The following is a 72,089-nucleotide window of genomic DNA, read 5'->3' as shown; positions in this document are numbered from 1 at the left end:
CAGCAGGGCTTGGTAAGGCACACACTTGATTCTATGATATATACAAGTTATACTACATAAAACAATATCTAAGGCTTTAAGTGTTCCCCAGATTATAGTGCCTTCAATCATTTTGAAATGGTTAAACCTTAAACCTTACTAGACTGGCTGTCCTGCCAAAGTGGGTCTCCGGGCAAGAAAAACCTTGGTCAGGGAGGTAAAAGAGAACCAGAGAATCACTCTAAAAGAGGTCTAAAAAAGGCTGACATGGGAGAGTGTGTTGGACAAATAACTATTTTTGCAGGACACAGCCAAAAGGTCTTAATATTTTTTAAATGAGAGATTTTATTTTATTTTTTCTTTGAAACTTAATGCAAATAACAGTAAAAACATGTTTGCACTTGTTATTCTGGGTAAATCTACAACACAATGAAGTACACAAAGAGTCAAGGGGTTTAAATACTTTCCGAATCCACTGTTCATATTTGCCTACAGTGTTTTTTTTAGAAGCTGGAAGGTTTCCAGTGATGGAAAGTTGCCTGCAGTCATGGTGCTTCTATTGCTTTGCCTTTGCCCTAACAAAATGATGCTTCGTCTTGTGTAAGTGCTGCTAAAACACACACACACACACACACACACACACATTAGGATATAAAAAACACAGCTGATTTTGCAATGTACCGTGCAAGTCCTTTGACAAAGGCAATGTGCAGCATGGAAAATGTTAAGTAATGGTATGGTCATGTGCTATCTCTTGCGTACTTATTTGTAATGCAATGCAGCATGTTTACACTTTACTGAAACCAAATCCAAAATAAGTTTTCAACCAAAACAGAGAGTAACCATTTGCAAGTCATTTTGAGTACAAAGGCAAGATGTTGCTTTAAATAACCAACTTTGTTTTGTATATACAGTATATACACTGATCAGCCTCCTTGTTTCTACACACATTGTCCATTTTATCAGCTTTACTTACCACATAGAAGCAATTTGTAGTTGCTACAATTACTGACTGTAGTCCATCTGTTTCTCTGCATACTTTGTTAGCTCTGTTTTATGCTGTTCTTCAGTGGTCAGGACTCTCACAGGACCACTACAGAGTAGGTATTACTTGGGTGGTGGGTCATTCTCAGCACTGCAGTGACACTGACATGGTAGTGGTGTGTTAGTGTGTGTTGTGCTGGTATGAGTGGATCAGACACAGCAATGCTATATATATATTATACATATATAATTTCTATTTTTGTTGGAAATGGTGAGGGCGGGAGGAAAGCTTATAGTCCAGATTTTGCGCCATCTGATGTCCACCTTTTTGGACTCTCAAAGAAGAGGAACAAGATTTTCATGTGATGATAATGTGAGAGCAGCGGTGCATCAGTGGCTACATGCTTAACCAAAAACATTTTTTCTAATGGCATAAGCAGTTGGTATGACGCTGGGAAAAATGCATCGGAAGGTGACGATGTAGAAAAGTGATATGATTTGTTTTTGGAATTCTTAATAAATATAGTTTTTTTTTAAAGTGCAGAAACATTTTGAAAAACCCTTGTATATACTTTCATGTCTGCAACAAATGGGACAGAGGGGGGCAGAGGCATGTTCTGTAATCAACTTCGAATTGACGACGATGATAATTGTTTCAGTTGTGAAAGTGAATGTTCCCCCTTCTGCTTGATACCACACCTTAGCTGTCCAGATTTGTAATTGTCATATATAGTATTATGCTTTATAATGCCATGTGGCTTGATAAATGACAGCATATGTTGCTCCATATGCACCACAAAGCATTATTTGGAGCCTTCACAGATGTTCAAGTTACCCATGATAGCTATTTTGTTCCATTGGTAATTCCATTGGTAATTATTTTATTAGTTTGTGAACCAAAACAAACATATCATATTATTTACTTTTTTCATATTTTTCTTTTGAATCATCTGTATCTTCCTACCTCATTAGAACATTAGTTATTGACGCATAACCCACTTCCTGTGGTAGGGTGCTGTCTTCCTATATGGGCCACATTAACTGCTGCAACAACACCAGCACCCAGCTGTTTCCATCTTTAACCAGAGAGAGTCGGCAGGTAAAGAAGCACATTCAAATTAGACATTAGTATTATTACTATTACTTATTAAGTGCTAAATTCATGTGCTCACCAGGAGTCAGAATAGACATGATGTCTATTCTGACTCCTGGTGAGCACATGAATTTTGTTTCTTTGGAAGACCCGCCTAACTTTTACCGTTTGGCTGTTACATACAGCCTTTATTATTTCCTAATAAAGTAATAACGAAGTATCTTTGTTATTGGTTCCGGTGTTTCATATTTATTGTTTTCCTAAACAATGAAGGTATCAATTTGTACAGTTTAAGTGGAACAGTCAGTGGTTTTATTCTTTTAAAACCCTGAATCTATACACAGTTTGTCTTTATTTCTCTTCAAATTCAGTGCTATTGTAAAAATAGTTCAAGTGTAAAATAAAAAGAAAGATTATTTTCAAAAGAAACAAAAGTACCTAAATAAAACCTGCCACACAAACAGTAACGCAAGGTTCAAAACTAGGTTCTACAGCTGTATGCTAGCTACACTATCTGCTGGGCCATGTAGGGTTTTTGTTAGACTGAGAAAGTGATGGTGTGTATGTGTGTGTGTGTGTGTGTGTGTGTGTGTAAATATGACTGCCACCATACAGTGGAGAAATGGGCTGGAACAGCTTTAGCGCAGAGTACCACATTGTTGGACACCTGTGCAAACAGCACAGTCCATCTGAGCTCAGGGACATGGTGCTGTGTAATAGCTATCGATCATTCCTCTAACCAGCACACACATGCATACACACACACACACACTTCTGTGAAAGGCCTTGACACGGCCTGCCAGCTTAAAGAAATCTAACAGACCACTTGAATTATGTCCTGTTAGGAGGGGTGACCCATTTGTCACATGTCAGATTCAGGTCCAAATAAGCGTCTGCTTCATGAACAGACTTTTCCACACAAAAGTGTATGTTGTGTATTTGTGTGTCTGTTGCAGGGTGACTGTTAGGAAAGTGGGTCCACCTGTGAGCGGTCAGGTTGTAGTGGTGGTCAGTCTGAGACCTTGGCAGCTTCACAAAGCAACCACAGTGTGGCCAGACTCTCTTCCTCTCTCTCTCTCTCTCTCTCTCTCTCTCTCTCTTTCTCTGTGTGTATGTATGTATACACAACCCCTTAAATAGACCTGCTTAACTCTAACATGCTGCCAGCATTAGGGTGTGGGTGATTTCACTTAAATGCTAATGGACACGTTCAGGTTCATAATCTAAATTAGCTGTAAAGAGAACAGACTTATGAATACATACACATGCACAGTGCAGGCTATAAATTATCCACTACCCACTGCTAAGGGCATGCTTATGCTTTGTCACGTTGGAGAACACATCCAAACACCACAACCTAAGTAATGTATATCTTACATGTCTGTTTCAGTAATTTTTAAATTGTCTATAAAATATTTTAGTTTATGATCATTTCTTAAAACATTTACAGGACAAAAATGCAATGAAGGGGAAAAATAGTTGTAATGTGTAGAATAACATCAAATATGATCTTAGTAATTTAAAAATATGTAATAATTTTCTAATATTTCTTATTATGAAATTACTGTACAGTTACATGTTAGTTATTCTGAGTAGTTTTACTTCGGATGCATTTTTTCCAGCATCGTACCATTTTTTTAATGCCATCAGCAAAAAATGTTTTTGGTTGAGCGCGTAGCCACTGATGCACCTCTGCTTTCACATCATCATCATCACATGAAAATCTTTTTGAAGATCCCTCATATTAAAGAAAAAAAAAAGGGAAAAAAAAAATATATATACAGTGTATCACAAAAATGAGTACACCCCTCACATTTCTGCAGATATTTAAGTATATCTTTTCATGGGACAACACTGACAAAATGACACTTTGACACAATGAAAAGTAGTCTGTGTGCAGCTTATATAACAGTGTAAATTTATTCTTCCCTCAAAATAACTCAATATACAGCCATTAATGTCTAAACCACCGGCAACAAAAGTGAGTACACCCCTAAGAGACTACACCCCTAAATGTCCAAATTGAGCACTGCTTGTCATTTTCCCTCCAAAATGTCATGTGATTTGTTAGTGTTACTAGGTCTCAGGTGTGCATAGGGAGCAGTTGTGTTCAATTTAGTAGTACAGCTCTCACACTCTCTCATACTGGTCACTGAAAGTTCCAACATGGCACCTCATGGCAAAGAACTCTCTGAGGATCTTAAAAGACGAATTGTTGCGCTACATGAAGATGGCCAAGGCTACAAGAAGATTGCCAACACCCTGAAACTGAGCTGCAGCACAGTGGCCAAGATCATCCAGTGTTTTAAAAGAGCAGGTTCCACTCAGAACAGACCTTGCGTTGGTCGTCCAAAGAAGCTGAGTGCACGTGCTCAGCGTCACATCCAACTGCTGTCTTTGAAAGCTAGGCGCAGGAGTGCTGTCAGCATTGCTGCAGAGATTGAAAAGGTGGGGGGTCAGCCTGTCAGTGCTCAGACCATACGCCGCACACTACATCAAATCGGTCTGCATGGCTGTCACCCCAGAAGGAAGCCTCTTCTGAAGTCTCTACACAAGAAAGCCCGCAAACAGTTTGCTGAAGACATGTCAACAAAGGACATGGATTACTGGAACCATGTCCTATGGTCTGATGAGACCAAGATTAATTTGTTTGGTTCAGATGGTCTCAAGCATGTGTGGCGGCAATCAGGTGAGGAGTACAAAGATAAGTGTGTCATGCCTACAGTCAAGCATGGTGGTGGGAATGCCATGGTCTGGGGCTGCATGAGTGCAGCAGGTGTTGGGGAGTTACATTTCATTGAGGGACACATGAACTCCAATATGTACTGTGAAATACTGAAGCAGAGCATGATCCCCTCCCTCCGGAAACTGGGTCGCAGGGCAGTGTTCCAGCATGATAATGACCCCAAACACACCTCTAAGACGACCACTGCTTTATTGAAGAGGCTGAGGGTAAAGGTGATGGACTGGCCAAGCATGTCTCCAGACCTAAACCCAATAGAACATCTTCGGGGCATCCTCAAGCGGAAGGTGGAGGAGCGCAAAGTCTCGAATATCCGCCAGCTCCGTGATGTCGTCATGGAGGAGTGAAAAAGCATTCCAGTGGCAACCTGTGAAGCTCTGGTAAACTCCATGCCCAGGAGAGTTAAGGCAGTTCTGGGAGATAATGGTAGCCACACAAAATATTGACACTTCAGGAACTTTCACTAAGGGGTGTACTCACTTTTGTTGCCGGTGGTTTAGACATTAATGGCTGTATATTGAGTTATTTTGAGGGAAGAATAAATTTACACTGTTATATAAGCTGCACAAAGACTACTTTTCATTGTGTCAAAGTGTCATTTTGTCAGTGTTGTCCCATGAAAAGATATACTTAAATATCTGCAGAAATGTGAGGGGTGTACTCACTTTTGTGATACTCTGTATATACACATATGTGTGTGTGTGTGTGTGTGTGTGTGTGTGTGTGTTTTTCTCCCAATTTAGTGTAGTTAGTTTGTCTTCCTCTGCTGGGGATCCCCAGTATTTTGCAGTTGAAGTGGGTATATTGCTGCTCACGCCTCCTATTCCGGTCATTCCCTCCCTGCAGGCATTGCCAATTATGGCAATGCTGAGTTTCGAACCGAGGAGTTCAGAATCTCAGTGCTGGTGTGCTAGCGGAATATCCCGCTGTGCCACCTGGGCATCACCATTGCTTTTTTTTAAGGCTTTTTACCAAATTTGGGGGGTATTTAAAATTAGACCCTTTTCCATTTAGCCATTAGAGCATTAATGATTGCAGTCAGTGTTTTAATAATTGTTGAATAGGGTTTAGATTAGGCACTGTAATGCTGAAATAGGAAAAAAGTTTTACCAATCTTTTGTATCTAGACATTGTTAGTTCACCATAACACCAAGTACCAAAGGTTGACAGAGAAATCTCAAGCAGTGCAACAATCAAGATTTTTGGTTTAATGTGCCAGTGTTTAACTAAGGAGATTTTATGGCTGTATGTTAAACTGTATTTATTTAAAACAGATGTGGTCAAAAAATCTAAACCCACAAACAAAAATTACAATGAAAAAATATTGGCCGTGTAGTGTCTATAATTAAACATATTTCTCACTCTTAATACCCTGAGCATGACTGCGACTGCTCTATGGATTTGAATTTCTGCCTTCAATTTCAACCTTGATGTCATAAAATTTTTTTCATTAAACAATCTGTCCGCGCTCTAAACAGTGATTAATCAGCATGCTTTAATGGTAATTAATTAACAGTGCTAATAAACTCAGTTTGGCACCCCGCCTCTCTCTCCCCAGGGAGGCTTCTGGGAATCACTGCTTTTTTTTCTTTACAACTGCTAATTAAAGAAAGCCGGAGAGATCATTCTGAACATGTCATCAAACAGTGACATGTGTTTCTCTGGTAAGGTAAGGGGTGTGTGGTGATAAATGAACAGCTATGGCTGAGGCAGACAATATCGATAATGTAATCCCAATGTCTGCAGCCATAAAGAGACATAAAACTGACAGGCCTGCATCTGTGCGGCCCGTAAAAGTGCATGCACACCGATGGCTGAAAGATTGGACATGATATTTCAACCCTTTACTGCCACATCATCAATCAAGAGCTAAAAGGCTGGGATGACATTTAGTTTCAGCCTTTCATATTTTGCAGTAACACAGGAAATTAAAAGAACATAAGCTACCGAGTTAATAATCTTGAATTAGGAGCAAAAACACGGCAACATATGTATGTCTAGATGGGATTACACAGTAACTGTGTGAGCAAGGTCCATAAACTAAAGAAAGAAATGTACTTATTACCTTCTGTTTATTTTCAGTGCTTTGAAGCACATAGGTTTATTAGGATTGTAATTCAGGTAATGCGTTGTTCTAACGTGTTTTGCAAAAATACAGTAATCCCAGGTTTATTTTTGAACACCCACAACCTGAACATCATATCCAAAACCATAATAATTACTGGAACTGGTTTTAATCTTGCTATTAGTCATCTATGAGAAGGTTTTTACTAGATGTTCAAACATGAGTGCGGGAGATAACTTCACTGTATGCACAGAAGCATTACTACAGTGGTTTAAATCTATCCAAAAGGTTTTGGATGGGGTTGGGATCAGGGCTTTGTACAGAACATTTTTACCACACCAAACTCATTGTGTCTTTGTTCATTGTACTTTCTTTAAACTGTACAACTGCAATTATATCTATTAATAGTTCCCTTTATTGAAACGAAGGCACCCAGCCAAACATAGTTTACATATTGTACATTAGGCAGATACTTTCATCCAAAGCAACTTACAACTGAGACCAGATACATTTCAGCCTGACAGTTCAGGCCCTTACTTAGCGGCCTAACAGTGGTGTTGGTGGTGGGGCTTAAACCGTTTCCAGTATACAACTACTAGTCTAGTTCCTTAAAGTTGCATCAGACTATATTTAATTGTTCTTAGTATTGCAACATTGCAAGTGTTGACACAATTTCATTAAAGCAAATGTGTCATAACATTGAAAATAGTGCCTGAAGAATAAAGAGCCAGGCATGTTTATTTTCCCACTACTAGTCATATTAGGGGGCGGCACGGTGGCTCAGTGGGTAGCACTGTCGCCTCACAGCAAGAAGGCCCTGAGTTCGATCCCTAGGTGGGGAGTTTAAATGTTCTCCCCGTGTCTGCGTGGGTGTCCTCCGGGAGCTCTGGTTTCCTTCCACAGTCCAAAGAGGTGAATTGGAGATACAAAATTGTCCATGACGTCCATCTTTGACGTTAAACTTGTGAACTAATGAACCTTGTGTAACGAGTAACTACCGTTTCTGTCATGAATGTAACCAAAGAGTGTTAACCATGACGTTAAAATCCAAATAAATAAATAATTACTAGTCACATTATAATGATGCCTACAAGACCCAAGGCCCCTCACTCAACCATAATATGTACTGCCCATACATAAAAACATGGCACACTCCTTTGCTACTGATATAATAGTAGTGAAAACCCCAATCTGTTGCTGGAACTGCATTCACTATAACATTTCTAGCTTTCATAATGGACCAACTTTACCCCAGATATCTATAAATACAACAATGTATATGGTTATATACAGTATGTCATTTAGCAGAAGTGACCTACAATTTATACCAAGAACATTACTGAGGACTGAGGTCTAATAGTGCAAGTTGGATTTGTATACAACCAAATACAACCAAATGTATTCTAAAATCTTGTTGATTATCATTAGATGTGGCTGATACAGGTAAGAAAAGCAAATGGGCATATCAGGAAAAAGGTGTGCTATATGTACAGTCCCTGACAGAAGTTCTGTCGCTTATCCATGTTGTGGAAACAAAAGCTTATAACCTGACTTTAAATTCATCCATTGGTTTTAGAAATGACTCATATGAAAGCTGAAACCCTCCCAAATGAGGTTTAATTTACGAAAATAAATTTGCTTCACTGCAGAAATATTGATCATTTAATGAACACAGAAAGGTCAGATTTTGGCAAGACAAAAGTTTTGTCGCCCACAGAAAGTAATGTGAAAATCAGACAAATAATTTACTTCAAATACAAAGATATGTTTCATAACATTGGTGAATGAAGTTGTGGTGCTATTAGAGCCATATTTAATATGTTGTGTGACTTCCATGAGCTTTAAGGACTGCATCCATGTGGTTCGACAATGATTCATACAATTTATTGATGAAGTCATCAGGAATAGCAAAGAAGTTCATCAAGATTCTTTGGTTTTGTCTTCCAAGCTTCCTCTTTCATCCTACCCCAAACATGCTCAATGATGTTCATGTCTGGTGACTGGGCTGGCCAGTCCTGGAGCACCTTGATCATCTTTGCCTTGAGGAACTTTGATGTAGAGATGGATGTATGAGATGGAGCACCATCCTGCTGCAAAATTTGACCCCTTTTATGATTGGGAATGTAAGAGGTAGCTAATACTTCTTGATATTTTAGGCTATTGATATTGTCTTCCACCTTGCAAATGTTTCGCACACCCCCATACTGAATGTAACCCCAGACCATGATCTTTCCACCACCAAACTTAACAGTTTTCTGGGTGAATCTTGGATCCATACGGGCTCCAGTAGGTCTCCTGCAGTATTTGCGGCGGCTGTGGTGTAATTCAACTGAAGATTCATCTGAGAAATCCACCTTCTGCCACTTTTCCAGCGTCCATCCGTTTAGCAGGCTGTGGGCCTTTTGTTTAGTGCTGGCTTCTGGGCACTGATTCGACCATGGAGGCCATTTCGAGACAGAATCCTACAAACTGTTCTAGTTGACACAGGGACTTGAGGTGACCAGGCCTGGTGGAGCTCTGCTGCAGTGGAAGAGGGGCTGGCTTTGGATTTTCTAACCAACAAACATTCGTCCTTAGCATTTGTCTTGCGGGGTCTGCCGGACCTGGGCTTGTCAAAAACATCTCCAGTCTCTTCAAATCTTTTTTTAATTCTTTGTACTTGACGCTGAGACACATTAAAGGTGCCAGCCACCTCTGCAGTGGATCTGGTCTTCAGCCTCTTGATAATCAAGGCTTTGGTCGCAGGGTGGCTTTTTGGCATGTTGTCAGAGGTGAAGTTGCAGTTCAAGTGAAGGTCTGGGGTGCTGGGGTTCTTCTTATACACACCCACTAATTAACCGATCAATTAGTGAGCACAGGTGAGGCTGTAAACTAGGATTGGGTGCATTATATGACAAGGCGACAAAACTTTTGTCTTGCCAAAATCTGACCTTTCTGTGTTCATTAAATGATCAATATTTCTGCAGTGAAGCAAATTTATTTTCGTGAATTAAACCTCATTTGGGAGGGTTTCAGCTTTCATATGAGTCATTTCTAAAACCAATGGATGAATTTAAAGTCAGGTTATAAGCTTTTGTTTCCACAACAGGGATAAGCGACAGAACTTCTGTCAGGGACTGTATATTTGTGACTGGTCAGATGGTGTCATGTTGTTAGAGAACCTACCACACTACACTAGGTCAAATTCATATTTTTGTTCTCGGACGAGGAATTTACTATGAAATTCACATCCCTAACAAGTGTATTTAAACTTTTGACTTGATTTGTAATCTTTTTGACAGTGCCAACAATGCTTTTGTGTTTGTGTGAGGTGGTTTGGGCAAAGAAGCCAAAACCATGAAGCTTCGAATAACTGTGATGTATGCAGATGCAGTTGGGAACGTGGCAACTACAGGCAGACTACATGCTTAATTACCATGTTGAGTAAGACTTATTCCACTATGTTTGGCTATAGAGAATACATGGCTGTATGCTTGATTTTAAACACCTGCTAGCAATCTGTGTTTCAAAAACAGTTACATTTACTGGTAGTTATCTATTTTTAGAGTAAAACAACATGCCTAAATATTAATAAGACAGTAATAACAGCAGACTTTCCATAGCTAAATGACAGGACGAGGGTGGTGCACACACACACAGTATTCCATTCGGGTCATGATCATCAGTTTAGGTTCATGGCAATGCCTGACAGCAAGGGTTTGATTCAAACAGTCAAAAGTGGCAGGTGACACCATGGTTGAACAACATTTTGTATGACTGACACATGCACAATGACTTCACTATGAAGGTTATTGCAAGACATCATGGGCGTGGTTATTTTACGTGGCTATTTAGCTCTGTTTCCTTTTACTAACAGCTCAAGCCCTCAAGCACTGATTGACTTGACTCATTTAATTTGGTATGAAATAAAATAATAATACCTGGGTGGCAAAATGTTGGTTGTAGACTTATTTGAAATCTGAAATGAATTACTACTAACAATTTTGTCCGATTGTGATTGGCACACCTGCTGAAGAGATCTGCAGTGGGCTCAGATTACAGAATTATGTCCATCTACCCTGACACTAATAGCCAGCAAGGTACATAGAGGTACAGATGACTGTCTGGTGGTCTCTTTAATCAGAACACTCTTTAATCTCTGCAACTCATCATTGATAATGCCCTGCACCTGTAATAGCCTTCTTAAATGCCATTCTTATTGGGCTTTTGCCCTAGAGGCATCTGGAAACTCTGCAAGTCCGCTATCTTTTGTTTCTACTGGCTAAAATGTCAGCAGTTTTTTATATTTTCTGAGGAACTTAGCTGGATTTAGCAGGGCACTGCCCTTTGTCAATCAGGGAGTAACTACCCGGGCAGGCAAGCTGCCTCCAGAGCTTGTATGACTGCAACCTTTTAAACAGAGTTTTTCAGACGAATACATACTGGACCTGGGTTGCATCAATGATGGATAATTTTCCAAAAACATGAATTATCACAAACTGGTGGACTGAGTAGCTGGTGTTGTGTATTTTCCAAAATATGCTGGGAACAATATACAGTAGACTTATACCACTATGACCACTGACAGGTGAAGTGAATAACACTAATTTTCTCTTCACCAACTAAAAATATATCCAGCCAACAGCACCCCGTGGGCAGCGTCCTGTGACCACTGATGAAGGTCTAGAAGATGACCAACTCAAACAGCAGCAATAGATGACCGATCGTCTCTGACTTTACATCTACAAGGTGGACCAACTAGGTAGGAGTGTCTAATAAAGTGGACAGTGAGTGGACACAACTCCAGCAGCACTGCTGTGTCTGATCCACTCATACCAGCACAACACACACTAACACACCACCACCATGTCAGTGTCACTGCAGTGCTGAGAATGATCCACCACCTAAATAGTACCTGCTCTGTGGTGGTCCTGTGGGGGTCCTGACCATTAAAGAACAGGGTGAAAGCAGGCTAAAAAGTTATGTAGAAAAACAGATGGACCTCAGTCAGTAATTGTAGAACTACAAAGTGCTTCTATATGGTAAGTGGAGCTGATAAAATGGACACTGAGTGTAGAAACAAGGAGGCGGTTTTAATGTTATGGCTGATCAGTGTATGCAGCTGGTTTGTTTAAAATTGTCACATTCAGCAACTAGTACATGTGTGTACATATTTTTGGCATGCACTTATAAATAGATTTTTTAATAAATAGAATAAAATAATTATTTGCTCAAAATACAAATATCAGTTTGTTTAAAGCCCTCAGTGAGTATCCAGCGTTCTCATTACGACCTTCCTGCTATTATGTTAGAAGTAATGATAACAGCTATAAAGGAAAAAATACACATATTGTCCATGAGGACACAGCTGGCAGAGCAAACAGCTCACTGAGGAGGAACAGTTTTTTTTCTTTTTCTTCTTCCTCAACAGCTGAAACAACAGCAGTTCTTGGAGGGGAAGGCCTCTGTGGAATCAGTGATCTGGTTGACACTCTGCCATGAAAAGGGACACCCGACAGATTATCAAAAGTCCTAGTCGCTCCCAGCATACACACAGCTATCAAGTTTCTATCAGAGCAGGGACAATCAGTGTTCAGAGGTGGCATAAGTATACCAACTAAAGGTACAAAGATGCTTTTAAAAGTACAAAGATTTTTTTTTAATACTGTCATAAAAGTTATAATTTGATATTCATACATAATAATGTAAAATAACTTTTCTTTTTTAATTAAATGACAAAATGAAGAAAATGATCTTATTTTATTCTATTTAGGTCTTTAAATTCATTATCCCGTACACAAATAAACACAGAAAGCAGTGATTTGTTATTTATTATTGACGTAATCAATTATAAACAGCACAAAGAAAACAATATATAATTTTAATTTTATTAACTTTATCATTTGTGTAAATATGCACTAATTACTTGTTGATACCTGCAACACATCCCAAAGTGTTTAGGAGCATGGGCAAGACTGAGAAGTTTGTGGAACTTTTTACAGTTAAATAGAAGAATAAGTAATAGGTAACGCTGGTTTTAAATATATCTTTATTAGTATTAAGGGAGCATTAACAATAGGCTCTCTGTGATTACAGTATAGGGATTTCAGCATCTACAGTCCATATATAATGAACAGATTCCGAGAACAAGTAGAAATCTTTGTGGGGATACTGAATGCTCGTATACACTGATCAGCCATAACATTAAAACCACCTCCTTGTTTCTACACTCACTGTCCATTTTATCAGCTCCACTTACCATATAAAAGCACTTTGAAGTGCTACAATTACTGACTGTAGTCCATCTGTTTCTCTACATATCTTTTTAGCCTGCTTTCACCCTGTTCTTCAATGGCTGTGTCTGATCCACTCATACCAGCACAACACACACTAACACACCACCACCATGTCAGTGTCACTACAGTGCTGAGAATGATCCACCACCCAAATAATATGTACTCTATAGTGGTCCTGGGAGAGTCCTGACCATTGAAGAACAGGTGAAATCAGGCTTAAAAGGTGTGTAGAGAAATAGATGGACTACAGTCAGTAATTGTAGAACTACAAAGTGCTTCTATATGGTAAGTGGAGCTGATAAAATGGACATTGTGTGTAGAAACCAGGAGATGGTTTTAATGGTATGGCTGATTGGTGTATATAGGATGTAATATATTTTTAAATCCATTAAAATCCATTTGAATGGGTTTCCAGAAAATACCAACTGTCTGAGTTTTGCATATCACAACTTTCGAATTTATTCATAACGGTATTTTTGATTTATCTTTAATTTAAATTGATTTCCAAAAAATCAGTTCACCACACTGGTTTAAAAGCTACAAAATAGGAACATTTTAATGTTGTAAAATACTTTGTACACCTGCTCATACATCTAAACAAACAGAGAGTTTAAGTAGTATATATATACATGTGTATATACAGTGTATCACAAAAGTGAGTACACCCCTCACATTTCTGCAGATATTTAAGTATATCTTTTCATGGGACAACACTGACAAAATGACACTTTGACACAATGAAAAGTAGTCTGTGTGCAGCTTATATAACAGTGTAAATTTATTCTTCCCTCAAAATAACTCAATATACAGCCATTAATGTCTAAACCACCGGCAACAAAAGTGAGTACACCCCTTAGTGAAAGTTCCTGAAGTGTCAATATTTTGTGTGGCCACCATTATTTCCCAGAACTGCCTTAACTCTCCTGGGCATGGAGTTTACCAGAGCTTCACAGGTTGCCACTGGAATGCTTTTCCACTCCTCCATGACGACATCACGGAGCTGGCGGATATTCGAGACTTTGCGCTCCTCCACCTTCCGCTTGAGGATGCCCCAAAGATGTTCTATTGGGTTTAGGTCTGGAGACATGCTTGGCCAGTCCATCACCTTTACCCTCAGCCTCTTCAATAAAGCAGTGGTCGTCTTAGAGGTGTGTTTGGGGTCATTATCATGCTGGAACACTGCCCTGCGACCCAGTTTCCGGAGGGAGGGGATCATGCTCTGCTTCAGTATTTCACAGTACATATTGGAGTTCATGTGTCCCTCAATGAAATGTAACTCCCCAACACCTGCTGCACCCATGCAGCCCCAGACCATGGCATTCCCACCACCATGCTTGACTGTAGGCATGACACACTTATCTTTGTACTCCTCACCTGATTGCCGCCACACATGCTTGAGACCATCTGAACCAAACAAATTAATCTTGGTCTCATCAGACCATAGGACATGGTTCCAGTAATCCATGTCCTTTGTTGACATGTCTTCAGCAAACTGTTTGCGGGCTTTCTTGTGTAGAGACTTCAGAAGAGGCTTCCTTCTGGGGTGACAGCCATGCAGACCAATTTGATGTAGTGTGCGGCGTATGGTCTGAGCACTGACAGGCTGACCCCCCACCTTTTCAATCTCTGCAGCAATGCTGACAGCACTCCTCCGCCTATCTTTCAAAGACAGCAGTTGGATGTGACGCTGAGCACGTGCACTCAGCTTCTTTGGACGACCGACGCGAGGTCTGTTCTGAGTGGACCCTGCTCTTTTAAAACGCTGGATGATCTTGGCCACTGTGCTGCAGCTCAGTTTCAGGGTGTTGGCCATCTTCATGTAGCGCAACAATTCATCTTTAAAGATCCTCAGAGAGTTCTTTGCCATGAGGTGCCATGTTGGAACTTTCAGTGACCAGTATGAGAGAGTGTGAGAGCTGTACTACTAAATTGAACACACCTGCTCCCTATGCACACCTGAGACCTAGTAACACTAACAAATCACATGACATTTTGGAGGGAAAATGACAAGCAGTGCTCAATTTGGACATTTAGGGGTGTAGTCTCTTAGGGGTGTACTTACTTTTGTTGCCGGTGGTTTAGACATTAATGGCTGTATATTGAGTTACTTTGAGGGAAGAATAAATTTACACTGTTATATAAGCTGCACACAGACTACTTTTCATTGTGTCAAAGTGTCATTTTGTCAGTGTTGTCCCATGAAAAGATATACTTAAATATCTGCAGAAATGTGAGGGGTGTACTCACTTTTGTGATACACTGTATATATATATATATATACTGTATGTGTGTGTGTGTGTGTGTGTGTGTGTGTGTGTGTGTGTGTGTGTGTGAGCAAAGCTGAGGAGGTTTCATTATTGTGTGTGTCTGTGCTGATAGTGAGTAAGTTAAGGAAGTTGACCTCTCTCACGTGTGCACCCAGACCTTCTGGAAAGAACATGGCAACACAATAGAGCCCCACTAAAAGCTTGTTTTCAAGGCAACGGATATCCTGCCTGGACTTGTAGTAAGGACAGACGTTCAGGATTGTGTATGTGTGTGTGATTCCTCTCTTTACTTCATGAGACCATGTGCAGCACCAACACAATGGCATGGGCCACACCTCTTTTTATGTTGACTTTGCTGAGCTGCTGAAGGATGGTGGAAAAATTAACAACAGCAGAAAGACTTGTATAAGAGAAAGAAAGAAACTTATATAAGTCAACTGAACAAACATTCCAAATAAAATAGCACTGTGGTAGTTTAACAGATATTGTACTGTTTTATTTAAGACACTATAGTGTGTTATTACTACATTTCCCATTCTGCCTTGCACTGTTTTGTTTACACTTCTTAATTTAGCAGCACAATCCTTTAACCAAACAGACTGGTGACACTACTTTGGTAAGGAGCCTCCCATATTTTAAACATCAGTCAATATGCCAACTGTCTGTTCATATATATTTATAACTCCTTTAGTATGTTGGACTCCTTTAGTAAGTTCACGGTTGGACTACTGCAACTCCCTCCTGGCAGGTGCTCCCATGTCCACTATTAAACCCTTGCAACCTGTTTTTTAACCAACCTAAAAACTGCCACAGCACCCCACTGCTGCGTTCTTTTCACTGTTTTCCTGTAGCTGCACACATTCAGTTTAAAACATTGATGCTCGCCTACAAAGCCAAAAATGGACCAGCCCCAAGCTACCTTCAAGGGCTAATAAAACCGAGCCACTAGTCTCGCTCGACTTGATCCTCCACCCTGAACTCAGGGAAGACAAGCATCAAGGTTCTTCTCTGTACTTGCACTCAAGTGGTGGAACGAGCTTCCCTTGTCTGTCCGAACATCTGAGTCCTGTGCTGTCTTCAAAAGACGATTAAAAACTCACCTCTTTACTAAGCACTTAAGCTGACATGCACTTACTAATGCTCTTATTAATTTTTTTGTGAAAAATACATAAATAAATAAAAAAAAAATTGGTTCTAACAGGGTTTTCAGCAGATTTGTATTCTTGGACTGTTGTCTACTTAACCTAGAGTAAAGTAATGTTCACTATGAAAGTGCTTTTGTAAGTCGCTCTGGATGAGCGTCTGCTAAATGCTGAAAATGTAAATGTAACTGTAAGAGCACTAAACTATAATTGCAGTGTTAAATCCAATAAAATGGATTTCCATAAAATCAATTCACCACACTGGTTTGTAATTAAAAAAAGTTTTAACATTGTAAATTACTTTGTAAACCTGCCCTCTGCTCATACATACACTATATTGCCAAAAGTATTCACTCACCCATCCAAATCATTGAATTCAGGTGTTCCAGTCACTTCCATGGCCACAGGTGTATAAAACCAAGCACCTAGACTGCTTCTTGTGAGAGAATGGGTCGCTCTCAGGAGCTCAGTGTTTCCTCGCTACTAAATATGGTGTCGCTACAGACCTCCAAACTTCATGTGGCCTTCAGATTAGCTCAAGAACAGTACGTAGGGAGCTTCATGAAATGGGTTTCCATGGCCGAGCAGTTGCATCCAAGCCTTACATCACCAAGCACAATACAAAGCGTCGGATGCAGTGGTGTAAAACACGCCGCCACTGGACTCTAGAGCAGTGGAGACGTGTTCTCTGGAGTGAGGAATCATGCTTTTCCATCTGGCAATCCGATGGACGAGTCTGGGTTTGGCGGTTGCCAGGAAAACGGTACTTGTCTGACTGGAATGGGATGTCACTCAAGTTCATATGCGTGTGAAGGCAGACGAGCGAATACTTTTGGCAATATAGTGTATAAACAAACAGAGAATTTTAAGTATTCTCTCATTATCTCAGATTAGCATCTCCTACAGCTGCCAGCTGGGTGATAGACACTAAGAGAATCAGACTTCAGAACTGTGAATCTGTAACAGGGCGGGTCGTGCCTCACTACTGAAGCATGAGGTGAAGCCCTGCATCTGCAAGAGTAAATAATGAATCCAAGTACAAGTTGCTTGACCGAAGTAGATCAATACTAAAACGCGTGGCTAAAACGCTTCCAACAAAAAGTGGCTAAAATAATAAAAACTAGAGAATTTATTTATTAGGATTTTAATGTCATGTTTTACACTTTGCTTACATTAATGACCGGACAGGTAGTTACAGGTTACACATGATTCAGTTAAACACCATCACAGGCAATATTGTATCAATTCATTAAACTTACATGTTATTGGACTGTGGGAGGAAATCAAAGCTTCCGGATCAAACCCATGCAGACATGGAGATAACATGCAAACTACACACATAAAGCACCTTGTCCTCTCCACGTGAAAATCAATGCTCCGGCCATCAGCGACAACCCAGTTTATGGAATAACTGAAGCATTAGGAACCCTAAACCCTAGATCCTAAAAGGAACCCTAATATTTTTAAATGGCATGGTTGTATACTTGACACATTGCATCTCCTTCCATCTTCTCTTGATAGATTTGGATATGAAAGTGATGAATGTATCTGAAAATTAGGCATTAGCAGGACACTGCATTGGATTTTAGAAAGCTATGCTTTATTGTAGCACTTACCAACTGCCACAAGCCCTCCCATCCCATCTCTTTCTGTCCAGCCCTAGCGCCAGTGTCCTGATTTACTCCTATGCAGGTCTGGAGATGGCCGTTAAGATAGCACCAGATGTGGACAATGAACTTATATATGACAGGATTACTTTGAGACCTTTGATTCCTCCTCAATTAGAATCCAGGTGATTTCTTACAAGAGGCTGAAGGCCAGTGAACTGAAGTGCACTAATTATAGACATACTGACAGAGGACTGGGACATATAAAGCTTTTATGTGGATTTTAGACAGACTAGCAATTGAGGAAAGACATAATATTGTCCTCTAAAGTGCACTTGGTCAACTGCCAATATTATGTGGACTTCATTTCTAACTGCGAGTGTATCAATTTTGCCACACCTATTGATAAGAGATACATAAAATCAGGTACACAGCAATGTATTATCCACAGATATGGCAGTCCAATGGTTTATGTTTGACAGAAAGTAAAAAGTAAAAAGCAAAAAAAGACCAAGGGAACCATGGTTTCTGTAAATATATATATATATATAAAGTTTTTGGAACTGGGTTTGTAACTGACAGTTTGGTAAAATTAACACATCTATAAGCAACAGCCACTTAACCATGTACCACTTAAATTCTTTACAGCACTACAGAGATCAAAACTACCTCTTAAGGCATTCTCTTTTGTTGGTAGTATCTATAATTAACCAGTTAGTATCTTCAGTTAACCTGACTGCATGTCTTTGGACTGTAGGAGAAACCCGGAAGCACCCAGAAAAACCCCAGACGACTCCATCGAGAGAACATGCAAATTCCACACAGAAAGAACCCGAACTGCTCCACCTGGGAATCAACCCTGGACCTTTTTGCTGTCAGGTGACAGTGCTACCAACCAAGTCACGTGTCGCTCTCAGCATACTTTCAGACATGATATAATAACAAATTCACAGGTAAGTGTTATTGACAAATTTAGATATCCCTGTCTTTCAACAACAGCCCTATGAATATTCCTCCTATTGGTAAGAGCAATGATGAGCACAAATCCACTCCAATCCTGTGTTCAGTTTTTACAGCTTCAGCTGTTGGCCAAAAGCAATCATATAGTTCCCCCCCCCCCCCCCCCCCCTTCCCAGCCAAGAGTCAGTGGACCATTTTTAAATAAGACCACCAGTAATATAAACCATTAAGTAATAAATACCACTAATTTATTGGCAGACCACAACTTAAAGCAAATATGCACCTCATGGCCTATGGGTAACTGAAATTAGAACTTCAGTACTAAAGCTTGAAGAATATAAACAAATGTGTAAGTAATGACATTTTCCATGGGTGTACGGTGTGTTACTTAGGGGTGTGTATTGGACTAGTTTTCAACAAGGGTGGCACAGACATTGAGGCATATAACTTGAGAGTGTAAACATGGCACAATTACAATCTTGACTGCAAGACCGATGATTAAAGTTTAATTCATAGAGTAGTCTAGGGTTGTCTGTTAATCATTTTATTGTTAAGATAAATACACTCAGCAAATACACATTTATTCTATGACTTGGTTGGTGTTTAGTGCAATTGAGGTCAGGGCATTATGCAAGCAACTGAAGTTTCAAACTCGTTGCACTGAAGGGTGTAACCCAAACTTGTCAAAATGTATTTTTAATAAAAAATCAAATTACTAGCTGTCTTGTGACAGAATGGTGACCTGTCCAGGTGTTTTCTTGCCTTACGCCCATTTTTCAGTTACCAAATCCATCAAAATCTGACCAAGATGAAGCAGCTGATGAAAATAAATAAATTAATTAAATTAGTAAATTAATTTTAAAAATACTACTAAAATTTGTATAAGTAATGCACCTGCATTTGCACAGTAGCTGTATAGCTTTTCTAGTGTTAAAAAGGTCTGTTCTTTGCACATTTAGTTTGCACCTGTTTTAATTATTAGTAACCACTTTATCACGGTTAGATGGCAGAAATACACCCTTAACTGGATGTCAGTCCATCACCATCACTAGCTAACTAAATGTTACAAAGAATACCCCTACACACAAATAATAAAAGTAATCTACAGTACATGATCTATAATTATCCAGATATGGTAAATTAAAATATAATTGGTTATGATTAGTGAAAACAGGACACGGGTATGTTATGAAACTGAACTGAATTGTACTGGACACTCCAGTTTCTGTTGACGAGAAAACACTGTAAAACCCTGAAAGAGGATGTGGGATTGTAAGATCATACTTTAACATAACCTTAACTACACTAACCAGGTACTTTATTAGCTTCCCCCCAACAGGCACATCCATACATTGATTACTGTATAAGCTTCACCTACCATGTAGATACAATTTCTGTGGGTATAGAGTTACCGTCTGTTGCTTTGTACACTTTTTCATCCCCATGTCACCAAATTATCTATTGAAACTTGTTATTTTGGTTGTGGACCATTCTCGACACTAAAAACACTAACCTAATAATAACATGGTAGTGTGTGTTGTACTGGTTTGTTGGGACGCTTGTGTTGGAAATATGTTCTGTGAGGTTCTGTGGAGTGACAAATTACACTTCGCTATCTGCAGTGCAATGGATGAGTATGGGATTCGAAACCCTGGATCCCAGAGATAGGGGGCTAATTTACTTTTGCGCCACTCAAGTTTTTATTCATATCTTTCAAAATCAGACAACAACAGGGCAATACTTGTCTGACAACAACCTCTAGAAGAAAGGTTACTTATTCTTTTTATTCCCCTTTTCGTTTAAGTTTAAATATATCCAGTTACTTACCTATACATCTAAAAAAGAAGTGTACGTTTCTATTAAGCATTAAAGTAATACAACACATAGAGTTGTATTAGAACTTCTTCTCAAGTTTTTAGAAGAAAATAGTTATATTATTTTTGTGATAATGGAATATAATGTACATTTCGTTAAGTGGATTTACAGAATTGCTGGAATTACAGAATAAGTATTTAACATACAATAAAAAAAATACTAAAAAACATTATTGTAACGTACAATCTACATTAACAGACCTGATTTGCCTTATAAATATAGTAATTTAAGTGTGGCTGCCATGTCATGCTTACATCAGTGTGTATCAGTTACAATCTGTCCCCAGAGACCACAAACAAGTGTTTGATAGCTATGCTATTAAAAATCTAATTATTGATGTTTAAAATAAAACAATGTGTAACAAATCAAGGGATAAACGATCAAAATAAAACACATTATTACCCCTGTTTTTGTGGACGTTTAATGTTTTATTAACTTGTTTGTTGCGTTATACGTTTTGTTTTAAAAATTCACTTTCAAGACGTTCCCTAAATCCGGCGTGCACTGTGGCGTGTTGTAACTCCTCTAGAAGACCCGCCTCCTTCTATTCCCATTGGCTAAGCACGGAGAGCAGTGACAGCACTTGGGCTTGTTTCTGAGGTGCATCAATTGGCTTAATTTACTAATTTAAATTGGTGCTCCAGTTGTAAATAATTAACACGGTCAGCCAAAGTTGGCTTCATTTTGACCAATAAACGTTTGCTTTTGCCTTTTATGACCTAACGTTTTAAACTGCATCTTTATTACTTAATTATAACGAATAATTTCCTAAATATAGCACTGTTTGTTTTATAAAAAAGCATCTTGACAAGAAATGTAACAGCAAGATGCTACAGTAACTATAACGTTACACATAAAAATAGATAATTAGTATACACAATATACTTTCTTTAAATACTTATTAAGTATAAGTTTGTATGAAATAATATAAACGACTGTTATTGCTTTTTTAAGCCACTTTATAGATGTATGACCTGTTTAAAAACTTTAATTCATTTATTTAATTGTTGATCCGATTTGAAAGCATGCGTGATAATCATCAGATAAAAATATATAAAATTTTGATGCAGATTAGCAATCTATATTCCACTGTTTACATTTTAAACAAGACTTTTTTGTAAATTATTTTATTCATTAGGCCTTGTTTTCTGACAATAAAAGTAGGCTTCTCAAGTTGCTCAAATAGGGTAAGCATACCCCTAGGGGACCTTGAAGGTACTACAAGGCTTCCTAAAAGCAGAACTACTATTATTGTATTAATAAAATAATTTTTGTTTTAATAATTGTCGTTTTTAAGAAAATAATGACGTTAAGAATATCTAATGTATCCTAACGTACTACAACAATAAAATTCTCCTGATTATTCTGTTTAGCACATAAACAAACCTTTTTTTATTTTAAAATACGACTTTGAAGTTATTCTGGTACTGAATCGTTTAAACATTTATTTTCTGTTTCTTTCTTGAGAATAAAATTAATAAAAAAAAAAAAAAAAATATTGGTGAATACATTCATTCATGGGCTATTATATGTAACCTTTTGATAGTGGATAAATAAATCCACTGTTACTTATGCATCTAAAAAAGGGTGTGTAAGTTTCTATTAAGCATTAAAGTAATACAACACTAATCAGTTACTGATTAGAACTTCTTTTCAAGTTTTTAGAAGAAAATAGTTATATTATTTTTTGTGATAATGGAATATAATGTAAATTTCGTTAAGTGGATTTACAGAATTGCTGGAACTACAGAATAAGTATTTAACATACAATCAAAAAATACTAAAAAAAAAAAAAAAAAACACAGTATTGTAGGGTACAATTTACAACAACAGACCTGATTTGTTAACTTATTTGTTAAATTTTGAATTATATAAATATTAATTTAAGTGTAGCTGCTTACATTGTGTGTATCAGTTTTGCTTTGCGCAGTGGCAGTATCGTGACCTATGAGGTTTATCCGAGGCGCGATTATTGCTAGTTGAAAACTTTACCCAATTGGGACAGTGGTAGCCTAGTGGGTAGAGCTTTGGGCTATCAACCGGAAGATTGGCGGTTCAAATCCAGGCTCAGCTATGTAGCCACTGTTGGGTCCTTGAGCAAGGCCCTTAACCCTGTCTGCTTCAGGGGCGCCGTACGATGGCTGACCCTGCGCTCTGACAAACGAGCTGGGATATGCGAAGAAAGACAAATAAAGTATATCTTAGTTACAATCTGACCATCCAGAGACCACAAAAGTGTTTAATAGCTATGATATTAAAATAGGAAAATAAAATAAATAAAAAAATTGGTAAATAAATTCATTTATGGGCTATTATATGTAACTTTTTGATAGGCCTTATTTTATTAAAAAAAAAACTTAAAATCTATTACTTTTTCATATGTATTTAAACTGGTAAAATATCACTTTTTATTATTACATTGTTGCTTTAACCTGATACTAATACATTGTATTTTAAACTAAATAAATACGTAAACCAACTTGGTCACTACCATCAACCTTTTGTTTTCCGCTGTCACTGAGACCCTGATCAGGATAACACAGTTATAGAAGATTAAATTCAATTTGCCACTATCCTACAAAATAAGCAGTAAGAAGTAGCAGTAGTGACTGTTGGTTGTATAGTATTGTTTTTCCAAAACACATCTGAACGCTTGTAAACAATGTATCGTCTTAACAGTGCTGTTATATACTCCTTATGCTTCTATACTGTAGTAATAACCACTTATAATGCGAGTGAAACATTTGGACTGAGTTCGAATCCCGCCACAGTCCAAACCAGCAGCTAAGCGGGTAACCAGATATTCAAAAACAATACGTAATCCCATAATGCACCGTCCATCGACTCGCTGCATTACCTCATCCCAGAAGGCATTGCGCGCAAAGAATCTTCTGGTGGTAGTCTAGGCAACGCACCTTATCTGCGCACAAAGGAACGCCCCTCGAATCGCCCGCAGCCAATAAGAGGCTTCAGGCATGACATCATTGGGAGGCCTATTTTTAGTGAGGCAGTGGTGTAGCAGATAAGGTTGGCCTCCAAGCCGGAGCACCTCAGTATATACAGACCTCGCTACAGAGAGAACACCTCAGGAAGAGCGCTTCAGCTGTGTATGATAAAACACTGTTTTTTACACTTGTTCGTCTGTTGACACGTTTAACAGACATAGCAGAGCTGGCGAGTGAGGTTTAGTTCGAGTTTGAATACTTTCGGACGTTTTGAAAAGTTTTTTCTGAGGTGAAGTTTGTCACGGGACGAGGAGTTACAGACGGACTGAAGTTTGAATCCGCCTGACGTTGCTAGGCTCCCTGATACTATTATCTTCTATATCTGACTTCAGCTGAAAGAAGACTCGTAATACGGACTCGTAAGTGAAACCAGAACAAAACCAAAAAGTTTTGGTTTCTCTTTCTATGTCTACCAAGATGGAAACTACATTCTACGATGACCCTTTGAGCGGCGCGTTCACGCAGCACGAGCCCGCCGGGTTCAGATACAACCCGAAAGCTTTGAAACACAGCATGACTCTCAACCTGTCCGACCCGAACACCACGCTCAAGCCGCACCTGCGCCCGAAAGCTAACGACATTCTTACTTCTCCGGACGTCGGCCTTCTCAAACTGGCCTCGCCCGAGCTGGAGCGCCTGATCATCCAGTCCAGCAACGGCCTGATCACCACCACACCCACGCCGACCCAGTTCCTGTGCCCGAAGAATGTCACTGACGAACAGGAGGGCTTCGCTGAGGGATTCGTGCGCGCTTTGGCAGAGCTCCATCACCAGCATATGCCGGCAACAGGGGTCACTTCGGCGCCCCAGACTACCAGCTCGATGGCGCCCGTGTCGTCCATGGCAGGCGGCCCGGCGTACACCTCATCCATGCGCTCTGAACCACCTGTATACGCCGATCTGAACACTTTCAACCCGGCGATCAGCACTGCCCAGAGCTTCAGCAGCGCCAATCCAGTGATGACCAGCTTCACCACAAGTGTGCCTCCTCAGCAGCAGCAGCACACCATGCCCGTGCAGCACCCTCGCCTCCAGGCGCTTAAAGAGGAGCCGCAAACGGTGCCCGAAATGCCCGGTGAGACGCCGCCGCTCTCTCCGATCGACATGGAGAGCCAAGAGCGCATTAAGGCAGAGCGCAAACGCATGCGCAACCGCGTCGCGGCTTCCAAATGTCGCAAGAGGAAGCTTGAGAGGATCTCCCGGCTCGAGGATAAGGTCAAGACGCTCAAGACGCAGAACTCCGATCTGGCATCCACGGCTAACATGCTGCGCGAACAGGTTGCCCAGCTCAAGCAAAAAGTCATGAACCACGTAAACAGCGGCTGTCAACTCATGCTGACTCAGCAGCTGCAGACCTTCTGAGCTGGCCAATGAAGTCCAGATGGAGTTAAGCAGATCGGACTGAAAGGACACGCTAGTCGGAAGTGTCTAATGGTACACTGGGACCGGGGACTGTGCGGCCGTGCGACTTTGCGCGTAAAAGGAGGTCCGACCTGGAGCTTTCTGAAAGCACAACCGAATGTGTCCAGCGGTAAAACCAAGACAGAAAGCATGAAAGACTTATTCTTGTTCACTTTTGACCAAGTTGTGCATGGACCTCAGTAAGGGAGCACTCAGTATTACAGCAAAATAACTAATAGGAACATGATGGCCCGTTCTGGCGCGCTAAACGCTGGAAGTTATTTCCACTTCATTCTGGAAACATTTGGCAAAGCCTGCCTGATTGAGTTCTAATGTACCTGTTATATTACACTGAATCGATTTGACCCTGTTTGAGTTAGTCGAGTTTCAGCGTTTTCTTTTTAAAAAAAGTTATTTGATGAGGTTTCACTCATTGTTATTTGTAAATAGAGAATAATCGGGAGTACTTATCTTTACCATTTGTAATACAAGTACTATATAATTTTTTATGTTTTGTTTTCTGAACTCATCAGAAACTAATGAATATTTATGAACTGTAATAAAGTATGTTCAACTTTAAAATATGACTATGTTGTCTCTGTTGGTGTGTGTTTATGAATACAAGTTCAAGATTTCAGAACAATTTACACTGCAAAAAAATCTTAAATATGGATTACATGGAGTTAAGAGTATCCTCACCATCATAACACACCTTATGTATTCCTATTTCCATAGGAATTATGTTTACTCCAGTTTTAATTCCAGTACACAAACATCAGTAATTAAAAATGGTATAGGTTTTATTATCAGCACAACTTATTAGACTGACTGGTAGTTTTATAGTAGTTACAGAGCAAATTCCTAATATAATAATAGTAATGTAAGTAAATGAATAATTTAATTGCTTAAAGTAAATGCATACATTTATGTGATTTAAATGTTGACATATACTACATTACTACATTTGAATCAGTTAAATTCATTGCAACATGTTTTTGTAAACAGGACCATGGGACAGAAATCAACAACATGTGCAAGACACATTCCATACAGAGTTAAAGTGCTGATAAAGCAGTAGTACTCAAAGACACAAAACTCAGAAGCCACATTTTTATTTAAAACAAAAATACGTAGTAATTCTAAACTATAAATTTAAAAATATTTATCTGCCTTGGCTCAAATATCAACAGCTAGGCTACTTTTCTCTAAAGCTATTAAATAAACAAAGACATACTTGAGCCAACTGTGGAGCCACATATTAAGAGCAGCATGCCTACCTCAAGCGACAGTCTGAATGGCATTGCTTACTTCAAGAGTATTGGTAGTTGTAAGGGGCTATACTGGTTTGTAAGCAGTTAATACAGTGTAATGGCACCGGAATATTGGTTAGAACAAACACGAAGTGTTGCATACAGAATAATACCATAATGAAATTTTAAATATTGCAACTTGATGCTGAATATAAGTAAGTAATTAAAGTGAGAATTGGTCTCCAGCTCGACCCAACAAAAGCTTCTAGTAAACAGCTTTTGCGTAACGAATGGAGATGTATCACAAGGGGGCGCCATCGTTCTGTGTCGTGGCGTTGAAAGTTCTGAGTACCCCAGCTTTACACACTATATTGTCTGTACACTTCCACATCCACTCAGGAAAGAAAATACGAAAAAGCGAACAAGGTAGGGTTTGGTGATATATGGATATGTATACCGTCTGACAATAAGGTTTACACTTTAACTGTGGTGTGTAGACTTAAAATATAAGAGCTGTAAACTTTCACCAAACTGAGTGTTTTAAAATCTGGGAAAAACAGATTAATATACATTTATCTTAAATTTACACATTTAATGGTTTGCGTGTAATATGCAGTGACGTAACCGTAACTACAGGGGGGGGGGGCAGGTGCACTGGGGCCCGTGGCAGGAAAGGGGGGGGGAGCCCAACGACATGAACTCAACCACCCACCTCTCTGCCCCCCGTTGGCTGCACGTATTATGCATGTATTATGGCAAGCCGAAAAGGAAATATATAACAAACAGTGATATATATGAAATAAAACTGATATACAGTATATATATATATCAGTTATATATATATAGTATATATGAAATTTGTTGAGGAGGCCCAAACATTTTTTTTTGCACTGGGGCCCATGAGCTCCTAGTTACGCCACTGGTAATATGCATACCCAAACAAATACGCAAATTCCCAAAAGTAAACTGGGTGTAATTTGAGAGAACGTTTTAAACAAGACATTCAACTAACACATGTCTGTTACATTTTCTTATAATATAAATCTAGTAAATATATGATAAATATATATTTATTATAAAATATGATAGAAACATGTATTTTTTAAAGTTTGAATTAGAGTCCATACAGTAAGTAATAACTAGCAATGCATAAAGTTAATGACTTGTGTGTTATATAAGGTCTTTTTTTTAAATTTATGTTAAAATATATAATAAAATAGGCAATAAAAAGTACTTGGTGTGCAGTTGTGTGTGAATGTGTGTTAAAATCAGGTATTCTTTATCATTTATGTTAAAATATATAATAAAATGGGCAATAAAAAGTACATGGTGTGCAGTTGTGTGTGAATACCTTAGAGGTAATTGTTTGGTTGTTAAAATATGTTATACAATTACATTTAGTATACATTATGTGACAGTAATATGAAACACATTACATTAATTAAAAAAAATAATAAAACGAAAACTAAAATAATAACAAATAAAATAATAGAATAAAAATAAATAATAATAAAATAATACGTTTTCTATTCAAACTCGAAGATCTAGACAGTTTTACCTGATGGCACAATTTTTCTAAATTTGTTGATACTTAAAGTTAACTACTAAGAAATTAAACGCCCTAAAAGATTACACTTTTTAAAGCTAATTAGGGGGTCATATTATTTTTTGACTGCAAATTAATTAAAAGTAAGATGAGTGCACATTTCTACCAGATTTAATATTTGATATCTTGAAAGACAATAAAAATATTTATGCGCTGTTGTTTTACTGGCCAAACATGGTAAACGCTGACATCATACCGGAAAGGGTTACCCACAAGACCATGTAAGGTAAGAAAAGAGTCGGAAGATCAACGTCAACTTTGCAGCGTGTCTAGAGGGCGTGTTTCCGGGAAGTGAAACTCTATAGAGTTCACTTTAAAGAAGTTCTTCATAATAAATACAAGAATAAATAAATATATAAATAAATGGATTAATAACGCTTAATAAAACATTATTTTGGCAAAGCATTTTGAAAACTGAGGATAAAGTGTGTAAACAGCAACTCTTCAACAACTTGTGTAAAACTGAATAGGTCATATACTGTATATCAGTTTGGTAAATGTAATTAACTATTATTAAATAATTAAATAAATACATAATATTACTACAGGACAATACAAATACAAAATAGAAATAAATAAAGTATTTACAAATTATCTACAGATTAATAAGGAAATAAATGAATGCAGAAATTATGACCAGGATGAAAATGTAATCAGTCCACCTTCTGCATGTGTTTTGGTGGTGATCAGCCATAACATTAAAACCACCTCCTTGTTTCTACACTCACTGTCCATTTTATCAGCTCCACTTACCATATAGAAGCACTTTGTAGTTCTACAATTACTGACTGTAGTCCATCTCTTTCTCTACATACTTTTTTTTTAGCCTGCTTTCATCCTGTTCCTCAATGGTCAGGACTCCCACAGGACCACCACAGAGCAGGTATTATTTAAGTGGTGGATCATGCTCAGCACTGCAGTGACAATATCATGGTGGTGGTGTGTTAGTGTGTGTTGTGCTGGTATGAGTGGATCAGACACAGCAATGCTGCTGGGGTTTTTAAATACCGTGTCCACTCAATGTCCACTCTATTACACACTCCTACCTAGTTCCAAGGTCCACCTTGTAGATGTAAAGTCAGAGACAATCGCTCATCTATTTCTGCTGTTTGAGTTGGTCATCTTCTAGACCTTCATCAGTGGTCACAGGACGCTACCCACGGGGCACTGTTGGCTGGATGTTTTTGGATGGTAGACTATTCTTAGTCCAGCAGTGACAGTGAGGTGTTTAAAAACTCCATCAGCGCTGAGAATGATCCACCACTTAAATAATACCTACTCTGTGGTGGCCCTGTGGGGGTCCTGACCATTAAAGAACAGCATGAAAGGGGGCTAACGAAGCATGCAGAGAAATAGATGGACTACAGTCAGTAATTGTAGAACTATTTGCTTCTATATGGTAAGTGGAGCTGATAAAATGGACAGTGAGTGTAGAAACAAGGAGGTGGTTTTAATGTCATGGCTGATCAGTGTATATGGTCGCTATATATGGTAGGTGGGAACACTAAACAGCCCTTAGTCTTTTCCTGTAACATGATGTTGGAGAAGAATATTGCTCTTTACAGAATCGCTCCAGATTTTTCAGGTTCCTAGGTCCTCTCTTGTGCACTGTCCTTTTTAGCTTACCCACAGTCTTTCTTTTCAGTTTAGATCAACTGGCCATTGAAGAAGGTTGATTTTGTGTTGATCTGGACATGTGTTAAATTATGTTGGCTTATTGGATCATCCAGTGACCCATTTTTAATATCATTTAGTTTAACACAGTGACCTATTTTCAGTTTTATTCAGTAGTGACCTATTTTTGTTTCTTGGCAGAGACAAACAGATTTTTATTTAAAATGCCCTGTATTTCAAGTCTATTATGCCATGGACCCTGACAAGGTTCCCAGAACCTTTGGAGGAAAAACAGCCCCACAACATTACACACCACCCACTTTTTCCTTGTAGATTAGATAACAAGAAAGGCTTTTCCTGGCAGGCCTTCCAGATGACCTGTTGGCATGGAGGGGGTGCCTAATGTTAGTTTTCAAGACTTTGTGACTTTTTGCTTTTTTTTTTTCTGTAACTCTCCAACAGTGATCCTTGACTCCACACTGTGTGGGGGCAAAACAGACTTGGGTCATTGTCCAGGCATGTCTGCTACAGATCCAGTTGCCTTACCTATAGATATGGTCACTTTCAGATGAGTAGTTATTTTTATAGCAATTCTCTGACTTATAAAGATAACTTTTTCTTGCGTGAGTGAGTGAGTAAATCAAGGAAACTTGTTCTTGTAATCGATAAACAAACACAATGACTAATGCATGCCATGGTTACGGTAGTCAGGTAGCAGATTAGCCAGTAGTAAAATCTTTAATGAAATCAGTGATTTAAACATTAAAATCACATTTACAACATATAAATGAAAGTATGTTATGTCTAAACACGATATCTCTAAAAAAGATCAAGCAAAACAGTCTTTAAGGTGACTACAAGAATGTTTATAATTAACATGTCATGTGTTTTCTAAGGCCTTTATTAAGGCATTATCTGGTTGCTTAGAGATATTTAAACACTTGACAATAGTAGAATCAAAGTTTCAGTCTGCTCAAAGCATTTTACCTTACAGGATACTTCCTTCTGAGCCCATAACATTTACTACTGTTCTAGTAGGTAAGTGACATGGGTTCCACCAAATTCACAAATCCTTATGCTATTGAAGTAATACGAAGTAGGAAAAAAGAGCTAGTTGGTGGCATTTCCAACACTGACGACCTGCTGGACCTTTTGGTTTCTAATGGAGTCTTTCAACCTGAGAGCCGAATTATTGTCTCTGGAATCACAGTAAAAGAAGAGAAAAACTCAAGAATGCTTAACATCCTGGAATCCCAAGGTGAGCGGGCGTGCCGAATATTCTTCTACCCTTGTTTAAAAAGTGCTGAACCTGTCCTGTACCAGAACATGAAAACCTACGTTGAGAAACTGAATGAAAACCTTAAGGATACACGAAGGCAGCTGATTGGGTATTTGCTTGAAAAAGATAAAGGACCAGTTAAAATAATACAGGACACAATGAAGAACGATAACAGTGTAAAACAGAAATCAAAGAAGACAGAAATGACTTATTCTGTAGATGAAGAGAAAGAGCTGAAGACCTCTGTAAAGCCTGAAGATGCATCAAATGTGATTCTCAAAGCTGTTACTACAGGTGATGTATTCAGTTTACAGGAGGTCATAAATAGAACAAATGTCAATAGCAAACATGGGTCATCTGACACTCTTCTACACCTTGCTGCAGAACATGGACAATTAGCAGTTATAAACTTTTTGTTAAGTCAAGGAGCCAAACTGGATGTGAGAAATGATCGAGGTCAGACTGCCCTTCATAGAGCATCAGAAATGGGTCAAACAGCTGCCTCGGTGGCTCTTATAAGAGCCGGAGCTGACATCCATGCCATGGACAAAGCTTCCAAAACACCACAACATTTAGCAGCACAAAAGGGGCATGAGGGCACTGTCCGAGCACTAGTGGTGGAGGAAGCAAAAGGCTTTAGAAACCAGACCACATTCCTGCACATGGCTGCGATGGAAGATGATGCAGCACTAGCAGAAATTTTACTGCGCAATGGTGCTTCAGTGGATGCCCGAGATCCTCAGAGAAAGACAGCATTGTTCCATGCCATTAGCCGAGGAAATGAAAAAACAGCTGCTGTGCTTCTTAAGGCGGGTGCCCAGGTTGATTCTGAAATCATAGAGGTTGTGTATAAGCTAAACAGGAAGTCAATGCTGTCACTGATTCTGAGGAACATCAAGACGGCAATATCTCAAAATGAAGTCAAATCTGCTCTTTTTAGAGCGGTACAGAGGAACTTGGATGGGATTGTGGCTGCTCTTATTGACAATGGAGTGGATGTTAATATGCGCAATGACCTAGGTTATACACCACTGCTTCTAGCAGCAGAAATGAGCAGTGTGGAGGTGTTTAAAGTTTTGGTTTCCAGGAAAGCCCAGCTGAATAAGAGGCTACCAAATCAGACTTCTGCTCTTCACCTTGCAATCCGGAGTGGCAATATGCCAATAACAGAGGTATGTAAATGATTTTTGTATACAATCCATAATTATTTATACCACACAGCAGTTTGATTTTATTTCTTTATTAAACACATTAATAACCCATCACAATCCAGGTTGAAAAAAGGTGTGTGAACCCTTGTACTTGTAGAACGTCCTGAATGGCAGCAATGTTTCCCTCGGCTACACAGCAGAAATTTTAGGCATCGTTGGAACCATTTTGTTTGTGTTGCAATCCTCGTTGAACACCTATTTCTAGCAAGAATACCAAAAGTATTGAATTTTATTTGTTTGTAGACAGTTTGTCTAATAGAAGACTGATTAATACATCAGCATAGGGGGGCAGTGGTAGCCTAGTAGGTAGTAGTGGTGGTAAGTTCGGTTCATTTTATGGACTCGGGTTCATCTGAGTCACTCAGTAATGTTATCCGGTTAACTTGAGTCACTTGAGAACCCCCCACCCCCCTCCACCCATCCAATAAATAAAATAAGTTACAACTGTAAGGATCCACAGACACGTCATTAGGTTACAGATGTTTATTTTATATTAAACCAATGTTTATTTTAATTTCAATTCCACACACCAAAAACATATGTTAATTAAAAAATTAAAGTGTGCCAATTAGAATATAGACTAAGAAATAAATATTTTAAATAGCTATATAAACAAAAATAACCAAGCTGAAAAAAGGCAAAATGTGCAAAAAAAGTATATAACTATATACAGTACATACATATACAAAAAAACATGCAAAAATGCAGACAAAAATGTGCAATGCAAATGCTTCCACCTACATGTGGGCTAAGTGGGTAGCACTGTCGCCTCAAAGCAAGAAGGTCCTGGGTTCGATCCCCAGGTGGGGCGGTCCGAGTCCTTTCTGTGTGGAGTTTGCATGTTCTCCCCGTGTCTGTGTGGGTTTCCTCCGGGTGCTCCGGTTTCCTCCCACAGTCCAAAGACATGCAAGTAAGACTAAATTGTCCACGACTGTGTTCGATATAACCTTGAGATATAACCTTTCTGTCATGAATGTAACCAAATGTGTTAAACATGACGTTAAAATCCTAACATACAAACATGTTGGCATTTAAAAATACCAACTTACGCACTTTGGATTAATTACCATGGTACTCCTTAAGTGGTACAGTTGTAAAGTAGCCACATAACGAACACCAGTGTGTTTAACTGCTTGTTTACTGGAATATTTAACTCATTACTTAGATTCACGGACTGGAGTGAAGTCGGTTCAGCCAAATCATCTGAGTCTGCGGTGTTTCCGGTGAGCCCCCTCACTCGCCTTCTGTACTTAGCAGCAGCCAATCAGAAGACTCATAGGATCCAGGTTCATTAAGACCTCGGACTCGTGATTCCTCATTCAGTACGAAGATTTGAATCATTGACCCAGGTGATTCAGGAACCGCTTAGCTCTAGTAGGTAGGGCTTTGGGCTACTGTTGGGCCCTTGAGCAAGGCCATTAACCCTCTCTGCTCCATGGGCACCGTACAATGGCTGACCCTGCGCTCTGACCCCAGCTTCCAAATAAGCTGGGATATGCAAAGAAAGAATTTCGTTGTAATGTACACCTTTATATGTATATATGACAAATAAAGGCGTTCTATTCCATTGTATTCTAGTATGAATCACCTACAACTGTCCAGTGATTTTTTGATAAGTGTATGATTCACATTGTATGTTTAATAATAACATTAAAAAAATTATTTGTCCCTTATTTTGACTTGGAAGAAGATCAGACCACATTTTATGAGAAATAAATCCAGATAGGTCCAAAGGGTTCACAAACCTTTTTTTTATTGTATACTGCTATAAGCACCATACTGCGTAAGACATTCAAATATGTAAATTAAGGCCGCTCAGGTGGAGCAGCAGTAAAAACACACACTGGAACCAGAGCTGGGATCTCGAATCTCAGCTCTGCCTCCAGGCTAAGGCTGAGCGGCCACATGAACAAAGATTGGCCTGTTGTTCAGATATCGGCGGGACTAAGCCGGATGGGGTCTCTCTCCCATGACTGGTGCAATTACGACCTCTGCTGGTTGATTGATCGCGCCTGCACAGAGATGAGAAAATGTCTCTCTGTACACAACGCTGAGCTGCACTGCACTCGTCAAAGTGTAGGTGATAAGATGCATGCTGCCCACGTGTCGGAGGGGGCATGGGTTAGCTTCGTTCTTCTCAATCAGAGCAGGGATCGGCATTGGTGGAGAGGAAGCATGACGCAATCAGGCAATTGGACGCGCTAAAAAGGGAGAAAAAGGGGAGAAAATGCATAAACAAAATATATGTACAAAATTATGTAAATTCAAATTCTTTATTGAAAACAATAATTAATCTACCATTAATAATCTTTATTTTATGGTAGATATTACTGGAAAAAGGCATGGACCCCAACACAACTGACGCCAAAGAGAAAACGCCTCTTCATCTTAGTGCACTACACAATCAGCCTGCTCTAATCGCTTTGTTGCTTCACAAGGGGGCACAGATCAATGCAGTGACCCATGATGGGCTCACTCCTCTTCATTTTGCTAGCCAAAGTGGACACACAGAAGCAGTAGCCCAACTATTGGAAGGCAAAGCAGACCTCAATGCCCGTGACAGACAAAGCAGATTGGCACTACACTGGGCTGCTGCTCAGGGAAAAAGTGAAGTTATGAAGCTTCTCCTCTTTGCTGGATCTGATATAAATGCTACTGAGAAGGAAAGAAAGACCTCATTACATCTAGCAGCCATGACAGGACACACTGAAGCTGTCTTAGCCCTCCTGGCAGCAAAGGCAAAAGTTGGGGCCAGAGATATGGATGGCTGCTCAGCTCTACATTATGCTGCTGGAAATGGACACAAACGAGTTGCAGCAGTTCTTCTAAACGCTGCAAGGAATAAAAACGTGGATGAGAGAAATGTCTGGAGGAGAACGCCTCTACATTTGGCAGCAGAACATGGACAAGAGCAGCTGGTAAATCTGCTGCTGGAAAGAAGAGCCAAGATTAATGCTATTGACAATAACAAAGACACGCCGTTACACTGCGCCTGTCGCACAGGGCATCTGGGGACAGTGCAAAGACTGGTAAACTGGACTCAAGGGGAGAGGGCAAACCTTCAGGCTACTAATAGTGTGAATAAAATACCCCTGCAGGTGGCAGAGGCTGAGGGCACTCCAAACCATCAGAGCATTGCTTTACTGCTAAAACGGAAGATGTTTCTTATTAAATAAAAAGGCTTGTTTAAATGTCGGTTTAGTAAATAAAATTATACATTTATGTTGGTTATATTTATGAATTTATTTATTTATCTATCATTAATTCATTTATATTTCAAGGTTGTGCTTAAAGAAGCTTATTACATTAACAGACATCATGCTAGTCAATTGCAGGACATTACACGCTTATCTAGATTACTTTAGAGTAGCCAATTCACCCATTGGCTTATTTTTAGTGGGTTACCCACTTATGCATGTGGAAAACCTGCCAGTTAGTTCAACATAGATAGTACCGCTGCTCAGGTGGCGCAGCGGTAAAGTACGCTAGCTCACCAGAGTTGGGTTTCTAGATGCATCGTATCGAAACTCAGCTCTACCTTTCCGACTGGGTTGGGCGGCAGTATGAACAACGTTTGGCTGTTGTTCAGGGGCTTAGGGGTAGAGTCGGAGCATAGGTCCTCATAACTGGTACAACTGCGGCCCCTGCTGGTTGATTGACTGCGCCTGCACAGGGCTGAGGAATAACATTGAGGGGGGTGTGACCCTCCGTGCGCAGTGTCTCTCGGTGTATGAACTCGGCTCGTGCAGGTGAAAAATGCAGGCTGCACTGACTGCGTGCCGGAGGGGGCGCAAGTCAGTTGAGTGGCGTCCTCAGGCAGCGGCAAAGGGTCGAATCAGTATAGAGGACACAATCAGGGTAATTGGACACGATTAGAATGGGGATAAAAATAAATAAAAAAAAACATAGATAGTACCTAAAAGTATAGATCAAACTTCAATTGCTGGAGCTGTGCTATATATTAACCATAACATGTGGTGTTAGGATAATGTTATAATATGCTTATGTCTTTTTTCAGTATATGGAATGATCTCTGTACTTAATACTTGTTTTCCTTTTTTAATATGTTACAAAATAATAATTCACATTTGCGAAATCACATCTTTGTTGGTACTTTTTGGGCGGATACTGGAGCACACTAAGTACATTTTCAGTATATATATCATACACAGTCGAGTAACATTATTATGACCACCAGTTAATATTCAGAGTAACCGCCATGTGCAGCATGGACAGCAGCTATATGGGTCCTGGTAGGTTGTCGCAGGTATCTGGAGCCCTGCTGACTGCAGTATATCCCACAGCTGATGGAGGGTGCATGGGGGTGATCCACTCACAATACACTTTTACCACAGCAGCACGTGAACAGTTCAGAAGCTTTGCAGAATTACTGACACCCTTGCCCCGAAAGCCAATAATCATTCATTTTTGCAACTCTGTTGCCCCTTTTACCCATGACAGCAATGAGGGATATGTGTGCAGACAGCCTATTGCACACCTTATATACCCACCAAGCCAGCTGCCACTGTCAAAAGTAGGAAGTGGTAAAAATAATGTGACTCAACTGTGTATATATAAGCCATGTGTATTCTATAAAGCACTATTATAATGTATATTGTTACAGCAAGTTCAAATAACAGAGGAGTGTGATTTAATAAACTAGCATGGCATTGACATGGTAGTTTGTCAGTGGCTGGCCACGAACTGTGGCCTCTTTGTGGTCCTGTAGAAAAATAAACCTTATATTACTACCTGAATGCAATGTAACCAAGTGCGTTTGATAAGAAATAAAAGCTACATTAACATAGGTTGTTCACTAGGTGTCGCCATTACACTATTTTTAATAGTCCATATAGTCAAACTGGTAAGCTGGCAGAACAGAATATCAGAGTAGGTTGGTTATTTCTTTATTTATTGATTGATTGATTGATTGATTGATTGATTAGGATGTTAATGTCATGTTTTACATTCAGGGTAAGACAGGTAGTTACTCGTTACACAAGATTCATCAGTTCACAAGTTTAATGTCAAACACAGTCATGGACAATTTTTTATCTCCAATTTACCTCACAACAAACAAACAACAAAATTACAACAAAAACTTAAAAAGGAACAGTAACGTAATAAGCGTTTTTAAACAAGTAAGTATGTGTTCCAAACATTCAGTGTTTGGAATAAAAAAGACAGTTGGTAGAAATCAAACACTGAAATTGTTACTATATACACCGATCAGCCATAACATTAAAACCACCTCCTTGTTTCTACACTCACTGTCCATTTTATCAGCTCCACTTACCATATAGAAGCACTTTGTAGTTCTACAATTACTGACTGTAGTCCATCTGTTTCTCTACATGCTTTGTTAGCCCCCTTTCATGCTGTTCTTTAATGATCAGGACTCTCCCAGGACCACCACAAAGCAGGTATTATTTGGATGGTGGATCATTCTCAGCACTGCAGTTACAATGACATGGTGGTGGTGTGTTAGTGTGTGTTGTGCTGGTATGAGTGGATCAGACACAGCAATGCTGATTTTTTTAAACACCTTACTGTCACTGCTGGACTGAGAATAGTCCACCAACCAAAAAAATATCCAGCCAACAGCGCTCTGTAGGCAGCGTCCTGTGACCACTGATGAAGGTCTAGAAGATGACCAACTTAAATCACTTAATCAGTGTAAATGTGGGTTTAAAACGTTCTTGTTGTAAAAATAAAGGCACAGTTACTATTAAACATACAAAATTACACGAGAAATTATACAAACCAGAAACACTGAACTGATTTACACGCTCGTGACGTAACTGTCTCGTGACTGCACGAGTCGTATTTGTCACGTGATCCAGTGAGTGGCTAGTAGCGCTGAAATGGCTCGGAATGAAGAGAAGCAGCTCGGAAAATTAAATCGGTTATGGCTGCAGAAAGAAAAACAGGGTAAATTTTTACTGCTTTTAACAGACTGTGGAAAGCTTGACGGTTTCCTCATAAATGAGACACGTTATGTGACGTTAGCTTGTATGTGTGCTACCTCAATGCATGGCAATACTGAGTCACCACTCACATTACTTTTGTTTTATCACAGAGGGTCGCATTAAAGATGTTCACGTTTCAAGACCCAAACTAGTGAGTAATTTAATTAATAACACTTAGTAATTCCTTATCTGAGTAGAGTAAGCTTGTGGTGATTCAGCTAGTGCTTTAAAACATCACAGACACGTTAATTTCAACACAACTCGCTGGGTTTTTAATACATACATTTGTGGTCCCTTTTCTAGGCGACATTGAATTCAGTTGCAGCTGTGAAGAAATGGATACCAAGCATCAAGAATGAAATAGAGTATTATCTGCAGGTATAAAGCACACTCCCATGCTAATATCCACAAGCTGTTTTGTTACGAACTGAGCTATGGATCAGTGTTACATTGACAAAATTACCCTCACTGTCTCATTTTCAGGGTCCCTATCACTACAATCTACACCGATCAGCCATAACATTAACACCACCTCCTTGTTTTTTCACTTACTATCCATTTTTATCAGCTCTACTTACCATATAGAAGCACTTTAGTTCTACAATTACTGACTGTAGGCCATCTGTTTCTCTGCGTGCTTTGTTATCCTGCTTTCACCCTGTTCTTCAATGGTCAGGACTAGAGATGGGACGATCGATCGGCTATGAATCGGTATCGGCCGATTTTTAATCAAAATATGCGATCGGCGATATTTCCTAAAAGTAGCCGATCCGATCGTGTGATATATAAAGACCATGTTAAGCTTAACAGCTCAGTGGATTGATCCAGACTTTGAGCTACGACGCGCCAACCATCACATCACCATTCATCAACCATCGTACAGAAACCACAGTGAAAGCTCTTCATGACCTAAAATAACATCATTAACGTTGTGCATCATACATACGATGTAATTTTGCTGATTGTAATATTTACTTTAAAAAGATAATTCAACCCGGTCACATCTGAGTCGATTCTATCAGCACGTTATATAAACTCCTGGTTCACTTTGGTAAATCGTGAGCGGTTCTTACTTGTGATGTAGATGAGAACAGAAAACGTTACAGAGCCAATCAGAGGCAAAAGTTTATTCATTACCAAATTCGTTAGTTCAGGATCATCTGCTGAACTTTTAGCTCCTTAGACGGAACGAGTCTGACGGTCGGTTACAGATCTGTGGTAATAGCAGTTTAATTAAGCTTTTTAATTGAGCTTTTTAATGTAAGAGAGTCACACAAAATGTTCTGTAGTAGTTGGTGTTTATTTAAAACCACGACATTTAATTAATAACAGTAAACACGGAGAGATAACTGAGAAGAGAAACTTACGCTTCGCGAAAAATGACTCGTGAATCAATGAATCACTTATAGCGATACAGTGAACAAAGCGTCTCTTCTAAAGGCGCACACACACACACAAACACGCGCGCTGCTCCGGTTTATCTTCACTGTGAGGCTCTTTTTAAGTTTATTTATTTTATTTACTGCTAACCCGATCGCAATCGGCTATCGGCCGATGTCCCTGAAAGGAGATCGGAGATCGGAATCGGTGCCAAAAACCCCGATCGTCCCATCTCTAGTCAGGACCCCCACAGAGCAGGTATTATTTAGGTGGTGGATCATTCTCAGCCCTGCAGTGACAATGACATGGTGGTGGTGTGTTGTGCTGGTATGAGTGGATCAGACAGCAGTGCTGCTGGAGTTTTTAAATACCGTGTCCACTCACTGTCCACTCTATTAGACACTCCTACCTAGTTGGTTCACCTTGTAGATGTAAAGTCAGAGACGATCGCTCATCTATTGCTGCTGTTTGAGTTGGTCATCTTCTAGACCTTCATCAGTGGTCACAGGGCGCTGTTGGCTGGATATTTTTGGTTGGTCGACTATTCTCAGTCCATCAGAGACAGTGAGGTGTTCAAAAACTACAGCAGCATTGCTGTGTCTTATCCACTCATACCAGCACCATGTCAGTGTCACTGCAGCAAGGGTGAAAGGGGGCTTAAAAAAGCATGCAGAGAAACAGATGGACTACAGTCAGTAATTGTAGAACTACAAAGTGCTTCTATATGGTAAGTGGAGCTGATAAAATGGACAGTGAGTATAGAAACAAGGAGGTGGTTTTAATATTATGGCTGATCAGTGTACATAAAAACAGTTAAATAGGCCTAAATACAAACATACCTTCTCCCCTGTTAAGCATTTCTTTTTTTATTTATTTTATACAGACACAGTCAGTAGGCTAATAGTCTAAGGCCACTATTGAATATGTACTTCAACTGTAAATTTTCCTAAATATAATGCAAATTTTTTTTATAAATAAGGGTGGCTCAGTGGGTAGCACTGTCGCCTCACAGCAAGGTGGGGTGGTCTGGGTCCTTTCTGTGTGGAGTTTGCATATCCTCCCCCTGTCTGCGTGGGTTTCCTCCGGAAGTTCAGGTTTCCTCCCACAGTCCAAAGACATGCAAGTGAGGTGAATTGGAGAAACAAAATTGTCCATGACTGTGTTTGACATTAAACTTGTGAACTGATGAATCTTGTGTAATGAGCAACTACTGTTTCTGTCATGAATGTAACCAAATAGTGTAAAACATGATGTTAAAATCCTAATAAATAAATAAATAACAGTACAAATGATTTAATCAGTAAAACAAATTAAGTAAAAAGTCAAGTCTTTGGAGAAATACATACATTTTTGAATTTGGTATTTGCCACCACTGAAAAACAAGAAAGCTTATTTGTGTAACTGACCTCTTTAATTCCTTTGTACAAAAATTCAGCTTTTTTAAAACGTCTAATCATTTACATTAAAGCACCTGCTTAAACAACTTTGATGATGTGGATTTGATTTTCTTATCAGAAGCTTGTTTCAGTGAATATATTTGCATCCATTCATATTTATAATAATATACCAAAAAAATACCAAGAAATTCTGAAATAAATTATGTTGTTTACTCTAGTTTATATGATTATGTGATTCGTAATGAAAATAAATGTGTGAAATTTGATCAAAATGCAAAACAGAAGCATGACCACTACTGCGTCAGTGTTAGGAAGACCTAAGTGAAACCTTCAGAGCCTTTAGAAAATCAGATGTACTTTAAATATCTGAACTCTAGTTGTTTTAAAACACAATCGTTACAAAATCAAAGCTACAGTACAATTTTTTCTTTCATAATAAAAATAATATAAAGGTCTTGGCTACATAATTTTAATATTATGTTTTCATGCTGTCACACTGTAAAGGTTTTACAATAGTTTCACTGAGCAAAAAACTACTACAGTAAATTAGTGTAATATATAATAATGGATTTTGAAAGTATTCAGAGTTCTTGAATTTTTGCACACTTTGTGTGGTGGATTTGGATTTTTAATGGGTATAATTGTAATTTTTACCAATAAGAAAATTAATAACTAAAATCTCATGTTCACAAAAGTATGCTTTTATTGTGGCATTCCATATTATAATCAGATGCACATTTACCTTAATTGTTCTTAGATGGGTCTAATTGGAGTCCACTTATTGCAGTTTAAATTAATTTTACATAGTTTGGAAAGCAGGAATTGCATCTGATGCCAAGTATCAGAAGAGCTCAATTTTTGGGTTAACTTCTCAAACCGAGCCAGAACAGAGTGTCTCTTCCAAAAGTGTCTTTTTGTGAGAGGTGTCATTGTGAGCTTATATTCAGACCCAGATAGTCCCAGAACCAGCTTCTGCACACTAAGAGACTGTAGCATGTATTATGTGCTGTTCCAGTGGGTCAGCATGGCCTGCTTTTTGTAGGTTGATTGAGCTGTACCCGAATGTCTTCCAGGTGTGACTAAGCTAAGGTGCAATGTTTAAAATGGCCAACTATTTTACGTTTGACTGCCACCGCATGGGCGATATGCTTCTCTGAGCGAAAAGACCCTCGATAGCAGTCAGCTGGAGGGTGTGGGGAATGCCCTACGTCTGAAGCATGTCATCAAAACCACCTGCTATGACTTGGCTAGTGTGTGAACCCCGAAACTGCTTTGCGTGTAGAAAGACTCTGGAGTAAAACTCTCATCGTTCCACTGTGCAGTTAAATGAATGAGAAACGTTGTGCTGATGCTGCTAATTCAAATATTAGTGGTGACAGTCATACAGCTTTGCTAGTATAATTTCTGTGATGATGTGATGGCTTGGAATATATTATACATTTTCTCTTGCTTCCAACATTTGCTGCAAAGTTGGTTATTGTTTCCCCACTGCATTAGCAAAGGCTGTGAACTCTGCACTGTTTCTTTTTCAGATATTTTATTTAATTGCTTTGTTAAATGAGCTATTTTTAACTCGTTCTCTTGACAGTTTAGCAGACCATAGTTTGCAGTCTGCTTTACATTGATCTATCATCACTTATGCTAAACAATTTCTTGACTCTTCTCCTTTCCACCTACCTGCTCAGTGTTAAGTTGCTGTGAAGTGTTATAGGGTGCTGTTGTACCAGAGTAATTCTTAGAGTACATGAGTGATACTGGTATTGATGCATCCCTATTTCTTCTATCACAAAAACCTGGCATTGTGTGAGATTTGTTTATATCCACTGTAGCTAAAAAGATCACAGATGGCCTGTTTCAACCAAAAGAACTCGGGTTCTTCAACAGATCTCCTCAGGCTTTTTTAGAACCTTGGTGCTTTTAAAGAACCGGCTTGTGTTTTCACCAGTTTTTGGGAGCCACGGATGCGTTATTAATGGTGGGTGTTGCACAACAGATGTAAATAGTACTAACATGATGGCGTCGCATGTAGATTACCTTGCGAGCATTTGTGCTGCTGTTACAGATGCTCGTTTTATGCAAAAAGAATCGGATCAACTATTGGCTACTCTATGAAGGGTATGTGGTACATTTTTATATGCAGATGTTTAGTATACTCGAGTGAAAACAAAACTAACTGCCACATAAGTGGTGTATAATTTGTCAGTGTTTGTAAATGCACATAAACATGGACATTTATATTTGTTAACTTCATTTATATGTTTTATTTTGTAAACTTTACCTTACTAAACTTTCTCTATTCGCTAAAACTTGACACACCCACAGATGACACCACGGTTCACACTGAAAATCCTAGTATTCTTTGGTTCCAGCCAGTTCAGAAGGCTTTTTTCCCCCCTTTCTTGGTGTAAACGTGCTAAACTGTTTCAAAATTAAGTTTGCGAACAGGAACGAAGCCCATTTGGAAATGGAATGTCCAACAACCTCACAGTCAGGTGCCCAAATACTTCTGGCCATATAGCCTGTCTGTGTGCCTGTCTAACTTTCTTGTATGTAAACCAATTTTGTGTATATCCTATTGGGGCTAAACGATATTGCAAAAAAATTAAATCTCGATTATTTTCAAATTTATTAACGATTCTCGATTCCGATTTCTATTTTTTTTTTTGTTCTTGTATAATGCCATTGAAAAAAGACTCAAATTTAATTTAAAAGACTGCAGAAGTGCAAAAATAGTAACAGCACCACCAATAATTATCCTTTGAAGGGACTCAAACTTTATAACAATATAACAGTAATTAAAACAAAATAGCAATCTTAAATAGCTTTATCATTTTTAAGAATAGCTCACAAACAACTCACTTTAAATAATGTGCAAGCATAACCTCCTTATATTAAGAAAAATGCAAAACCACAAAAAATTCTTTACAGGTTTCTTAAAAGGAACACGAGCCTGTTTACTGTTTCCACCAATGAAGTGAGTCTATATCAGTATCTACACTAGGGGACATCAAGAGTAAGCAGTCAGCTCAACTTTGATTTTGTCCTCTTCTGACTGGGGGGGTGGGGGGGGGGGGGGGGGTGGATGGAGGGGGCACATTCTGCTTCTAACAATATGGACTACAATTCCCATGCTCCCACGGATTCTCACGTGACTATCACATGTCCCCGGTCAGCCAATCCTGATCGGTCCTCACGCCTCCAGAGTTTTGATTCAGTTCATCTGTGTTTAATTCCATGAATCTTATTTAAACTCTTCTGTTTGTCTGTCTCATTGCGAAGTATTGCCGTCTGTGTTTGCGTGCCTTATTTCTGAATCTAGCCGTTACCGTGTATGACCCTTGTCTTCCGTTTACTGTTTTTGCCTGTGCCCTCTGGTTTTCTCTGCCTGTCTGTTTATCCTCTGGTTTTGTACACTGATTTTAGATTGTCCTTTTGATGTTAAACTTGATATATATTCGCGAGCATCTGGTCAGTTTCTGCCTCGTGACATGTTGGTATTTTAATTAAAATATAAGGTTTGTCAACTTGTACAATCACGATTGTCACATTTCTAACATCGTGTGAAAACGTTCATTGAATTAATCATAAAAATCGCCCAGCACTATAACCTATTACACTGCAAAAATAAGATTATATAATTTTTACTTTCATCTTTCTCTTTTTCTTACATGTAGCAGTCCCAGTTATCTCATTACCCAGAGAGGAAGATAGCAGAATTCCACCAGCAAATCGAACAGCTGGAAAAAGAGTATAAGTGTTACCTTAAGAAGCTGCACTTCCTCGACCCCACCTGTAAACACCAGCCTTGGAGTCTCAGGGCATACACCAAGAGGAGAAAAGAATCTAACAATCAATTTGCTGGTTAGTACTACTGACATTAGATTTACCACTGGCACTATGTTATATTTATTGTACTATTATTTTAGACTTGCTAAAACGTACTTCTTTTATTGCAGCCAAGAGACTCTGTATTCCTGATCCTAATGACCAAACCAGCCTTAGAGAAAAAGCTGCAACACCTACTGCAAATAAGAAGGATATAGAAGAATGTAACCCGTCACAACCCGGTGATGCCCAGCTTTCTAATCTTCCAGATCAAGATCTTCCACTCTCGTTTGACAGGTCCAGGCTGGCGGTAGCAGTAGCAGGATCCCGGGGGACCTTCTCAGGGCAGTTAAGTGACACCAGTACCCTGGTACATGCCCTGCATAATGGTCTCCCCAATTTACACAACTCAGCTACAGCAAATGTTTTAAGACCCGAGGAAAGAGAGAACCCTAAACCCCTCTCCAGCATTAAAATAACTCTGAGCAAAACAGAACATGTGTTGGGACTTGGCTGCTACTCATCTTCCTCAGATGAAGAGGTGTAACTCATGATAAATGTCTTAGATTTTTGATGTGCATTGCATATACAGTGTATCACAAAAGTGAGTACACCCCTCACATTTCTGCAAATATTTCATTATATCTTTTCATGGGACAACACTATAGAAATAAAACTTGGATATAACTTAGAGTAGTCAGTGTACAGCTTGTATAGCAGTGTAGATTTACTGTCTTCTGAAAATAACTCAACACACAGCCATTAATGTCTAAATGGCTGGCAACATAAGTGAGTACACCCCACAGTGAACATGTCCAAATTGTGCCCAAAGTGTCAATATTTTGTGTGACCACCATTATTATCCAGCACTGCCTTAACCCTCCTGGGCATGGAATTCACCAGAGCTGCACAGGTTGCTACTGGAATCCTCTTCCACTCCTCCATGATGACATCACAGAGCTGGTGGATGTTAGACACCTTGAACTCCTCCACCTTCCACTTGAGGATGCGCCACAGGTGCTCAATTGGGTTTAGTCCATCACCTTTACCTTCAGCTTCCTCAGCAAGGCAGTTGTCATCTTGGAGGTTGTGTTTGGGGTCATTTTCCTGTTGGAAAACTGCCATGAGGCCCAGTTTTCGAAGGGAGGGGATCATGCTCTGTTTCAGAATGTCACAGTACATGTTGGAATTCATGTTTCCCTCAATGAACTGCAGCTCCCCAGTGCCAGCAACACTCATGCAGCCCAAGACCATGATGCTACCACCACCATGCTTGACTGTAGGCAAGATACAGTTGTCTTGGTACTTCTCACCAGGGCGCCGCCACACATGCTGGACACCATCTGAGCCAAACAAGTTTATCTTGGTCTCGTCAGACCACAGGGCATTCCAGTAATCCATGTTCTTGGACTGCTTGTCTTCAGCAAACTGTTTGCTGGCTTTCTTGTGCGTCAGCTTCCTTCTGGGAGGACGACCATGCAGACCGAGTTGATGCAGTGTGCGGCGTATGGTCTGAGCACTGACAGGCTGACCTCCCACGTCTTCAACCTCTGCAGCAATGCTGGCAGCACTCATGTGTCTATTTTTTAAAGCCAACCTCTGGATATGACGCCGAACACGTGGACTCAACTTCTTTGGTCGACCCTGGTGAAGCCTGTTCCGAGTGGAACCTGTCCTGTAAAACCGCTGTATGACCTTGGCCACCATGCTGTAGCTCAGTTTCAGGGTGTTAGCAATCTTCTTATAGCCCAGGCCATCTTTGTGGAGAGCAACAATTCTATTTCTCACATCCTCAGAGAGTTCTTTGCCATGAGGTGCCATGTTGAATATCCAGTGGCCAGTATGAGAGAATTGTACCCAAAACACCAAATTTAACAGCCCTGCTCCCCATTTACACCTGGGACCTTGACACATGACACCAGGGAGGGACAACGGCACATTTGGGCACAATTTGGACATGTTCACTGTGGGGTGTACTCACTTATGTTGCCAGCTATTTAGACATTAATGGCTGTGTGTTGAGTTATTTTCAGAAGACAGTAAATCTACACTGCTATACAAGTTGTACACTGACTACTCTAAGTTATATCCAAGTTTCATGTCTATAGTGTTGTCCCATGAAAAGATATAATGAAATATTTGCAGAAATGTGAGGGGTGTACTCACTTTTGTGATACACTGTAGGTGTTGTGATTTTTTTTTTTAATTGCATTCGATTGTTTATGTAGACATTTTCCAAATATAGATATTTTATATATTTTAATGCGCTTTGTATTTAATTTATAACATACATTATTGCCAAAAGGATTTGCTCGTCTGCCCTCACACGCATATGAACTTGAGTGACATCCCATTCTTAATCCATAGGGTTTAATATGATGTCAGTCCACTCTTTGCAGCTATAACAGCTTCAACTCTTCTGGGAAGGCTTTCCACAAGGTTTAGTAGTGTGTTTATGGGAATGTTTGACCATTCTTCCAGAAGCGCATTTGTGAGGTCAGACGCTGATGTTGGATGAGTAGGCCTGGCTCGCAGTCTCCACTCTAATTCATCCCAAAGGTGTTCTATCAGGTTGAGTTCAGGACTCTGTGCAGGCCAGTCAAGTTTTTCCACACCAAACTCGCTCATCCATGTCTTTATGGACCTTGCTTTGTGCACTGGTGTGCAGTCATGTTGGAACATGATGAAAGGGGCCATCCCCAAACTGTTCCCATTAAGTTGGGAGCATGAAGTTGTCCGAAATCTCTTGGTATGCTGAAGCATTGAGTTCCTTTCACTGGAACTAAGGCACGGAGCCCAACTCCTGAAAAACAACCCCACACCATAATCCCCCCTCCACCAAACTTTACACTTGGCACAATGCAGTCAGACAAGTACCATTCTCCTGTTAACCGCCAAACCCAGACTCGTCCATCGGATTGCCAGACAGAGAAGCGTGATTCGTCACTCCAGAGAACATGTCTCCACTGCTCTAGAGTCCAGTGGCGGCGTGCTTTACACCACTGAATCCGACGCTTTGCATTGTGCTTGGTGATGTAAGGCTTGGATGCAGCTGCTTGGCCATGGAAACCTATTCCATAAAGCTCTCTGCGCACTGTTCTTCAGCTAATCTGAAGGCCACATAAAGTTTGGAGGTCTGTAGCGATTGACTCTGCAGAAAGTTGGCGACCTCTGCGCACTATGCGCCTCAGCATCCGCTGACCCCACTCTGTCATTTTACGTGGCCTACCACTTTGTGGCTGTCGTTCACAATCGCTTCCACTTTGTTATAATACCACTGACAGTTGGCTGTGGAATATTGCATGTTAAATGTTGCACAGGTGGCATCCTATCATGGTACCACGCTGGAATTCACTGAGCTCCTGAGAGCGACCCATTCTTTCACTAATGTTTGTAGAAGCAGTCTGCATGCCTAGGTGCTTGGTTTTATACACCTGTGGCCATGGAAGTGACTGGAACACCTGAATTCAATGATTTGGATGGGTGAATGAATACTTTTGGCAATACAGTGTATCTTGCTTTTAGTTTAAATGGTGACTTTAAGCTTTACACACACACTTTATGGACAATGGTTTTGGGACACACCTCTTAATCACTGAAATCGGGTATTTCCATTTAGTCCCATCACAACAGGTGTATAAATCAAGCACCTAGTCATGCAGTATGCCTTTACAAGCATTTGTGAAAGAGTCGAGTGTGGTACAGTAACAGCATGCCACAGTTGCATCAAGTCAGCTGGTGAGATTTCTTCCCTCCTAGATAGTCCACGATCAGCTGTGAGTGGTGTTAAAAAGTGGAAGCGTTTGGGAACCACAGCAACTCAGCCACGAAGTGGCATACCACATAAAGTTTCACAGCGGGGTCGTTGAATGCTGAGACGTGTAGTTCCTATAAGTTGCCAAAGCTCTGCTGACTCAAACTGCAAGCCTTATCTGGCATTAATATCAGCACAAAAACTGTGTGCTGGAAGCTTCATGGCATGGGTTTTCCATTGCCAAGCAGCTGCATGCAAGCCTCAACATCAAGCACAATTCCAAGCTCTGGATGATGTAAAGCATGCCACCACTGGACTCTATAGTAGTGGAAATGGGTTATGTGGAGTGGCGAATCACACTTGTCTTTCTGTCTGTATGATGGATGAGTGGGTCTGGAGAATGTTACCTGCCTGACTGCATTGTGCCATCTGTAAAGATTGATGGAGGCGGGATAGTGCGAAGGGGTTGTTTTTTAGGACTTGGCCTATCCCTTTAGTCCAGTTAAGGGAAATCTTAATGCTTCAGCATAGCAAGACATTTTGGCCAGTGGAATGCTTCTAACTTTGTGGTGTGGGAACAGTTTCGGGAAGGCCCTTTTCTGTTCCAGCTTGACTACCCCTGTGCAAAAGGCAAAGTCTATAAGGACATGGCTGGGTAAGTTTGGTGTGAATGAACATACCTGCAGAAAGCCCTGACCTCAGCCCTATAAAATACTTTTGGGATGAAACAGAGCTGAGATTGTTAATAATTTTCTGGATAAATGGGCAAAATTCTGACACACACTCCAAAATAATATAGAAATTATTACCAGAAGAGTGGAAGCTGTTGTAGCTGCAAAGACGGGGGCCATAACTTCATATATAAGTAGATAAGTAGAAGAGATTCTAAATTGATGACTACAAGACCAAAAAGTTGGAAAAGGGGCAAGCAAAACTGTCACATAACCTTCTTTTTAGCAACATTCTGTAATTGTGTGCTAACTGAGGACACCAGTAGTTGTAGATGAATAAGTAGATATGCACCATGTTTTTAATAGTAAACGGGTCTGCACTGCAGGCAGGCCAGTCAAGCACCTGTACTCTCCTTTAATGCAGCCAAATCATTGAAAGTTTGGGAACACTTAAAACTGGCACAAAACTAAAAGGTGGTTTGTACACTGCAAAGCTTTGATGGTACCACAGCAGCACTAGCGTGATGTTGCACGTCTATATTGTTTCATTACGCTTCTTAATCACGGAGGTCATGGAATACCATATTCCTTAGTGAGTTCAGTTAGGGTGCATGAGATGCGGCAAAACTTACTTATATATTGTTTCATTAGGCTTAGTCGCAGTGATTTTGGAATACCGTATTTCTTAGCAAGTTCAGTTAGACCGCCAAGCACTTTGCTCCGTTGGGCTCGGGATTTTTTGCGGTTGCCGTGGCGCTCAAAGCGCAGAAAGCTTCTCATGTGAAACACTTACCACTTTGTTTACATCGCTTAGAATGTGAAGTAATTTTTGAGTGAATGTGTAGACTAGAATCTGGGCTCATTCTGTCGTTACTGTACGTTGGACTTAATGTGACGTGGCTACCTCTAACTTTTATTTCTGCTAAAATTTATAAGTTTAAGCACTTTGCTTTGTGTACGGAATGCCATAATCACATTATGCTTTTTGTTTAATATGGAGCACTTGAGAATTTGATAATATGGACATAAACCCTGTTTACATTTAGTTTTGTGCCATATTATTATGCCATACAGTTTGTTATTAAAATAAAAGAAGCTTAAATGAGATTCTAAATTTCATTTTTGAAGGAAAATTTATCGTTTAGATTATCGACTAATCGATAAAATAGTCTATAGAGTAATCGATAGAAAAATAGTCGTTAGTGGCAGCCCTACTTTAGAGATGTGTGATTTAACAATTCTGTTGATGTCAACACACCCCCATACCATTACTGACCTTTAAACTTTGCATTTGTAACAGTTAGGATGGTTCTTTTTCTCTTTAAACCAAAAAAAATCTGATTATCTACAAAAACAATTGTTACCTTTTAAGTAGGGCTGGGCGGTATATCGCGAATATCGATATATTCGATATTACTTTTTACACGATGTTAAAAATGGCCATATTCCATATATCGAGTATGCCTAGGATACACAGGTTACCTTTTGAGAACATTTAAAACAGAGCACAAGCGCTGCGCATAACGCTTTCTCTAGCGCATGAGTGGGTGGGCATGTGCACGTGCACACACATGCAAAATGAATCACTGAGTAAAGAGTCAGAAATGACTCTTTTCAAACAAATTATTTATTGGAATCAAATCAGGGAGCTGTGCTCTATGGTAAAGATTCATTCGTTTTGCTCACACAAATGATTTATTCATGGTGCAAGCCTTGAAAAACAGTTGTATAAACCAATAATTCAGATTTTGGGTGGAATTTCAATCTCTCTCTTGATTGGTTGTGATAGTTTAGTGAACGAATGACCAGTTTCAGCTTTTTACTGTATAGGAGGATAAACAGTTGGAAATGGATTTATATATTCTGGAAATATTCTGGAAACATATAAGGTGGCGGTTATGATTTTATGCTGCTGTGTGGTTGATCTGGGTCGCGGTGCTGCTGTTTACCGTGCGCTTTCATTTTGAAGTGATAGCAAAGCATTATCAAATATTACACTTTTTTGGAATTTTTTTAGATGCTCATTTATTTGAAGCAAAATGAAGCATAAATGTGAGATTCTGCTGGTTTGTTTTATATAAATCTTGTCAATATGAATTGACAAATACAGCCATGTAAAAATACAAAATATAAACACTAATTGTCAGAATTGATAATAACTACAATGTTTTGTGTTTTTAAGATAACTTGTAAACCAAATAAGCTAAAATACGAGCAGTGGTCTGCCACTGTACTTTAAGTTTACATTATATCGTATCGTATATCACCACTTCTCAAAAGCATATCGAGATATGAGTTTTTTAGTCATATCGCACAGCCCTACTTTTAAGTGAGTATTAATGATGTTTCTGAAACAAATCATCAAAATTATTAAATGATGTGGTTTACCTGAGTGGGTGGTGTTACCACTATTCAGCAGTTTTACACAGACAGTAAAGATCAGTCAGTATGTGGAGAGATTACCTGATGATCTCACAAGCAGAGCTACTGAACCACATTTGCAGTTGGTACTTGCTGGTTTATCATGAAGCACAGAGATGCTGACTCAGAGAGAAAGAAACTCACGCTTTTCATGTGTAAATCATAGTTGCTCCTGTAGTCTGGTCGCGGCGAAGCATCCCACGCCGACCCCAAAAGGCCCCCCCTTCATTTTTCAGCAATGAGAATTGCTTATTGTGCAGCATTTCGGGGAAATGAAGCCTTTGCTAATGGTGCAGCTTTAGTTGCATGCGCTCAGAGGTTCAGGGTTTCCCTTACCTGTAATGGAAGAATTGAAATTTTTTCTAAGATTACCTGTAACAATGCATCATCTGTGCATTACATCATGCTTCTAGAAGTTTGATCTCATAATGCTATAGTATCGGTGTTCTACAAAATGTAGTCTGTTACGATTTTTGATACATTGTTGATACATTGAACTTAATTTAATATTTAAGCAATGCAAACCCAAACCCAAAAGGTTTGCCTTAATATACATGTATATAGCACATCCATTTATTCATTGTCTGTTTTACCACTGCTCCTTTTTTTATTAGTGTCACGGTGAGTACAGTTTACTGGGCGAAAGGTAGGAAACACCACCCACACAGGTCGCCTGTCTGTCATATGGCAAACACACATATCTACACCAAAGGGCAATTTTTAGCAGCTCCACTTAACCTGACTGCATGTTTTTAGACTGTGGGAGGAAACTGGAGCACCGGGAGAAAACCCACACAGACACGGGGAGAACATGAAAACTCGAAACAAAAGGACCCAGACTGCTCCACCTGGGAATCAAACCCAGTACCTTCTTGCTATGAGGTAACAGTGCTGCTTGCTGAGACATCCTGAAGTCTACACTGATCAGCCATAACATTAAAACCACCTCCTTGTTTCTACACTCACCATTTTATCATCTCCACTTACCATATAGGAGCACTTTGTAGTTCTACAATTACTGACTGTAGTCCTTCTGTTACTCTACGTACTTTTTTAACCTGCTTTCACCCTGTTTCACCCCCACAGGATCACCACAGAGTAGGTATTATTTGGGTGGTGGATCATTCTCAGCACTGCAGTGACACTGACATGGTGGTGGTGTGTTAGTGTGTGTTGTGCTGGTATGAGTGGATCAGACACAGCAGCGCTGCTGGAGTTTTTAATACCGTTTCCACTCACTGTTCACTCTATTAGACACTCCTACCTAGTTGGTCCGCCTTGTAGATGTAAAGTCAGAGACGATCGCTCATCTATTGCTGCTGTTTGAGTTGGTCATCTTCTAGACCTTCATCAGTGTTCACAGAACGCTGCCCACGGGGCGATGTTGGCTGGATATATTTTTGGTTGGTGGACTATTCTCAGTCCAGCAGTGACTGTAAGGTGTTTAAAAACTCCAGCAGTGCTGCTGTGTCTGATCCACTCATACCAGCACAACACACACTAACACACCACCACCATGTCAGTGTCACTGCAGTGCTGAGAATGACCCACCACCCAAATAATACCTGCTCTGTAGTGGTCCTGTGGGGGTCCTGACCATTGAAGAACAGGGTGAAAGCCAGCTAACAAAGCATGCAGAGAAACAGATGGACTACATACAGTCAGTAATTTTCTGTATGGTAAGTGGAGCTGATAAAATGGACAGTGAGTGTAAAAACAAGGAGGTGGTTTTAATGTTATGGCTGATTGGTGTCTATACAGTACAATTAATTCATTTTCTTTGCATACCTCATTTTGTCTGGAAGCTGAAAATTGTCCATGACTGTGTCTGACATAAAACTTGAACTGATGAATCTTGTGTTACCAGTAACTATCTGTTCTATCATGAATGTAAGCTAATTTTATTAATATTGGTACATGAGCCCCTACATAATATGGATAGTAAAACCTACTGTTAGTCTATATGACCTAAAGTTTGGTCACAACATGATTAAACCTTTGGACATTCAATAACTACCCTTAATTTGCTTTATCTTTAAGGTGTTATATAAACACCACCCAGAGGTTCAACTGGTTAAGGTATGTTGCAACTATAGTGAAAACTAAGAAGCTGTCACAGTTGGTATAAGAAGATTTCCAGAACCTTGAACATTCCTAGAGGCACCATTGCAAGTTTTGCCTATAAGTTTCAAACTGAGGGCGCAGCATCATAAACGGCTGCCAATTTTACCCAATCTCACCAAGACAATGAAGAAAGACCCTCAGGCTACTAAGTAAAAAATATGGTGACCTGATGAAAACTGGGACAAATGTGTCAATGCCAACAATAAGATTACTTAACAACCAAGTACTTCAAGGTCAGACTCCTCAACACATGCCACTCATGACTGAGAAGCACAAGAAGGGTTGTCTGGAAAATGGCAAAAAAAAAAAAACATTGGATAGGTTTGCAGAGTTTCTTGACAAATTAAATCTGGAACTGTTTGGCAATCTTTTATTGTATTTTTATTATTTCATCTGTTGGCAAAGATGCAATATTAATAATAGAATTATTACCCATGCAAGAAAAAAATAATAGATTTGTTTATCTTTAGTCATCATGTTATCTTATTTGAGGTCACTGGGGGCCCAGCATTGGCCACCTGATAACATTGGATGCAGAGTGGAAATACACCTTGTGTAGAATGCCTATCCCTCACAGAGGACTACACACACATTAACGCACACCTTGATGAATGCACTCCTTCTTTACCTTCCTCATGTTTTTTGAAGCTTGGAAATGGAAGTAAGTGCAGAACACACAGTCCTTGTAACAATTATTAACACTCCTGGTAAACACGAGAAAAATTGTGTGATAGGAAATGTACCTCTTTTAGTGAATTAGCTTAATGTCCCACAAAAATGAGACAAATCCAAACTTTAATTGAAGTTAATTCATCCTAAGAACAGGTTACAGAAAGAAAAAAAACAGCAATTTGGGGTCACCAAGTCTTCAAAGCTACCATTATGCCAACAGACTATTTAGAAAGCTTTCCACTTATAAGCATTTCCTGTCATCTAACCACAAACCTGAACGTGACACCCAGTCTTTTTTTTTTTCTATTTTATTTATGCATTTTCTCCCATTTTCTTCCAATTTAGCGTAGTGAATTTGTCTTCCGCTGCTGGGGGATCCCTGAATGCAGTCGAGGAGGGTATACTGCTGCTCACGCCTACGCCAACCCGCACACAGTCCTTAGCAGAACTTTTTTTCACCCATGCACTCTGCACAGGCGCCTCTCTATCTGCCAATCAGGGTCCTTAAACAGCGTTTGAAGACCCCACCCACATAGTCCGGTCATCCCACTCTAGCAGAACCCTGTCTGCTGCTGGCACTGCCAATTATCACAGACCTTTCTTCATACTTAAGAACGGAAGTCATGGCGCCCAGGTGGTGCAGCTGGATATTCCGATAGCACTCCAGCGCCGAGATTCTGAACACCTTGGTTTAAAACAGCCGACCGGTGGCAACCCCAAGTTTTAAACCAAGGTGTTCAGAATCTCAGCGCTGGAGTGCTATCGGAATATCCAGCTGCATCACCTGGGCGCCATGACTTCCGTTCTTAAGTATGAAGAAAGGTCTGTGATGATGTGGGGCTGTTTGACCTCCAAAGGCTACGGACACCTTGTTAGGGTGCATGACATAGGCAAACCGCCTAATGGTTAGGGTACTGGACTAGTAACCAGAAGGTCGCTGGTTCAAGCCCCACCACTGCCAGGTTGCTGCTGTTGGGTCCTTGAGCAAGGCCCTTAACCCTCAATTGCTCAGACTGTAGTACTGTAAGTCTGCTAAATGCTGAAAATGTCAATGACATAATAGGCTCTATTCAAATACCAGGCATTTGAAATCAAAATCTGTCTGCCAAAACAATTAAACATCCCTCCTGCTGGTCATCATTTCAGCAGGACAATAATCCAAAACATGCTTGCATCAACACGAAAATGGTTTAACAAATGCAAAATCAATTAAAACCCATAGAAAACATGTGGGGTAGTGCCCAGGTGGCGCAGCGGGATCTTCCGCTAGCACACCAGCGCCAAGATTCTGAACTCCTCGGTTCGAAACTCTGCGTTGCCACCGGTCAGCTGGGCGCCGTCTGGCGGGCATAATTGGCAGTGCCTGCAGCAGATACTAATTGGCCACCGTACCTGCTAGGGCGGGACAAATGGACTATGTGTGGGTGGGATCTTCATACGCTATGTAAGGACCCTGATTGGCGGAAGAGACGCCTGTGCAGAATGCAGGGGCGAGAAGAGGAGGGCTGTGTCGGAAAAGGCGTGGGCAGCGACATGCACTCCTCGGACGTGCTTTCCTCGGGTATCCCTCAGCAGCGGAAGACAAACTGACTGCGCTATATTGGGAGGAAAATGCATTTAAAAAAGATAAAACGTGGGGTGAGTGCCCTCGGGAGAGGACCTAGGACTCTGGAGAGATTCTGTAAGGAGTAATGTCTCAAATTCCGTGCCATTTCTTCTCCAAAGTTTTAAGGTGTTTTAGTGCTGTTTTGTCATAAACGTGAGATTGTACAAAGTATTTAATACAGGGGTGCCAAAAATGTGGCATGTGTTTTTGTAACAACCCCAAATCAGAAAAAGTTGGGACAGCATGGAAAATGCAAATATTAAATAACACAGAGTTTCTTACATTAACTTTGCCTTATATTTAATTGCAGACAGGATGAACCTGAGATATTTCATGTTTTGTCTGGTCAACTTCATTTCATTTAATAATAAACATCCATCCAGGCTTGCAACACATTCCAAAAAAAGTTGGGACAGTAAAGCATTTACCACTTTGTAATGTTGCCATTCTTTTTCACCACACTTAAAAGATGTTTTGGCATCGAGAATACCAAGTGATTTAGTGTTTCAGCTTTTATTTTGTCCCATTCTTTCTGCAAACACGCACAGTAAAGTTTTAAGTGGCATTTGTGCATGTAACTCTGTATTGTAGTGCCTGACAAAGGTTTGCCAAAGTAATCCCTCACCCATGTGGTTATATCAGCTATTGTTGAGTGGCGGTTCTTGATGCAGCATCGTCTGAGGGATGGAAGATCACGGGCGTTCAGCTTAAGCTTGCGCCCTTGGCCTTTTTACGCACTGAAATTCCTCCCGATTCCTTGAATGGTTTAATGATATTATGCACTGTAGAGGGAGAAATATGCAAATCTCTTCCAATCTTTCTTTGAGGTACATTGTTTTTAATTTCAATAATTTTCTCATGCATTTCTTGACCAACTGGAGATTCTCTGGCCATCTTTGCTCATCAAAGACTGTTTGGAATCACATCATTATTTAGTTTTTTCACCTCGTTACTAGCCCTAAAGTGCCACCGTCCCAACTTTTTTTTGGAATGTGTTGCAGGCCTGAAATGCAGGAATGGAGGTTTATTAACAAATGAAATGACAAAACATTAAATATCTTGGGTTCAAACTGTTTGCAATAAAATAAAAGTCAAAGTAAATGTAAGGAACACTGCATTTTTATTTGCATTTTCTATACTGTCCTAACATTTTCTGATTTGGGGTTGTAAAAATAAAATAATAATTTCCTAATAATGCGGGATCAGCCTTGCTAAAATAGTAATTCATGCAAAAATCCAGATGATTTTAAAGGTCCCACATTTTCCTTGCACTTGTAGATGATCTAATACTTTTTTTGGTATTCCTATAAAGGTGTAGAATTCATGTGGATATTGGTATTGGTATAGACAGATACTAATAGAGACTAAACAAAACAGTCTGCATTTGTTTCCAACCATAGGAAATCTGAATGCTTTAAAGAGAAATAACTTCTCTGAATACAGAAAAGAGGTAATTTTCTAATTTTGTTAAGGACTGTTGAGCATGTTAAAATATAAAAGGTCAAAAAAGAGACAAACTAGCAACCACAAGTACCCTCCTGCTCTTGAGAAAGCAGACCAGTTCCAGTAAACGTGTATCGCCTGTGTGTGTGTGTATGTGTATATGGAGGATATGCAGTAAAAAGGGTACAGGTTAGAATGAAGCTGCTCGTCATCTGGTTTAAACCACACCACTAACCTACATCCCTCGATTCTCATGCAGACCTCTGAGGCTGCAAGACTGCAAGCTCACGCACACACACGCACAGCATGTTTCATGTGGAAGCTTCTGTTCCTTCGTGGTTGTTTGATAGGGTTACTGAAACTTCTTCATTCTGCCGCATCACTGTTTACATATACAACGAACCTCGATATTTACTTGAATGGCAGCACATAGTGTTACTTTCGGTGATGCATTAATATCTAAGAACTTTCTAATCATACCTGTCTGACAGGATGTGTATGCAGGTGTAGCCAGTGTATAAAATAGCAAAAGTATAGAATCCATGTGGTGGCTTTTTCTGGCCATTATATCACAACTTTATGTAGCATTTGACAGGCAAGGCATAAGCTCTTCAAAGAGAAGGACAGAAGGCAATAAATGCTCTATTTTGACTAGAATGATGCCACAAAGTGTTGCTCAGGGCTCATGTCTGAGAGGATGCTGTTTGACCCACATGCTGTGGATTTTTATTTTAGGTCAATTTAAATTACTTTATATCAAATTGACCAATAAAGTATAAATATACTGTATATACTCTGTTGACACTTTATTGCAGGTTACTGTATTTAGACGTGTGAAAGTATATAACAGATTATTACAGATTAGACATTTCTATACTTAAAATGTAAAAAGGGGAATCAGAACATGCTCATGCATCAGATTTATTCAAATTGTGATAACTATCTGATTTGACTGATAATAATGTATTTGAAAAGTAGTCACAGGAAATGCTTCTCTTTTGCCCATGATGTCACAACCATGCAAAATGTGATGGGCAGGGCATGAGTTCTTCAAAGAGAAAGGCAGAGAGGACAGAGTGACAAGTAGAAGAACGTGGGAGGAAGGTGCACAAAGTGGCGACCACATAAGAAGTCGCTCTTAAAAAAAAAAAGCTGAGGTGCTGTACACTATCACACCAGTTAAACGGACTGAGAGCTGCAGATATGCACAGTAATAATAGGAACCCTTACCCTCCAGTGTTCACTGTGGATGCTTCAGGATGTCTTTCATACCAGCAACATCACAGGACTCATGCTGCAAGATCTGAGCTGCCCCCGGTGCCCTGCTGGTCATTTCCTCCTGCCAGAGTTCAAGCCAAGAGAAGGAGTTGTGGAGGCATGAGCTCTGCTGCAGGAACTCTGCTGGTTATGGTCCTGCTCACGGTGTTTGCTGCACTGGGACTTGGAGCCTACCAAATCATGACTCTGCAGAAAGAGCTAATGCAGCTTAAACGGGTGAGCCCTACTTATATGTCTACCTATTTTTCCAAAATTGATACCAAAAGTTACATGAACTTCATGGTATGTCACTGGTATTTTATGTCAGTATGGAAATGGTGTTGATGCTACCTTGCACAAAAATTTATTTTTAAGGTTTAATTGTGTTCTTTTAATAGAATATGTCAGAATGTGGTCAAAATATATATGCAGCAACTAAGATGAATCATCTGGTGGTGTAGAAAGTTCTGTTATTTAATTCCTAATGAGTATGATGAGGTATGCCCATATGGATATCCATTAGCAACAAACATTACAATTGGAAAGGCCAGAAATCACTGTAGAGACTCCAGAAAGCAGATTATACACTTAAAGTCAAGAATTCCACTTGCAGCCATTTCTATGGAATGCCATGGCCCAAGAAAACAAAGAACTGTCCAAAGTACAATGCACATGGAACAGTAGTCTCCTATCCGAGTTTTAGAAGATTTGTCTGGATAGAGGTGGTTATGGCCAAAGCCCTGTACTGGATTGATGCCCAGTCCAGGATATTTCTTCTTTGCACCCAGTGGTTCCATGTCCAACCAGATCTGCCAAGACTCTGACCAAGATAAAACAGTTGATGAAAGTAATTGTTTTTCAATGACCTGGAAAAAGAAAAAGAAAACTTTTATGGAGATGAGTTTTGGTCTAATGAAACTAAGATTTGGTTTATATATCAGGACAATGATCCAAATCAGGTCAAAAATGTTTCAGAATGGCTAAATATGGCAAAAACTAGGTCTTTGGACTGGCCTTCTCAAAATCCTGGCCTAAACTTCAAAGCTTTTACGAAAAGGATTGGTCAAAGATATTACTTGTTCCAGAACCATGCTGATGGCTATCAAGGCACATACAACACATGACCAAAAGTATATGGAAACCCATCCATCAGCTTATTGGGCAATTCTATTGGCAAGCCCAGGTTTGCAATCACTGTTTCAGTATTGAGTCAAGGGTGTTCACTTGGGCTGAAGTCAGGACTCTGTGAGGGCTACCGGAATTTCTCCATACCAAACTGCTCAAAGTCTTTATGGACCTTGCTTCAAGCACAGATGCATATTGTAGAACAAAAAGGGCCTTTCTCGAGTTAGTTAAACCCAGTTAAAAGCATTTAATTTATATCTTATTTTAATGATTTTATAAACCTGTTAGCAATGGCAAGAACTTAACTAAAAGAACAACTTAACTCATAAATTTGGAGGGGTGTCCACATTTTTGTCCATATAGTGTATGTATATCTAAGTATTAGATTAGTTTTGTGTGTTTGTCCAAGCATATTTTGTCAAATTTAAGAAAATCTGCAATAAATGTTTTTGCACGAGAAGATGTTCCTTAGGCATGTATGTCTGTCCATCCATCTGTCTGTGACCTTTATACCGTCTGTATTAAATTTTTGAGTTTTTCTGTCTCACTGTCTGTATCTATCTGCATCTGTCTGTCTACCACTATTGATCAAGCTTTGTATGTCTGCTCGTGTGCCAACTTATAGCTTATTCTGTCTTTCTCTCTTTCATTCTGTATGGTTCTAAAATGTCTTATGTTTAGAGTTTCCTTTCATTGCATTTGACATTTACATGCTCATACATAGACCTGAAGAGATGAGGTTATATAAAATTGTGGTCACCCGTCCAGCGGTACAGGATTTCCTTTCATCGAACTAGACGGCGAACATCACTTTCTTTAGAAGTCAAACTTATCTTGCATCATGAGCTTAATAGCTTTTTTTTATGATTTTTTAAACCTACATATTGAAACTATACCATGCTTGCATGCATGCAAGAATATATATGCATACATACTGTACATGTTAGTGAAATAATCATCTGCATATGTGATATCACTGTAGTGCTTAATTTCTATTTTGGTCACCACAGGCTGTAAACACAGAAAGTGAAAGCAGTGCACCTCAAATGCTCGTTGGTGAGTTATTTATAATGTACAGTAAAGTACTTGGTGGATCTTATCTATGAAATAAGCACACAATTAATATGATTTGCTTTATCTTATGACTTTTGCAGGGCACAAAATTGAAGACATCAAGGACAACAAACATGCACAGGCTGCACATCTGACTGGTAAAGACAACTAACTAGAGTTTTGAAGTGATTTAACTGATAAGAAACTGTGTTAGATATGGAGCAGTGCTTGCGCAACAAAAGTTTGAAATCTACTACTCTTAAAAACAGATACCTATGAGTAAGGTTAAACAAACCTGTGTTTATTAATAATGCCCTCTAATAATGTTTACTTTTTCTCTTATCTGTTTAGGAAAAAGCCAGGAGAAAGGCTTAAAGACGCTGAAGTGGGAGTCAAGGCATGGCCGTGCCTTCACAGACGGTATTCTGTACAGCAATGGTGGATTACTAGTAAATGAAACAGGCCTCTACTTTGTCTACTCACATGTGGAGTTCCTTTTTAATGACTGCAAATTTAGGGAATCTCTGTCTCACATAGTCTACATAAAGCGAGAAAATCAACCGTTAACACTTATGAAAGATCACAGACAGGGAGTTTGCAGGATTGGGAGTCAGGAAGTGTGGATTGCAGGAAGTAACCTTGGCTCTATGCAACAGCTCCAAAAAGATGATTGGGTGTTTGTCAATGTGTCCCGAACAGACTTGCTCAGTAATGACCACCAAAGTAATTATTTTGGCCTCTTTAAATTGCCATAAAAATTAAAATCTAGTTAGAAGGAAGGAGAAGTGGGATGAATGTATCTGCAGTAGCTTCTGGTTGAGAATAGAATGTTTTCAGTCTGCTTTCTGAACTACATACAATTATTTTTAGTGAATGTTCCCTAAAGACCTACAAGTCAAGTTATTTTGCTACCCTTCAATCCTGTAACCCACTTCTTTCTTCAGTTTTATTCCATTACTTATAATGCCATTTAAACTCGAAACCAAAAGCAATGTCATTAACATAAGTTCAGTTCTCAGCAAATATTTAGTGAAATGCCTGAAAATTTCCAGCATTTCTGTTTCATATCATAACATTTCTTAATTTTGGATACATTAACCATTTTATTGCTCACTGAACACTAATATGCTCATGTATGAAGGTGAAATTATAAAAGTGTTATTTATTTCATTGTGTTAAGTATATACACATGGGCACCATGTCTGAAATGTACGGTATATCAGGAAGAAATGGTCATATTGACTATACATGAGGTCCATGTAATTATAATTGTAATTAAATTGAAACTTTAAATGAATGAATGAATGAATGGCTTATCATTAAATAATGGTGACATTTTTTTATTCTTTGTGTAGTGGTGCTAAATGTAATCCACAAAATACAGCAATGCCTTAATAGAACTAAACCAATCAGTCATCTGAAGACTGATTAGCTGATTAGGCAAGTGGAATCAGATGTAGCAGCTGCTTATTGGTATTAAAACCTGCTTGTGTATAAAAGTATCTGATAAAAAATATAGCTTTTTTGATGTCCAAGAGATAAAGATTATATTTAAGGTTAAAAGCATACACACACTTGCAAGGGTCATGATGGCCATGGCCCTATGGAACTGATCTGTTTTCTGCGACTAAATACCTGGAGCATTAAATGAACATATACAAGAAGTCTCAAGAAGTAGACTCAGTAGAATTATTTAGTATATGTGCTGTCATAGCAAGCACACTCAGTAGAATTCTTATTGACATATATGTTAAGTTATAAAATATTAAGTTTAAATGGAAAATATGAGCAATATTATTCAACCCCAGCCTCAGTACTCAGTGGAACATTCTTTTGCCTTGATAACTTCTAATTAGCGATTTTGGAAAATGCTAACAAGCTTTTGACACCTCTCTGATGGAATCTTCACCCATTCTTCTCGTGCAGAATTTTGTTCTAGCTCATTGACATTTGTTGGCTTTCACACTGCAGCTGCTTTCTCTCAACACGTTATTGCAAATAATTAAGGTTAAAGTCAGAATCCACTGCCGAAGGTGAATGACTTTTGCTATGCTAATATACTGTATATAGCTACATGAGCTGGGGAGTACTTCAGAAAACATGGTCACTTCACACAGTTTACCGCTGTGTCAAGAAATGCAACCTAAGACTTTATTACATAAAGAGAAAGCCATACATCAATTATATGCTAAAACACCACTGAGTGGTGGTTGTTCTGGGCTTCAACTCATCAGATGCACCCAAAGAGAGTAGAATTGTGCTGAGGTCAGAAATGTCTACAGCTAAGACTGTATACAAAATTATTTTCTTTATCCGTTAATACTGCAAGCAGCAACATGTCTTAGAATGGAGGTGCACCACAGAATGGGTGACTTGTGAAGGATGCATTGATGTAAATGTGTATATTTGGATGTTAGAGTGACATGATAGGCAGCTGAAACCTTGTATCAAACTTGTGGCCAAACTTCAATTGTAAAAACTGCAACAATCAGTATTCTTAATTCCCAAGTGATTACAAGATTACAATGTCTTTGTGTTGCAGGCATCACATTTTGAATTTATTTATATATACAAAATACAACAAATCTGGTCAGTGAAAACATTGGAAATCGTTTAATTCTACTTTTATTAGTTACACCGACTAGGCATAACATTATGACCACTGACAGGTGAAGTGAATAACACTGATTATCTCTTCACGGCACCTGTTAGTGGGTGGGATATATTAGGCAGCAAGTGAACATTTTATCCTCAAAGTTGATGTGTTAGAGGCAGGATAAATGGGCAAGCGTAAGGATTTGAGCAAGTTTGACAAGGGCCAAATTGTGATGGCTATGTGACCATTTCCAAAACTGCAGCTCTTGTGGGGTGTTTCCAGTCTACAGTGGTCGGTATCTGTCAAAAGTGGTCCAAGGAAGGAAGTGGCCATGAGAATCGGAACTGGACCACAGAGCAATGGAAGAAGGTGGCCTGGTCTTATGAATCACGTTTTCTTCTTCTTTTTTTCTTTATTTTGCATCACGTGGATGGCCGGGTGCGTGTGCGTCTTTTACCTGGGGAACACATGGCACCAGGATGCACTATGGGAAGAAGGCAAGCTGGCAAAGGCAGTGTGATGCTTTGGGAAATGTTCTGCTGGGAAACCTTGGAATCCAAACCTGGCATCCATGTGGATGTTACTTTAGGAATAGTAACTAGGAATTCCTAGAACTAGGAATAGTTTTAGGAGCACAACAGCGAGTTTGAGGTGTTGCCTTGGCCTCCAGATTCCCCAGATCTCAATCCAATCGAGCATCTGTGGGATGTGCTGGACAAACAAGTCCGATCCGTAGAGGCCCCACCTCACAACTTACAGGAGTTAAAGGATCTGCTGCTAACAGCCTGGTACCAGATACCACAGCACACCTTCAGGGGTCTAATGGAGTCTATGCCTCGATGGGTCAGGGCTATTTTGGCAGCAAAAGGGGACCAACACAATATAAGAAAGGTGGTCATAATGTTATGCCCGATCAGTGTATATAAAGGTTTAAGGGAATTAACCTTTCCATAATGTTTTCAAATATATTGGTCCAATTTTCTGAAAACCCACAGTGCACATTAAACACATTAAACGTGTTTTCTTATCACTTAGTGACAGAAAAGAAAAAGTAGAAGTCCCAAGATGATTTACCGAACATATACCCCTACAAATGTATGTTAACTTATGACCTCAACTGTGCACGTAGTTAGACTGAATATTTAAGCACAAAGTAGGACAGTTGTGGCCTAGTGGTTAAGGTACTGGACTAGTAATCCAAAGGTTGCTGGTTCAAGCCCCACTACTGCCAGGTTGCCACTGTTGGGCCCTTAAGCAAGGCCCTTAACCCACAATTGCTTAGAACATATACTGTCACAGTACTGTAAGTCGTTTTGGATTAAAGCGTCTGCTAAATGCTGAAAATGTAAATGTAAGTAGGCAGGTGTAACAGTGGGCTGGTACTGGAAAAGCTGGAGGCAAGTATGCAAAACCTTTTGATTTACATATTTTCCAGATCTATTTTCTACTAGTCATAAAATGTGCATATTGTATTAATTATCTCAACACTTTACGCTGAACAGTTTAAACTTTCATTCAGAAAAGTAACCTCTATGTCTCTACATGAGTGTTACATGAGGTTTTAAATACCCTATTTGGACCAAAAGTCAATTCTGCAAAGTTGCAGTTTCATTCCTCGTCATTTCTGCAAAGACCCTCATCCTGGCCTCATCAGCCAGCACAAGCCTGCAGATACGCACTTTCTGTTGCTGTCTCACACTTTAAGATTTCTGTTGGTGACACAGAACACGATGTGCTTCTACTGTTTCCTTCCTGTATTATAACTTGGGTTTAGGGGCTAGAGAGTTATGTCAAAATCAAACATTAATCTGCAAAGTGTAGTTATTTTGGAAAGTAAGTAAATCCTTTTGTCTCTTCTTAAATGCAAATGTGGTTAAAGTAGCAAAAAATATTATATTTTTGTAAGTGCTTTTACTTAAAAAATGCAAACATGCTAAATTGCTAAGTTATCCAAATAGCTAAAAGGTTTTAACAGTAATGTACACTGTATTGCCAAAAGTATTCACTCACCCATCCAAATCATTAAATTCAGGTGTTCCAATCACTTCCATGGCCACAGGTGTATAAAACCAAGCACCTAGGCAGGCAGACTGCTTCTACAACATTAGTGAAAGAATGGGTCGCTCTCAGGAGCTCAGTGAATTCCAGTGTGGTACCGTGATAGGATGCCACCTGTGCAACAAGTCCAGTCATGAAATTTCCTCGCTGCTAAATATTCCACAGTCAACTGTCAGTGGTATTATAACAAAGTGGAAGCGATTGTAAATGACAGCAACTCAGCCACGAAGTGGTAGGCCACATAAAATGACAGAGTGGGGTCAGCGGATGCTGATGCGCATAGTGCGCAGTGGTCGCCAACTTTCTGCAGAGTCAATCGCTACAGACCCCCAAACTTCATGTTGCCTTCAGATTAGCTCAAGAACAGTGTGTAGAGAGCTTCATGGAATGTGTTTTCATGGCCGAGCAGCTGCATCCAAGCCTTACATAACCAAGCACAATGCAAAGCGTCGGATGCGGTGGTGTAAAGCACGCCACCACTGGACTCTACAGCAGTGGAGACGTGTTCTCTGGAGTGACGAATCACGCTTCTCCATCTGGCAATCCGATGGACGAGTCTGGGTTTGACGGTTGACAGGAGAACGGTACCTGTCTGACTGCATTGTGCCAAGTGTAAAGTTTGGTGGAGGGGGGATTATGGTGTGGGGTTGTTTTTCAGGAGTTGGACTTGGCCCCTTTTAGTTCCAGTGAAAGGAACTATTAATTCTTCAGCATACCAAGAGATTTTGGACAATTTCATGCTCCCAACTTTGTGGGAACAGTTTGGGGATGGCCCCTTTCTGTTCCAACATGACTGCACACCAGTGCACAAAGCAAGGTCCATAAAGACATGGATAAGCGAGTTTGGTGTGGAAGAACTTGACTGGCCTGCACAGAGTCCTGAACTCAACCTGATAGAACACCTTTGGGATGAATTAGAGTGGAGACTGCGAGCCAGGCCTTCTCGTCCAACATCAGTGTCTTACCTCACAAATGCGCTTGTGGAAGAATGAACAAAAAATCCCATAAACACACTCCTAAACCTTGTGGAAAGCCTTCCCAGAAGAGATGAAGCTGTTATAGCTTCAACCCTATGGATTAAGAATGGGATGTCACTGAAGTTCATATGCGTGTGAAGGCAGACAAGCGAATACTTTTGGCAATGTAGTGTATTTCTCAACAAGCTAAACTCATATGTGAACATGTATTACATCATGCAAAAGTGTAATATATGAAAGCATATCCTGCTAGCTAGGTAACATGATCAATGCTAGCACTTGCATTTTGCAAGTGCACAAATTTCAGTTTCATAAAAGCACAATTAGCAGAGAGTGACAAAGTAAACAAAATGATCAAACAATATTATCATTTTATTGTTACCATTCATGTTTCAGATAAACCATACCACCATGTGTTACACTTTATAGCCAAAAGTCTGTGGTCACCTGACCATGAGCTTGTTGGACTTCCTATATCAAAACTTTAAATATGGAGTTAGGCCCCCCTTTCACTCTTCAGTCCTGAAAGGGTTTCCACAAAATGTGTCCGTGAGTCTTTTGGAATTTGTGCCTACTCATTTAAAGGAGGATTTGTGAGGGCACTGATCCTGGACAATGTAGGTCTGGTCTTCCATCAACATTCCAGTTTCTCCTAAAAGGTGCTAGGCTTGGGGTCAGCGCTCTGTGCTGCCTGTTTAAGTTTGTCCACATCAAATTTTATGAACCTCAATTTGGGCTAAGGGGCACAGTCATGCTTGAACAGTACTTGGCATTTCTAAATGTGCACAAAAAGTTGAAAGTAAATAATAGATTTTTCTATAGTTGATTTTTTAAAAATTTGTTAGTAATAGGTTAAGGAGGGGTATTAACATATGTTTAAACATATATGCCAAATACCAATTAATTTTCTATTGAAAATGACTCTATTGAAAACTAGCTCTTTGCCTACTAGTGTTATGTGTGTAGATGATGAAATGACTACTATAAAGAAAAGTGCATTCAACCTGCAGTGAAACATGGTGGAGGATCCATACTGTTGTGGGGATGCTTTGCTTACTCTGAGATGGTGGTATTATAGGAACATTATAGGCAGCACGGTGGCTAAGTAGGTAGCACTGTTGCCTCACAGCAAGAAGGTCCTTGGTTCGATCCCCAGGTGGGGCGGTCTGGGTCCTTTCTGTGCGGAGTTTGCATGTTCTCCCTGTGTCTGTGTGGGTTTCCTCCGAGTGCTCTGGTTTCCTCCCACAGTTCAAAAACATGCAGCCAGGCTAATTGGAGACACTGAATTGTCCTATAGGTACCTAGCCGCTAGGATGCATAAACCAGTGCATTGTAGTGCCGGTCCCAAGCCCGGATAAATAGGAAGGGTTGTGTCAGGAAGGGCTTCCGGTGTAAAAACTGTGCCAAATCAAAAATGCGGATCACGATCTGTCGGCGACCCCTAATGGGAGCAGCCGAGGAAATAGAGACAGGCAGACTATCAGAGCATTTAGAAGCAAAATGTGCTCCCAAGTGTAAGAAAATTTAAAAAAAGAAGTGAAGAAGCACACAAAAACATTTGGAGATTGTCAGGGTTGTGCAACCAGGTAAGGGTGCCTTAAAAAAGTCGTTTCTTTTTTTAAATGATTGCATGTACACTATGTGGATAAAAGTATTGGGACACCTTATTTAATGTAAGGAACCTTATCTATATAAAGGAAATTATATGCTTCCAACTATGCAGCAACAGTTTAGGAAGGATATTTCTTGAATCACTGTGCTCCAGTTTACAAAGTAACGTCTGTAATGACATGAAGAAAAGCTTGATTTAAAGAAACTTTAGTCACCTGACCTCAGTCCCACTGAACAGCTTTGGAACATAAACCAACATCAGTGCCTAGTCATACAAATGCTGAATGGGCACAAACTTCACAGACATACTTTAAAGTCTTGAAATAAGATGTGCAATAAACTGATGGTCAGGTGTCCAAATACTTTTGGTCATATAATGTATGTTGACAGGTAAACTTTTATGTTAAATGTATTTGGATATGCTATTAAAATAGTGTAATGATACAAAGATGGTACATATTCATTTATTTATAAAAGCTGTTGGGTTTAATACTAATCAATCAAGGGTTGTATATACAGTTGTGGCCAGTAATACTGACCACAATTATTTATATAACAAAACTATCATTAGTATATACTATACTAACAATACTATCACATAGTAAATACCTCACTAAAGACTGCAGCAGAAATTGCCTAACATTTTTACATGTGTGGGACTTGAGGTTGCACTTACTTTCCACCAGTAAGTTAGGTGGAAATAAGTCCCCACACTTTTACACACACTCCAACATATTCCACACTCACACTCTCAAAAAGTTGACCACTATATTTTCTGTGCCCACTATAGGCTTTAATGTCAGTGTTTATTTATAGTATAGTAGTGAGTCATATAATATAAGGTCAATAGTGTATGGACACCTTCATCACCTTAATAGTGCATCTTGTTGGATATATTATTAAAACCAATCATAGACATGATTATAAAGCTTCTATATATGCTTTAAAAGCCTTCACTCTTTTTTTATTTAAAAAAAAAAGGTTCTGTTGGTAAGAGATAAGAGCAACGGGTGAGTCAAGTTCATTTATACAAAACACACCAACTATAGAATTAACCCCAAACTATGATTGAGACTCCCTGTACTCTTATGGATCACTTGCATTTGAGTTATGATGGGGATTTAACCCCATCACCAAATTGTATCTTCTTAAGACTATGTATTAGAGTTGGGCCGGGTTAATGATTTGAATCTTTGTACTGAATCAGGAATCACGAGTCCAAAATCTCAATGAACCCGGATCAGAATCAGGATCCTATGAGTCCTCTGATTGGCTGCTGCTAAGTACACAAGGCGAGTGAGCAGACTCACCGAAACACCGCAGACTCAGATGACTGGGCTGAACCGACTTTACTCCAGTCCGTGAATCTAAAGTTAAATATTCCAGTAAACAAGCAGTTAAACACACTGGTGTTCGTTATATGGCTGATTTTATGCACATGCTATTATTATTATTATTATTATCAGTAGTAGTGGTATAGATTACTAATACTAATATTTTCTTGTAAGCAAAACAACAACAAAATATAGTTATATTATTATTAAAATGCAAATGCTTACAGGCTACTTTAGTACTGTACCACTTAAGGAGTATCATAGCCCCCATGGTAATTTTAAACCCTTGACCCATTAATATACCCATCTGACTGGTAGGTGAGTCCACCCCCCTCTCCCGCATGATCAAGATGCCACTTAGAAAAAAGTGTCAACTTGTCACTAACAAGAGACGTGTGAGGTGCCAAGAGAATTAAGAGAGAAGGATGTATTTACAGAAGATGAGTGCATGGGAGACAAGTGATATTTGGATGCATTTTCATGCAGTAAATCAATCGCAATCAGAATTTCAGTACAAGTGACTCAACTGACCCAAGTGAACCGGATCACATTACTGAGTGACTCAGATTAACCCGAGTCCATAAAATGAACCGAATTTACCACCACTACTATGTATTATCATTCACAAGCTGAAAATCTGACTGTGTTGGAGGAATACTGATATGACTTAAACACTGAACTTATATCAAAAGATGCTGATCTTTAGTGTATTTAAAACATTTTAATTATTCTTTTACTCAATTGATGATAAAATGGAGATCTTCTGTTCATCTTTGCTTCTCAAAGTTTGTTTGTTTGTTTATTAGGATTTTAACATCATGTTTTACACTTTGGTTACATTCATGACAGGAACGGTAGTTACTTATACACAAGGTTAATCAGTTCACAAGGTTATATCGAACACAGTCCTGGACAATTTTGTATCTCCAATTCACCTCACTTGCATGTCTTTGGACTGTGGGAGGAAACCGGAGCACCCGGAGGAAACCCAAGCGGACACAGGGAGAACATGCAAACTCCACACAGAAAGGACCCGGACCGCCCCACTTGGGGATCGAACCCAGGACCTTCTTGCTGTGAGGCGACAGTGCTACCCACTTAGCCACCGTGCCGCCCTTGCTTCTCAAAGACTTTTGTGGATACTGCTTTAGTTATAAATCATGGCAGTTGTAGCCTAGTGGTTAAGGTACTAGACTAGAAGGTTGCTGGTTCAAACCCCACCACTGCCAGGTTGCCACTGTTGGGCCCTTGAGCAAGGCCCTTAACCCTTAGTTGCTTAGACTGTATATTGTAATGCCTAGTTCACACTACATGACTTTTGCCTAGATTTTCGCTTGGCGACTGGTCGGCGCTAGATTTGCCGGCTCGGGAGCAACTCAGTGTTTGCTTGGCGATCGAAACTCGGCTCTCAATCGCTAAGTGTGAACTACTCAACAACTCGATCCGAGTGGCTCGCCGAGATCGAGATTTCTAACATGTCAGATATCTCAATCTGAGTTGCACAACTGGCAATGATTGCTATGTCGAACAGCCAATGAGAACACAAAATACGGCATGAGGAGAAACGCAGGGGAGAAGTGTGGCTGTACAGGGGCTTAATACAGTTTATATCATAATATATATCGGGGCCAGTGATAGCTCAGTGGTTAAGGTACTGGACTAGTAAACAGAAGGCTGCGGGTTCAAGCCCCGCCACCACCAAGTTGCCACTGTTGGGTCCCTGAGCAAGGCCCTTAACCCTCAACGTGCTCATCGTGTTCCACTCATTGTGTAAGTCACTTTGGATAAAAGTGTCTGCTAAATGCTGAAAATGTAAATGTAAATAATACACCGGCACACACACACACAAGTTTTACAGTATTTCTGACCTTATCGTTCTCTACAAAACGTTGCATTGCAAAAATATTTATTAACCTCCAACTCACTATAGAACAATCCAAGCAAAATCCACTAAGATTCATTTATTTTTTCTCTTTGTTTTTACGTGCACAAACTTTGATCGCTCTCTACTTGTTGACGTGCATTTTTGGATGTGGTATCATTAAACCATTAGTCACTTCTCGCATTTGTTTTCGTGACAAAACGATATTTGGGAGAGCAGAGAAGCTCGCCTGCGATTTCAGTTGGTGATAGATTGTGTAGTGTGAAACCCCCTATCGCAGATCAGTCGTGTAGTGTGAAATACACACCGACTGAAAAGACTGCAAGAGTGCAAGAGATTCAGTCGTGTAGTGTGAACTGTACAGCGACCCGGCAAATCAGAAAGTCGTGTAGTGTGAACTTGGCATAAGTCGCTTTGGATAAACGCATCTGCTGATCATGGTTACAATCACCTGTGAGTCCCAACTTTTTCTGATTTGGAGTTGCAGAGAAAGAAAGGCTTTGGAGGATCACTGATCTAATTAGGCTTAAAACAATCAAGAGCAGTGACGCAGGTAGCATACCTGTATATAGCACTAA

The 72,089-nt window shown here is 39.6% G+C and overlaps 4 protein-coding genes and 1 non-coding gene across 5 annotated transcripts; all 5 read left to right on the top strand.

The window, feature by feature from the left end:
* Nucleotides 1-22,908: 22,908 nt before the first annotated feature.
* On the top strand, nucleotides 22,909-23,049 carry LOC134320946 (U4 spliceosomal RNA). The gene has a single exon (XR_010013755.1). It is a non-coding gene; the product is annotated as a U4 spliceosomal RNA (small nuclear RNA).
* A 982-nt stretch (nucleotides 23,050-24,031) lies between these two features.
* jun (Jun proto-oncogene, AP-1 transcription factor subunit) lies at nucleotides 24,032-25,948 on the top strand. The gene has a single exon (XM_063001289.1). It carries the CDS (start codon nucleotides 24,401-24,403, stop codon nucleotides 25,355-25,357), a length of 957 nt encoding a protein of 318 aa, XP_062857359.1. The 5' UTR covers nucleotides 24,032-24,400; the 3' UTR covers nucleotides 25,358-25,948.
* A 4,965-nt stretch (nucleotides 25,949-30,913) lies between these two features.
* Nucleotides 30,914-35,532, top strand: caiap (CARD- and ANK-containing Inflammasome Adaptor Protein). Its single transcript, XM_063001286.1, has 2 exons — nucleotides 30,914-32,317; nucleotides 34,681-35,532. The coding sequence occupies exons 1-2, from the start codon at nucleotides 30,914-30,916 to the stop codon at nucleotides 35,530-35,532; spliced, it is 2,256 nt and encodes a 751-aa protein (XP_062857356.1).
* Nucleotides 35,533-38,220: 2,688 nt separating this feature from the next.
* On the top strand, nucleotides 38,221-45,511 carry si:dkey-86e18.1 (uncharacterized protein LOC557342 homolog). The gene is made up of 5 exons (XM_063001288.1): nucleotides 38,221-38,287; nucleotides 38,436-38,476; nucleotides 38,629-38,703; nucleotides 44,777-44,963; nucleotides 45,059-45,511. Exons 1-5 carry the CDS (start codon nucleotides 38,221-38,223, stop codon nucleotides 45,472-45,474), a joined length of 786 nt encoding a protein of 261 aa, XP_062857358.1. The 3' UTR covers nucleotides 45,475-45,511.
* Nucleotides 45,512-58,742: 13,231 nt separating this feature from the next.
* Nucleotides 58,743-61,949, top strand: faslg (Fas ligand (TNF superfamily, member 6)). Its single transcript, XM_063001285.1, has 4 exons — nucleotides 58,743-59,112; nucleotides 61,011-61,056; nucleotides 61,155-61,211; nucleotides 61,405-61,949. Exons 1-4 carry the CDS (start codon nucleotides 58,822-58,824, stop codon nucleotides 61,806-61,808), a joined length of 798 nt encoding a protein of 265 aa, XP_062857355.1. The 5' UTR covers nucleotides 58,743-58,821; the 3' UTR covers nucleotides 61,809-61,949.
* Nucleotides 61,950-72,089: the final 10,140 nt, after the last annotated feature.

The sequence above is a fragment of the Trichomycterus rosablanca genome, chromosome 9, assembly GCF_030014385.1.
Source record: "Trichomycterus rosablanca isolate fTriRos1 chromosome 9, fTriRos1.hap1, whole genome shotgun sequence".
Lineage (NCBI taxonomy): Eukaryota > Metazoa > Chordata > Actinopteri > Siluriformes > Trichomycteridae > Trichomycterus > Trichomycterus rosablanca.
Note: the sequence above shows the minus strand (reverse complement) of the source record. Positions and strands in the feature narration are given on the sequence as shown.

Coding starts and splice junctions, on each gene's coding strand:
- faslg (XM_063001285.1), top strand. CDS start 58,822: ATGCACAGTAATAATAGGAACCCTTACCCTCCAGTGTTCACTGTGGAT. Junction 61,057..61,154: donor TGCACCTCAAATGCTCGTTG/GTGAGTTATTTA, acceptor TGACTTTTGCAG/GGCACAAAATTGAAGACATC. Junction 61,212..61,404: donor ACAGGCTGCACATCTGACTG/GTAAAGACAACT, acceptor TTATCTGTTTAG/GAAAAAGCCAGGAGAAAGGC.
- caiap (XM_063001286.1), top strand. CDS start 30,914: ATGGGTTCCACCAAATTCACAAATCCTTATGCTATTGAAGTAATACGA. Junction 32,318..34,680: donor GCAATATGCCAATAACAGAG/GTATGTAAATGA, acceptor ATTTTATGGTAG/ATATTACTGGAAAAAGGCAT.
- si:dkey-86e18.1 (XM_063001288.1), top strand. CDS start 38,221: ATGGCTCGGAATGAAGAGAAGCAGCTCGGAAAATTAAATCGGTTATGG. Junction 38,288..38,435: donor GCTGCAGAAAGAAAAACAGG/GTAAATTTTTAC, acceptor GTTTTATCACAG/AGGGTCGCATTAAAGATGTT. Junction 38,477..38,628: donor ACGTTTCAAGACCCAAACTA/GTGAGTAATTTA, acceptor TCCCTTTTCTAG/GCGACATTGAATTCAGTTGC.
- jun (XM_063001289.1), top strand. CDS start 24,401: ATGTCTACCAAGATGGAAACTACATTCTACGATGACCCTTTGAGCGGC.